The sequence below is a fragment of the Equus caballus genome, chromosome X (genome assembly GCF_041296265.1).
Source record: "Equus caballus isolate H_3958 breed thoroughbred chromosome X, TB-T2T, whole genome shotgun sequence".
NCBI lineage: Eukaryota > Metazoa > Chordata > Mammalia > Perissodactyla > Equidae > Equus > Equus caballus.
Window position 1 is genome coordinate 38,419,955 of NC_091715.1, and position 71,940 is coordinate 38,491,894.

Below are 71,940 nucleotides of genomic sequence, written 5' to 3' on the forward strand. Positions count from 1 at the left end.
ATGTCATTGGAAATGGAGGAAAGACGATCCATGTTATACAGTGACAGAAAACTTGGCTGAATTGTATTCTACAGTTATGTGGAAACCAGAACTTGTAAGCAATGAACTTGAATATTTAGTTAAGATTTCCAAGGAAAGTGTTAAAAATGTGGCCTGGTCTCTCCTTGCTGTTTAAAGTAAAATGCAAGAGGAAAGAGATAAATTAAGGAAGGAACTGTTAAGCAAAAAGAAACTAGCATTTGAAGATTTGGGAGGTTCTTGACCTACCCAGATTGCAAAGGATGCTAAAATTAGGAAATCTGGGGGTGGGAAAACATGCTCTGGAGAGAGGGCCAAGAGTGTAGCTGGATAACCTTTTGCTGAAAAGATTAGGTATGTGATTCATGGATCCACTCAACCATCTCAGCAGAACCCAGGAATCAAGGGGTGGAAATGGTAGTAGGCCCTCTCAGCCCTAGCGATCCACTAGCAAAATTTTTGCTTCCTGTGTCTACAACTTTAGCTCCACTACTATAGAGGTCTTAATTCTGAAGGGAGGAATGCTTCCACCAGGAAACACAACAGTGATTCTATTGATCTGGAAGTTAAGATTGCCACCCAGCCACTTTGGGCTCCTCATGCCTCTGAATCAACAGGCAAGGAAGGAAGTTATTGTGCTGGCTGGGGTGATTGATCCTGACTACCAAGGGGAAATTAGGCTGCTACATAAATGAAGGTAAGAAAGATTGTGTCTAGAATACTTGAGATCCCTTAGTGTCTCTCATGTCCTCTGGTAAAAGTCTATGGAAAACTACAATCACCCAACGCAGGAAGGATTGCTAACAGTCCAGACTCTTCAGGAATGAAGGTTTGGGTTACCCTACCAGGCAAAGAATCACAACAAGCTGAAGTGCTTGCTTAAGGCAAAGGAAATATGAAATGGTGATGAAAGAAGGTAACCAGTTGCAGAAACAGGGACTGTAATTGTTATGAATATTTCTTCCTTATTTTTATATGAATGTGAGATATATATTTTTTCTTGTTTTTTCCCCTCTCTTATCCCTTATCTTATTTCCTTGTCATCTAACATACAATGTATTAATAATAGTTAACTTGACATCACAATATTTAAGTTATAGGATATCAGAGAGAAGAGTAAATATCACCCAAAGACCTTGCATCCTCTTCCGGGGAAAGGGTTAGCATGTTTTTGGTTGTACACAGGATAGTTATATCATGTTAAGTGGAAGTGTGACTTTATTATTGTCTTTATTTGGAGCTTAAGTATGGTTTAAGGAGATGTGTATGGTGCCAAGACGACAAGGGTGGGCTATGATGGTTAGTTTTATGTGTTAACGTAGCTAGGCTATAGTATCCAGTTATTCAATCAAACACCAACCTACGTGTTGCTGTGAGGATATTTTATAGATATGGTTAACATCTATAATCTATTGACTTTAAGTAAATGAAATTTTCCTCAGTAATCTGGGTGGATCTCATCCAATCAGTTGAAAGGCCTTAAGAACAAAACTGAGCTTTCCCTGAGGAAGAAGAAATTCCACCCATGGATGGCAACACCACTTCTTGCCCAAGGGTTTCCAGCCTGCCAACCAATCCTACAAATTTCAGAGCTGCCTAGCCAGCCCCCAAAATCACTTAAGCCCATTCCTTGTATGTATCCTACTGAACCCTGACTGATACAATTAATATTAGATAAAGTAGACTTTAAGGCAAGAAGAATGATTGAAGATAAAGAGCAATATTTCAACAGGATAAAACTGTCAATTAACCAGGAAAATGTTACCATTTTCAACATATAAATATACATCTCTTTGAGCAGGAAGAAGCCATGCTGAAAACATGCTTCATGTAATAGCATTGAACATCTCCCATTCCCTGGCAATAGTCATTTGGGACATCACTGCTTGTAACTTCAGAGCCAATATTGTGAGGGAAGCAATAACACTCTCTACAACAAGCAAATATACTCTGTACAACAACAACAAAACTACATAGAATAGACACATGTCTGTTTTTGTCTCTAACTGCAGAGCAGGCTGTTCTAAGGGAAGCCTTTTTTCATTGTAACTGTGCTTGCTATTCGATGAAGGAAAGAAGAGCGCTTTCTGGAGTTGGTCATATTCATGTCTGACCAACCACTATTTGTCATTCTGCTTGGGATAAACCAGACTCTAGCCTTCTCTCATAGCAGGAAGTTCTACAGAAACCTAAGAGTTACCATTTCATCAACACAGGTGACCTCAGAAGACATGGAATGTGGCTGCTGAACCAATGGATGTAAAGCCAGATTCCAAGTTCATGTTCTTAATCTGAGCAATATGAACATTCTTCCCCCACACCCAGATGAGCACCCACTGGCCAGCTGCCAGGTTCAATCTGGGCAGACGATGGCAGCCTCCAATGAATAGTACAGCAGGGCTGACAATGACGCACTTCAGAGGGGAAGCCATGCCTCCATCTGTTCCTCCAACTTCAGAACACAGGGATACCTCCTTGCGTGCCTCAGCCTCTCACATTTCACACCACCCCATCATTGGCCTCTGTCAATGAGTTCTGTTCCCCCTCCCCACCTTGTGACTCCTGGAGTCCACAAGCTTTTCCAGAGCAGAGAGACCAGGAATCACAATTGTTCCTTTGGTGGACTTTCTACTGGCATTTTTGCCTGCAGTAAGTCACATGACTAACCATCACAGAGGCCAGAATGACAGATCTAAATGAATAAGTCTAGCCCAGCCAGATCTGGGTCACTTTTGGGGATTCTATGTCTCTTCTTGTCCCCTAAGTCAGAGTACATAGGCCCAGCATGATGAGTATCCCATTCATTATGATACTTTCTGATTGAAAGAGCAAAGTTAGGAGCATTTTCCACTAAGAATGTTACACCATATTCTAAATCACCATTCTGAGTCAAGGCATATCATTGGGCTCCCAGGAACCTTGACTCCCAGGATTCCGACTTAACCATGCTAAAATGGCAAGCTGTTTCAAAGCAATTCCAATCTCAACAAGGATATTCTCTTTACATTCAGGGGTTCAGTACTCTCTGTCTCTCTCTCTCAATCTGTTTGTGTGTGTGTGTACATGCCGTGAGTATGTGTGTGTATGAGAACCCAACTCCTCTGAGCCCTCATTTCAAGAATGAGGTAGACATATCTGCCCCTTCCTGTTTGGTCAGTGCCAACCAGAGTCCTGTTACAGAGGGCTCTGTATTAAATACCATACTACTCACCACTCACTTCATTCAACTGCATGAATGCCAGCTCTTTGTCATGTAGACAAATCATCCAATCACTCAGAGATTTCTTCATGGTACCAGTCTTGGGGAAACCCTATTATTATTTCCATGAATTGTCACATTTTTACCTGTACCTGACTTTCTCCAAAAGTCCTCCACCTGGTACATTGTATGATGATAAAATCCAAGGGATTGGGCTGCACCAGCTACCACAATGATATCTGGATTTGGTGGGCCCTTTTTCTTTAAAACTCAAAAAGTAGAGAAGCTGAGAGACCTAACAATGGGCAGCCTTGTCTCTCAGCCTCATTTTTTTATAGCGACACAGCCAAATTATCTGCCCATCCAGGTGTGCATCTGTGACCTCCAGACATTTTGACTACCCAGTGACTAGCCATCTGGGACCAAATGAACTGCCCATCCAGCAGTGTTTCTGGGACCTATAGACATTCTGGCCATACAATCATAAGGGCACAGGTTCACAGGGTCTGCTAGTTGAGGGGCATTTGTGGCCCACAGAAAATGCTGCCATTCAATCATGAGCACCGGTGATTTGTCCCCAATCCCAGAGAGGATGCGTCCCCCCCAACCCTTGGAGTGAAACAGCTCAACTTTTCTGCCATGTTCACTCCACATTAGGCACCACTGTCAAGCAAATGGCTCAATCAAACACCAGCAAGTATCATTGAGGCGGGAAGGGTCACAGACACACAGGTTAACAAAAAGTGCAGGTCTCTCATTCTCTCGTTATCCTGCAGAGAGATGTGCTTGGCCAGGTGCAGTTGGATGCACCAGGAGAGGGACCCCACACCCTGCTGACCTTCCTTTTCACAGCATGAGCATGAAAATGCCACTATAAGCGGAGGACAAATATTTGAGCGTGGGCGCCAGTTGTTCAGGGGAATGCTGAAAATGACAACTGCCCAGCAACCTTGTGGGGAGTTTAGATCATGAACAGCCCCTCACCCTATTTGGGGGATCAGGAAGTCACATGTCCCACCCAGCCCATTGTCAGGCAACCTAGAGGAAGCCTCTTATTATCCAGCAAATAATCCTTCCTGTCTCTCTACATGTTCTTTGGAAAGAGTTCTGTGGTGAAATACATTTGGAAAACAATGTATTCTACAGACTGTCTGGGAGGCCTACACAGTAAATTAGTATTCTAGTGGTTCCAGAAGTCCTGCCATAAAAAAATTTCTGAATAATGTCTCCCAAATTTTTATGATCATAGAATCCTTTACTCACATCATGCTTGTTAATAAGCCAGAGAACCAGCGTTTCATGGAACACAGTCTGTGAAATGCTGACCTAGGGCAGGCATGGCAAATAGATTTCAACATAATTGCCAACTCTGATTGGTAGAGGTAGTCTAGAACATACTGTTGAGAAGGATTCTAAGAGCCTGTCTGACCTCAGCCAGAAAGAGTACAATTATTGACAAACGAGAGCTGCTGTGTGTGTGGAAGAATATAATGGCAGCACAAGGGCGGCAGGTTTGCCAGTCTTGATCTAAGTCCTTTAGCTTCATTTTCCCTGACGAAAGATTCCTCTAGGTCAGAATCAGTGACAAGAATTCTTCCAGCAGGAACCCAACGTGGGAAATGAGTCTTGATTCATGATAGTTTGCTCGGCTTCACTGAGTGTTCAGAGTGGACCGGTCCCTCAGGAGGGTGAGGTTCTTTCTACTGATGGGAACGCTCTCAGAGGGGCCATACAAAACAAACCCTGGAATCCGCCTCCAAGCTCAGTACGCAGGGGACGACATTCCATACTCCAATGCCCCCATGAGTACAGCCTTGGCCTCTGAGGCCAGGGGCACTTGGACAGAACCTAAGAAGTTCTCCCAACTCATCTGAAGCCTCTTTGGCCCCATCACCTATGACTGTTTTGGGCTCCTCCACTGTGAGGCTGCTCAGGGCTTCGGAGCCCAGTACTCTGTACTGGGGGATTTGCTGTCTGAGACTTTGGTCTGTGAGTGCATGTATATGCACATCTACAAGTACATACACATAGAAGCGTGTACAAAGATAGCGGGAAGAATAAATTAGGGCTTATTTGATATCCAGGGGGTCTAGGGCCTGGAAAAGAAGAGAATTCCATAACACAAACCACTGTTACTTGCCTCAGCAGCTGATGTCTCAGATTGCAGAGGGACACTGGGGACTTCTGTAGGTCTGAACTTTGCTCCAGAAAGAGGAAAAGGGAGACAAATCTTTCAACTTTAATGGGATTTTCAATGATGCACCAGGTCTTGTCTGTTGACACTCCACAACATTCCCATTCCCATCCTCTCCGCTGTAATGCAGAGGCTGGGAGCACTGAGACTTTAGTTCTCAGACTCCCCTGTCAGCGTGATCTCTCTGTACGAAATTGGGAAGGAAGAAGGGAGGTAGAAGCCACACTTTCCCTCTAGCAGAGAGAGTGGACAAGTCCTCAAAGGCACTACAGGCCTTTATAGCAGGCCATGTTGCCACTGGCTGGCATCATCAGAGAGAACGGCTCTCTGCTACTTGACGCTCTGTTTGCAAAAGAGCAAAAACCAGATTCTCCCAGGACCCCAGGGTCCCAGAAACTGGAGATCTTCGATTCATTTCAGGAGAACAGGCGTCAAGGGGGTTTCTTTCTCATATGTGCAGGGCGCTGACCCTCCAGCTCACCTCCCAGGACAATTCCCCGACGGAGCCTGACCCCTGCCCTTTGACCCCTGCGCCTGAGACCAGAACACGGGTGGGATGGGGAGGCCCCGCCCCAAAATGGCCGCGCCCAAGTGCGGCTGTTGCCGGCAGCACGGCCACCGGCGTTTTCTCACTCTGGGGATCTAAAAGAAGCGGAAAGTGTGGCCTGGGGGACGGAGGGGCGCGCAGGACGACCGGGGAGAGGGCGCTCCGGCCTCGGAGGCGGCGGGGAGCAGGACCCTGCGACCGGCCGCGAGGAGCCCACTCGCCTTTCGGCGCCCTCAGACTTTCGTGCGACTCGTCCCGGAAAACGGTCGCACGTTCCTGGCGTTCTCATCTCGCCTCAAAGGGAAGCACGTCAGAATCATCGTGCCGGCCAGGCGCCGTGTTCGCCATTGGCAGCGGCGGACTCGACTCCCATCCCCGCCCCCACCTAACGGCTGCTGCGCCTGCGCCGCGCCCCGACCTCGGGCCCCCCGGGTGCCGGGGAGCGGAAGTGCTCTGCTGACCCCGAGGGCGGCGCGAGTTCACGCTGCCTGTTGTTATCCGCCCAGGGACGTCGGACTGCTGGTGTCGCTGTGAGGGAGGCGGGGTTGGCGATACGCGCGATGCGGGGGTCGGAGGGGCCAGGGGTAACGGGCTCGCGCCCCCGAGGGTGGAGTGGCAGGACCGTGGAGGTCAGCGAGTGATTCATTGATTCATTCATTGATTCATGCAGCGAGTGCTCACTGAGTGCCTAGTAAATACGAGGCCCCGTTGGGTTGCACCCTAATGTCCACAGTAGCCCTGTGAGGGAGGTGCTACGCGTCTCTTCATTTTAGAGAGAGAAAGCAAGAGGGGAAAGGCTCGGAACCTGTCCAAAGGCGCACAGCTAGGAAAGCGGGGCATCCTTTTTCTTTGTGCTTTTTTCCTCCTGGCACTGATCCCTTTCGAACGCACCCTGTGATTTCTTTATCATGTTTGTTACTGACTGTCTCCCCAGCTAGAATCTTGCTCCGCAAGATCGGGGAGCTCCTACACTTTGTTCACTGAGGTCTCTGCAACACGTAGAGCAGTGGGACAGGCACACAGTAGGCGCTCACCTCTTTATCGAGTGAATAAAGGCCCAGAGGAGGCAGGCAGTTGGTTCCAGAGCCCGGGCTCTGAGGAAGTCAGACAGTGCCTAGCTCCTCGTCTGGCGATAGTTGAGCTCTCGATAAATGTTAACTCCTAAAATGAGGACGAGGCACTGCGCCTCCTTGTGTCCAGGAAAACATTTGGGTTTTCCTCCACTTCCCTGCATCATCAGGGTTGCTGATTGCATCTCCTGTGTGGTCATTGTCTTTCCAGGGTCGGGCTGCGTAGCTGAGACCAGTGCTCGCCTTCACGCTCCAGCTTATGTGCCCTGGGCTCCGATTGTCAGTCTCCGGAAGAGCAGTTGTGAGGCCTCAGGAGGAGGTGAGTTCCCCGGCCCGAGGGAGACCTCTGGTGCTGAAGTGAGGGTCCCAGCTGAGAGGCCCTTGGCTCTGAATGCTTTGGTCCTGGCTCCTGAGGAGCAAGAGAGCTCCTCTGAGGGGAGTTGGAGGAGAAGCCTCAGCCCAGAGCCCAGACGCAGAGGCTCAGGGCAGAGGCAGGAGGCTCACAGGAACGAGGTGGTAGAAGAGCTGGCCGTGCAGTGGCCTCTGTCCCTCCGGCCAGCAGACAGAGAGCAAGGCGGCCATGCTGGCTCAACTTCCAGCACCATCAAGGGTGGTGTGATGGTGAGCGGTCGGACCCCTGTTGCAGGAGACAGAGCTGAAGGGCGCAGCTGGATGGAGGGACGCTGCCCTGAGGGCAGGTGCCCTGCTGTAGTGCCTGCAAGGGGGGGGGGGGGCGGGATGAGGCGGGGAAGGATCGCTGCCAGCCTCACAGGACTTCTGTCCTGACACTGCTGTGCCCACACCATCCTGCTGCCCTCTTTTGCCCTTGCCCGTTTCTGCATTTGAGTCAGTCCTGTACTAGGAACATCTCACCCTCCTCTAGCGGAAATGTTGACTCTCCCTCCATCTTGACTAAAGTGCAGAAAAGGTTCTTTTCTGTAAGTTTACTTTCTGTTTTTCTTTTGGTTTGTGCAATTTCAGAGTAGTCTGCAGGCATGTGATCATCCAGGTCTGCCGCCTCATTTTGATGCCAGTGTAACTGGGCCTGAGAATGTGACTTGTAAAGCTACGAGGCGCTGAATGCCTTTGTCCTGATGCTGCTGCAGGGGTTGCTCCAGTGGCCGCGGTTACTCTGCCCAAAAGCTCTTTAGTGACACTTTCCTTTCAAACTTCCAAGCAGGGAGGAGCAGGACAGTCAAATGGAAATCATGGGAAAGGAGGAAGTGCGGGGGTGGGAACAGGGTGGTGGTGGGCCTGCAAGGGGCAGAGGGGGCAGGGGGCAAGGTCAGTGGTTTCCAGCTCCCTGTGGAACTGACCAGTGCTGGCTCTTCACCTCCTCCTCCGCCCTCTCCTCCCCCCAGGGCTCTCAGCCCTGTTTTCTCTCTCTCCTGCAAACCACAGCAAGGTGTCCCTGTCCTCCACACTTTGTCCAGGGTCCTACACCTCTAGGGCTCAGCGTGAGCATAGGTGATTTGTAATCATTTTTAATATTCATTTTACTAGTAATTAGTATTCACTGTCACAAATGAGAAAATGCAAGTACCCAGCAGAGGACAGGTGAAATCACCACTCAGAGGTAAGCAGTGTCTGCAGTGAAACAGATGCTCTTCTAGACTCTCTTCCTCAGTTCGGACACACTGCTGAACAAGTGGCATCGTGCTGCACTTGCTTTTTTGGAACCTGCTTTTAAACATGTTGAGAAATGCAAACAAGATTCCATAGCATTTTTAAAGCCCACGAGGTGTCCCGTTGTGTGTGTCTTATTTTTTAACTGAGTCCCCTCTGCTGGAGGTTGAGTTGCTTCCAAGTTTCTGGATGCTGCAAACAAGTTAATATCCTTGCGGCTTTGTGCTCATTTGTGATGATTGCTTACTTAGGGTGCATTTCCAGGAATAGAATTCTTGAGAGAAAGGAGGTGTCAGGTTGTTAATGGCTTCTGGGTAGATGTCTTTAAACACAAGCCATACATCCGTCCAGGAAGAGAAAAAAGATTCTGTGTGCAAAAGCCACATGATCTTAGCCATGTCCCACGGGGACAGGCTAGAGCTACGAGGCCGTGTTTGCAGGTCATTCTGACGGTTCAAGGAAGATTCTTACTGGGCTGGCGATGATGGTCTCAGGGCTGTGTGCACTGATCTCGACCCTCTAATCCTGCCTTTGTAGATCTCCATCCTTTGTCCGGGGCGGAACAGGATGGCCAACGCCCAGGTGAGTTCCTGATTACCCCTTCTTTGTCTCCAGTGAACTGGAGGCAGCTTTTGGGAATCTGTATTGTAACCTTGAAAAATCTGTGTCTTCTTTTCCATCTCAGAGAAGATTGTTTAAATACATACACTTAGCGTCCTTCCAGTTCACTTTCTTCTTTTTATTAGGTTTAAAATAAAGTAAATCCATGCTTAATGTTTTAATATGCATATAAAAATAGTAGCCCAAACATCCCCATTTCTTCTCCCGCACTCCCAAGTTCTTCCTCAGGGATGCCCACTGTTAACAGTTTGGTGACAGCGTTGTGAGCATGTACATCCGTTTAATAAGCCGAAAACAGACGCACATGTGAAGCTGTGTGCATTTTTGCACGAATGCCGTCATACTCCCCTACCCATCTTGCTGCTCCCGCACGTTTATCTTCTGGATGTTGTTCCTCGTCAGTATACAAAGATGATCAGTTCCTGTTGTGTGGTCTGGCTGTATCATTTAACCATTTCTCTATCCTTGGATATTTTTGATTTGAATGTTTTTAGTATTATAAACAGTGCCTCACGAGCAACTTTCTGTGTGTCTGTTTGCTCAGTACTACAAGTATTATGGAGGTTATACATGGAAATCGGATTTTTAACTAACAGGTGCTCAAACCTTAAATGTGTCCTTCCACATCCTTCAAAATTACTCCTCTTCCTGATTTTTAAAGACCAGATAATTTCTATGTTCCAATTTTCCAGGCTGTTGAGAGATGAGAAAGCACCCAATTAATTTTATAAAGCCACTTAACTTTAAATTTGATGGAGATACTACAAAAAGGAAAATTATAAACCAGTTTCACTTAAGAATATGGATGCCAAAATTGAAAAAATATCCTGAACAGAACATTAATGAATTGAACCAAGCATTTGTAAAGTAATGCATGCACAAGGTAAAACTTTCAAATGAGAGCTCTGCTCCACAGAGGGTGGAGAACAATTCTGTCCCCAGTCCGCCGTCTCCTCCTTTACTGGTGCATGCGTTCTTCCAGAGATCACGTGTGCGTGTCGTTCTGCCTAGACAGAGGAATCACTTTTCTTTTTCTCCCTCTCTTTTTTTATTTTTTACAAATTGGAGAACATTCTAGTCCTTAATGATGCTTCCAGTGCACTTGTACAGAGTCTGTCCCAGGGATTCTGAAGTGTGGCACTATTGCCGTTTTGGGCCAAATTATTCTTTGTTGTCTGGGACTGTCCTGTGCATTGCAGCATGTATGGCAGCGTCCCCTGGCCTCTATTGACTGGATGCTGGTCGTACTCCCTCCTCCGGTTTTGGCAACCAGTGTGTCTCCCCACATTGCCAAATGTCTCCTGGGGGACAAAATGACCCAAGGTTTAAACCAGCGGTCTACCCCGTTTACAAAAATGGCCACTCGATGTTCTACTGGATGGAAATACCATTTGTTATTTACCTTTCTCCTAGTGAGGTACATTCGGGCTATTTCTAGTCTTTGGCTACTGTAAGCAACGTAGCAGTGAATATCCGTGTACACTCCAGTTGTCTGCATGTGAGTACATCTTTCTAGAAGGGAGCTTTCTGGGTCCGTGACTACAAGAATCTTGAACTATGATTCAAGATCGTCAAATTGCCCCCCAGATAGTGTGTTCTGTGCACTCCTAGCCACCATAGGATGCCTTTTCCCATGAACAGGCAATCACAGTGATTCTCGCAAACATGGTGAGGAGAGAAAAGAGTGGTGCATTTTAATTTGCATTTTTGACTTGAGCGTCTTTTCATATTTTAAACACCATTTGTGCCTTTTCCTTTCAGATGTTTATTCGAGTCATTTGCTCGTTTTTTCTCTTGGGTGTGGAATTACTTTGATTGCTGATTGCCAGCTCTTTATGCTAACATAATAAGTAAATCAGACCTCTGTCATATATGTTGTAAATATTTTTTCATGATTTGTCATTTGTTTTGGCTTGGATTATATATCTTGGGGAATAGACACTTAAATTTTTTAAACGTGGTCTAATTTCACAATCTTTAGTGGCTTCTAGATTTCATGTATTGCTTAAAACGTCTTCTGCAAGTCAAGATTATAAAAATGTCATTTTAATTATGTGGAAAAACAGTGGTTAATGAATGATGGTGGCACAGTTGTCTCTCCGTCTAGATGGAAACAAAGCTCGACTCTTCTGCATATAAAAGTAAAATTCCAGACTGATTAAAGAACTAAATTTTTATTCGAGAGATTAGAGGAAAGTTTCAGAGGCTATTTATATAACCTTGCTCAGTGCAAGAAATATTTTTAATGAAGATGCCAAACCCAGAAACCATGAAGAGCAAGGTTGTCAGATTAGATTGCATTAGGATGTTAAAATCTGTACGGTCAAAAGACGTTTGAGAAAATACATGTGGTACGTATGACACACAGAGGATTTATAGACAGACAATGCAACCGATGGTACAAAAAAGACCTAAACTGTGCTAGAAAAGCAGTCAGCCGATAGGACAGGCAATGTTTAAGAGAAAAGGGGGATGCCGTATGAAAAGATGGGTACCCTCCCTAGTTTTCAAGACCAGAAAACAGGGCTCGTGTTTGGTCCTCCTTTTCTGTGGCTTTCTGACAAATGAAACCAGTCTCAGCCCTTCTACTGTTTGCCTTCCAGGTGTGTGTGTGTTGTGTGTGTGTATACAAAAAACCCAAAACTTTGCATGGATTGCTTTTCATGAAAATGTACCCCTAATATACATATTCCGAAATTTGGCTTTTTTTCCTTTAACAAAAGTATACCAGACATCCTTTCATGTCGGCCAGTTTTTATAATGGCTGTTCTAGAGTACAGCGAGTATAGCCGGAATGCTGCATGTAACCACTCTGTCATCCTCCCAGGCCAGAGGCAGTTTGTTTATAATCAGGGGTCATTTTTATCATAAGCAGTGTTGCCTGGTAATGTAGCTGTCATTCCACCATTACTGGATTCCCAGGAGCACAGGACATTCAGGGCCATCTCTCCCCTTCCTTTTTGCTGATACAAATCCTGCTGCCTTGAACATCTTTATGGGCTTATAAATGGTTCAGTAGCATAGAGTCCTGTAAATGCAACTACTGGTGAAAATAGGAGGAAAAAACTTAGTAGGACCTGCCAAATTACCTGTCAGCCAGCCTTCGATGAGAATACTCATGTTCCAGTACCCTCGTGAACAGTGGCTCTCTGTCTTGTGAATATTTACCAGTCTTACAGGTACAAGTCAACATCTTACTGTTTAATTAGCATGTATTTGAACTTTAGTGAGGTTTATCATCTCTTTCTATGTTTAGTAGCCACTTATATTTCTGTTGCTGTGGATTTTTGTCCATTCTATTGAGTTGTGTTTGCTACTGACTTATTGGAAGCCTAGGGGGAAATCCAGAGAGGGCAGTGCCGTGTGATAGGGTATTTGCAGTGTGCATTTTGATGTGCTTTAACCAGTTGCTCCCCCACCCCCTGGAGGCAGTAAAGTTTATAACTTCTTTGGTGTTTTTCGCCACGCTTGACTGCACTGGGTCTTATCAACCTTCTTAATGTTTAAGAACCTGAAGGGTATAAATAAGTCCTGGCGATCTAATGCACAGCATAGTGATTACAGTCAACAGTGCTGTATTATAAACCTCAAAGTCCTAAGAGACGAGATCTTAATTGTCCTCACCACGAAAGAATAAATGATAATAATGTGACGTGGTGGAGGTGTTAGCTAACGCCACAGGGCCATCATCCTGCAGTATATAAATGTATCAAGTCGACATGCTGTACACCTTAAACTCATCCGATGTTGTAAGTCAGACGCATCTCCAGGAAAAGAAGAATCTGAAGGTTGATAAATGGTATCCTATTTGAAATTTACTTCACATTCCCTCAGGTACATGTATTAGCTTGTGGTCTTTTTCTTAATGATGTGTTAGAATTTTAGTGCATGAAGGAAATTAGATCATTGTTATGTATCTTACAAGTATTTTTACCACCTTGATATTAATGTTTGAGAATTTTTAAACTTTCTTTTTGCTACTTTAGAAATTCCTAATGTCTAGGTAGTCACGTTTATCAGTTTGGCTGTATGTCTTCTGAATTTGGGGATGGCTCAGAAAGACTTTCGCCACTCTAAAATTGTAGAAACGTTTAACTCATCTATTAGTTTTATGGTTATCTTGCACACATTTAAATCTCTAACTCATCTGTAATTTATTTTGGACTTTGGAGTGAGATAGCGAATCCAGTTTTATGGTGTGTCTTTTCCCCACAGAAATTCCTAGCCGGATTTTCCTAATGGCCTTTTCGGCCATGATTTGAGATCCTTTGATTATGAACTGAATTCTGACCCTGTATGTGTAGGATCTGTTAGTGGTTTTTAACTTTTGCCATCATTGAAGTATAAGACTGAGTTAGTGTTAATAAAACCCTTCTGCTCCTTAGGGAAATAAGACCTTGAGTTAACCTGGTTTTAGCCTTGTGTCACTGGAAACCTGATAATGTGGAATGAGGCTGTGTTACCAGGCGTTCTTACTTGTGGTAAAAATGACTCCAGAGTGGCAAACTGCTTCTGAACTGGCAGCACTGTGAATAACTGTGCATAGCTAGTGGGAAGCCACAGACTTGGGTTCCTGAGTTCTGTGTAACTTTTATAACTGGGCATGTCCTTTGCCAGGCCCCTGGAAGAGGTGCCCAGGGGCCTGTGACAAGAGATGCTGGTCTATGGAGCAGCTTTGGGCTTCTCAGCCAGATGTTTCCTGCACTCAGCTTGTGGTCTTGTTGTTGTGCACCTCAGTTATCACAGGGCAGCGTGGCGGGGCCTAGTCTGGGCTCATAGCTACTGGATTGGACTAAGACTCCTGCTGGTGACACATGCCTGTCATGCCCCTTCTCCATGCTGTTTCCTGCCTCCTGCATCGTATCCTTCTGCAAAGCTGAGTGAACTGGTGCCACCTATGGCCTTTTGGGCCCTTGTGGGTGCAAAATGTCTCATTGAATTTAAGACCACTGAGTGTGGGTAGGACAGGATGGGACCCGGAGCATAAATAAATGGATTATGGCTCTCTTATAGGAATCCAGGCACTTAGAGGAGTAAACTCTTGTTTGGCTATGACAAGCCAAACACAGATCCTTTTTTACCTCAATCTGCTGACCAGGCCAGACACAGACCTGTTCTTTGTCTCATGACTGATTAGCTAAGATTGGCACTGTGGGTCGTGATTGAGGAGCTGTGTTTAGAATATTCTAGTCGTATATCCTCTGCAAAGCCTTCTCTGTCACTGCCCTTGGGAGCCAGCCCTCCTCACTGCCTCCCTCCCTCCCTTTCATATGTGAGTTTCCAAGTGTTGTCTTTCTCCTTCTACTGGACTGAAGCTCCTTCAGTTCAGGAGGTGTGTTTGTTTTTATTAATGTTTATATCCTCTGGACTTGCCAGCTTGGTCTCTGTTCAATAAGTGTGTGTTGAATGAATGATTTCCAGGGAAAGATATTTCTAACACCCAATCTGTTTTCCTATAAAGTTTAAAATAATTTTAGCTACATAAACACCCTGTATACTATACCGTGTCAAATTGTGGACGGTGAGCAGCTCAAGAACAATTCTAGAGAGAAAGGCAATGCAGTGTAGTATTGAAGAATGTGGGTGTGGAAACCAGACCAAGTGGATTTTAATCCCCAATTCCTAGCTGTGTGACCCTGGGCGAGTGACTTTACACTCTGGGTGCCTCACTGTCCTCATCTGTCAGGCTTCTCCTGGGTGGTGGGGAGGGTCAAAATCCTTACTACACGTGAAGGACTTAGGATGGGCACAGAGGAGGCACTTGACGAACTTGAAATGGTCTGCCTGTCCGCTAGCCGATCACTGAGCTAAAGAGCAATGTGCTGTTGCAGGAATGCTTGACCTTCAAGGACGTGTTTGTGGACTTCACCCTGGAGGAGTGGCAGCAACTGGACGGTGCTCAGAAGAACCTCTACAGGGATGTCATGCTGGAGAACTACAGCCACCTGGTCTCTGTGGGTGAGGGACTGCTCCACGGTGTGACTAGAATGCTCCCACTCGTGTCTCCCTCTCTCATGGCTGCAGGCTCAGGGGCCTCTGAAGCCCTAAATGAGCTTGGGCCTAGGGCTCACTGTCAGGGATTCATAATCCCGTTGGCACCCCGCACAGGTTGTTTGTGCTCTCATCTTCTCTGTGAATGTTCTGCTCTGAGGGGCAAACAGCTGTGCTTGTGGGGCAGTCACCGAGGCTGGACCACCTTCAGCCTGCAAGGGTGGGCCTCAGTTCTCGAATGCCTCTGGCATCAATCACGAAGTCCTGTGTCATTTTCCCATCCACAGGGTACCTAATGGCCAAACCAGATGTGATCTTCAGGTTGGGACAAGGAGAAGAGGCTGGGATGGCAGGCAGAGAAACCCCAATGCAGAGCTGTCCAGGTAAGCACATGCCGGGCCATTCAGGCCAGGGCAAGGGGGACCTAGTAGGTCAGTGAGAGCGTGGCCTCGGGGGCGCCCCCAGGAGCTCTTCTCAGAGCCCCCAGACTTGGGGACACATCTTGGGTCTGATGGAATGAGCTGCTGTAATAGCCACACGATGCCCCCACCTGCCACCCTTCTCCAGTCCCCTTGTTCTTGCTTGGGGTGCAGACAGAGGGCAGCCACTGCTCTTCTTTAGATCCTGTCTCTACGTTCCAGCATCCTGGGTGGCTACTGAGAAGTGCTGAGCCTTTTCCCCTTCCTTCTCTCCCTGCCTTCTGGAAGCTTTTGGGGTTTCCCCCCTTACTTGCGCATTTGCGTTTTCATCAGGAGAGATGTGGGTGGAGGTGAGATGGTTCCTGTTTATTTGGCGTACTGGGGGCCCTTTAAGGCTGAAATGTGGAGTCTTTTCTTCAGTCTCAGGGAACTTCTCCTACCTGGTTTATTGGAGTGGGTATGGACAAAAAGGCTTTGCTAGTGGCTTTCACGTGTACCAGGCCAGGTACCCACCATGTCCCTGCCTGCCCTCACGTTGTGGCTGAACAGTGTCACCCTTCACACAGGTCTGTTTGTTCTTCTTATTTCCTCAGACTCTTCCAGTCTGACTTGATACCGCCTGTTGTCAGATTCCTCCTCTTATCAATACTTCCCTCCCACTCAACTATATTGTCTTTTGTATTATCTTTATTTATTGAAAAAAGAAAGAAACTTGAGAGGACGTTGCTCCCACAGTGGCATGCTTCCGTGAGCACTGTCTCAGTCCGGGGCAGAGCTGCTTTTTCCCTTAACTCTGGGCCCCCGACAGGGATCCAGAAACTCTTCAGATGTTGGTCTTCCTCTTTTTCTCTCCCATTCACCATGGCCACTCCACAGGCCCGTCCTGAAGAACGCTGTGACTGGGTCAGGCTGGCCCGTGGACCAGCAGCCTGGGCATCTCCCAGGCTCTATTAGAAATGCAGACTCTTGGTGTCCACCTCAGATTTTCTGAATCTGAATCTGCTTTTCATCAGCCGTTTAGAGCTTAATTTCAGAGCTCTAGCTGTACTCAGACACTGGCCCAGCTCATCCCAGGTGACTCCCGCATGGCTTCCTCAGAGCCCACTCCTTCTTGGCAGATGCACTCTCTCTCTGTCTCTGACTCTCAGAGCCTCCCTGTGCTGGCGTGCGCACAGCCTCTGTTGCTTCTCCCAGGGACGTTGTGGGCTACAGTTTCCTCTTTACTGCATGCTAAATCCCACATCTGCCACCTTGTGGAGATTCATCAGGATTTCTGGTCTGCTCATGGCACACTTTTTCCTACTTCCAGTGTTTCCAGGAATCGTAATGACTATGAGTCTCATTCTCATTTCAGTGGTATCCTGGAAGGGGGAAAAACAAACTCAGAGGCACAGTCCACCGTCTTGAGTCACAGTTCCCTTTCATTAAAAACTGCCTTGTGTTAAAAGTAGTGCAGGCACATGTTGGGTCTCAGAGTGCATAGCTGTACAGGATACAGATAGTCTTAGTGCATCCCCAGTCACCTCCCAGGGCTGCCTCTTCTCAAGCTTTCTGTTTTTCATTCTTCTGATGACCGCCTCCATGGGTCCAGGGAATACCTTCATGCCTGCAATCTGGCGTTTTCACTTTTATCTTTCCTCTAGGAAAAATACAGATTCAGCTCAATCACACTTTGCTCTTCTGCTCCCCAGCTCTTCACAATGTTTGTTAAATTCTTACTTTTAGCTTCCTTATTGGTTACATGTGTAGCATTAAATAATGTAGCTGAACTTCCGTTTTTGCATTCTATTTGGTAACTTTCTTTAATTAAACCCATCTAAGTGCCTGTGGCTTATTTCTCTGCCTGGAACACAAACCCCTAGAGACAAGAGTCTGCATCTTATTCTTACTTATGCAGGTGTGGGGCTGGTGGACGACATCCGATAATTACTGATTTGATTGGGTTGGACGAGGGCACAGGGAGGAGGTTTGTTAGTTATCCAGAGTCCAGTGGTTAAGAGCTTGGTCTTTGGAGCTCATGGCCTGGATTTAGATTCTGGCTTCTTCACTCACTAGTGTCACTCTGCACACATGACTTAGCCTCTCTCTCCTGTTTGTAGAATGGGACTGATGCTAGAACGTCCAGGATTATCAGAATTTAATGAGTTGACAAGTGTAAAGCAACTAAAAGGGTGCTTGGCATACAGGGAGCTCTTAAGAAATGGTGTCACTATTTTATTGTAGTTATTAGTGATATGGAATATTGTTTAATGCACGGTTGTTAACCAGAGGTGTATCACTTAGTGACCTGTGGAAGGAACGTCAGGATACTCACGAGTAGACCCCACACTCTAGTAACTGTTTCAGAAAGCCTGAGATGGACTGGTTATGTGCATTTTGAGTAATACTCCAGATAGTTCTGATGCCCATGTCTAGTTCAGATCCACTGCTTTAAATATCCCCTAAGAGGGGTTCAAAGGCCCGGGGAGACATGACAAGGCTGTCACCCAGGAGCGCAGGATCTGGTGTGATGGGGACAGGAGCACATGGACTCGCTACTGACAATTGATTCTCTTCCCCCTCCTCCATACTTCAAGCTACTTCCAGAACTGTATGTTCCTCTGGCCCCTGGTGAAATCTCTGACAGTTCCTATAAATTCTCTGGTGGTTCTGAGATAATAAAAATCTTCTAGGAACTGTTAGTCTCAAAAGTAGTCTCATTGTCGGGGCCGGCTCTGTGGCCGAGTGGTTAAGTTCAGGCACTCTGCTGCGGCGGCCCAGGGTTCAGATCCTGGGCGCAGACATGGCACCGCTCGTCAGGCCACGTTGAGGCGTCGTCCCACATCCCACAACTAGAAGGACCTGCAACTAAGATATACAACTATGTACAGGGGGGGTTTGGGGAGATAAAGCAGAAAAAAAAAAAAAAGATTGGCAACAGTTGTTAGCCCAGGTGCCAATCTTTAAAAAGAAAAAAAAAAGTAGTCTCATTGTAGTAATAAAAATTGTCCAAGCCCATGTAGTAGTTCAAACTTTGAAGTTGATTGAGCTTTTCACAGAAAGAACTTTTACCTCTGTTAATTTTCTCTATCATTTGTTTTCTGTTTTGTTGATTTCTCCTTTTACTTTTATTTCCTTTTTACTTTTTCTACTTACTTTAGGTTTACTTTGTGGTTCTCTATCCAGCTTCTTTTTTCTCCAATGTTTTATTATGAAAATTTTCACATGAAACAAGTGAAAGAATTGTAGTTTGAGCACCCATATAATACCACCACCTAGGTTTAGCTATATTTGCCTTACCTCATATCTATCTGCCTAGCAATTCCCCTCTCCTTCCATCAGTACACTTTATTTTTTATGTGTCTTGCATTTCAAAGTAAGTTGCAGAGATCAGTACTTCACCCCTACGGGCATATCATTAGCTCGAATACCTCCACAGGCATATTATTAACTCGAATTCAGTATTTGTTAGTGTTTTGTCTATCCTTAATGCTTAATAGGTAGTTTGATAAAAAGAAATGCATAAATAGCACAATATGATATTGGGTTGTATGTGGTAACATAATTCACCTATGTTTTTTCCTTGTATTGTCATTATATATTTATTTTAAAGTGAGATTTATTGAGGTATAATTTATATACCATGGAGTTTATTTTTCTTAAGTACAGTTCTGTACTTTTTATAAATATATAGTCATGTAACCACCACCACAATCAGGATACTGGGCATTGGCATTCCCTAAAACGTCCCCTTCTGCCCCTTTACAATTCAACTTCTCCCGCACTTCCCAATCTGATCTTGTTCTAGTTTTCTTCTTTCTAGAATGGTGTATAAATGAATCTTAGAGTATGTAGCCTACGTGTCTTGCTTCTTTCACTTACCTTAATGCTTTTAGGGTCATTCATGTTGTGACATGTATCAGCAGTTTGTTCCTTTTTGTAGCAGAATAATGTTCCATTTTGTTTATCCATGGACCAATTTATGCACATGTGAATTATTTCCAATATTGGGTTGTTATGAAAGAAGGTGGTATGAACATTCATATTCAGGTCTTTGTATGGATATATATTTTCATATTTCTTGGGTAAATATCTGGAGTGGGACTGCTTGGTCACATGTATGTTTAACTTCACAAGACACCGCCAAACTGTATTTTTAACACGACTGTACCATTTTGGTTGCCCACCAGCCACAGAGGAGAGTTCCAGGTGTTTTGCGTCCTTCCCAGCACTTGGTATTATTAGTATTGGTGGTCTTTTTAGTAGCTGTAAGAGTATCTCACTGTGATTTTAATTTGCATTTCTCCAGTAACTAATGTTGAGGATCTTTTCATGTGCTTATTTGCCAGCTGTACATCTTTGGTGAACTGTTTGTTGTAATATTTTGCCATTTTTGTTGTCATTAAATTGTGAGAGTTCTTTATATATTCTGGATGCAAGTCCCTTATCAGCTATGTGTTTTCCAAGTATTTACCCCCAAGCTGTGGCTTGTTTTTATCTTAACAGTGTGTTTCAAAAAACAGACATTTTTAATTTTGATAAAGTCCAGTTTATCAAGTTTTTCTTTTATGGTTCATGCTTTTTGTGCCCCATATAACAATTCTCAATCTAACCCAGGGTAACAAAGATTTTCTCATATGTTTTCTTTCAGAAGATTTCTAATTTTAGCTCTTACATTTAGGCCTATGGCCCATAATGAGATAAGTATTTTTACCTGGTGTGAAGTAAAGGTCAGCATCCTTTTTTTTGACATATGCATATTCAATTGTTCCAGCAGCATTTTTGAAAAGACTGTCTTTTCTCCGTTGATTGACCTTGGCACCCTTGTTGAAAACAGTTGACTGCATATGCATTGGTCTATAGGCCAATACCACACTGTCGTAATTACTGTAGCCTATATTAAGTGTTCAAATCAGGTAGTGTGAATCTTCCAACTTTGTTCTTCCTTTTCATAATTTTTTGACTATTCTAGATCCTTGGTATTTTCATATAAATTTTAGAATCAGCTTGTCAATTCCTACACAATAGCCTACAGGGATTTTGTTTGGGATTGCATGGAAGCTGTGGATTGTTGAAGTCCTAACAATATTGAGTCTTCCAATTCATGAACATGTTGTATCTCTCATTTTTATTTAGGTCTTTTAAAATTTATCTCAGTACTATTTTATAATTTTGAATGCACAGGTCTTACACAGGAAGTGCAATTGCAATTTAAGTATTCTATTTTAAACATATTTATTTAATTTTTGTCAATATCTCCTTGTTTTACTTATTTATTTATTTATTTTTAAAGATTGGCACCTGAGCTAACATCTATTGCCAATCTTCTTTTTTTTTTCCTTCTTCTCCCCACAGCCCCCCAGTACATAGTTGTATATTCTAGTTGTGGGTCCTTCTAGTTGTGGCATGTGGGACGCCGCCTCATCATGGCCTGATGAGCGGTGCCATGTCTGCGCCCAGGATCCGAACCAGTGAAACCCTGGGCCGCTGATGCGGGGCGGGCGAACTTAACCACTCGGCCAAAGGGGCCTTCCCCTTATTTATTTTTTAATTTAGTGGTTGCTCTAGGGATTAAGATATACATACTTAACCTTTTACATTCTACTTAGAGTTATATTTTAACACTTAAGTAACATGTAGAAGCTTTAGAACAATATAGATCCCTTTACCTTCTCTCCTTTATGTTATGGTTTTCAAATGTATTACATCCACGTACATTTTAAATCCCCAATGTTATAATTTTTGCTTTCAACTATCATACATATCTTAAAGAATTCAAAAGGAGAAAAACAGTCTATTATATTTACCCAGATATCTTACCATTTCTGTTGCTCTTTATTCATTCCTAAAGTTCCATGCTTCCCTCTGATATCATTTCCTTTCACCGTGGAGAAGATCCTGTATCATTTGTCTTAGAACAGGTTTGCTAGTGACAAAATCTCTTTGTTTTCATTCTGAGAATTTTTTAAGATTTGTCTTCATTCTTGAAGGGTATTTGCTTGATATAGAATTCTGGGTTGACATTTCTTCTTTAGTATTTTTAAGATGTTCCATTGTTTTCTGGCCTCCATTGTTTCTGATGAGAACTTCACAGTCATTTAAATCATTGTGCAACGTGCCTTTTTTCCCCCCGCTGGTGGTGTTCAAGGTGTTTTCTTTAACTTTGTTTTCCAGTCATTTGATTGTAATGTTTCTGGGTATTTCTTTGAGTTTATATTGTTTCTGGTGTAGTGAGCTTCTTGAATCTGTAAATTTATGTCTTTCTCCAAATTTGAGAAGTTTTGGGGCATTATTTCTTCAAGCCTTTTTTTCTGCACTAGTCTCTTTTTCTTCTCCTTTGAGGACTTCATGACATGAATGTTGGACCTTTTGATATTGTCCTACAGGTCCCTGATTGTATTTTTCTTTCTTTTTTCTCTATTCTTCAGGTTGGCAGCTTGGATCGTTTCTGTCAGTCTAACTCCAGGTTCATTACTCTTGCCTCTGTCAACTCTATTCTACTGTTAAGTCCATTTCATGAGTTGGCTTTTTAAAAAAATTTTATATATTGTGTTTTTCACTTCTAAAATTTCAAATTTTCTTTGCAGTTTCTATAGCTGTGTTGAGGACTTCTCTTTATCCATTTGTTTCAAGTGTGTTTGCCTTTACCTCATAGAGTTTTAGTTATAATAGCTACTTATATGTCTTTGATATTTCCAGCATCTGGGTGATCTCAGGAATGACATCTGTTGATTTCTTTTCCCTTGGGAATTGGTCACATTTTGCTGGTGGTTTGTTATGTTGAATGATTTTGGATTCTACCCTAGATAGTGGTGGTTGTGTTGTTTTGTTTTTTAAATGTTTATCAGGTAATAAACCTGGTTAGATTCAGACCACTAGTTCTGTCTCACCTTCTGGGGGTGTTGGTTCCAGTCAGTTCAGTTTGCACAGCCTTTGTTGTGCTCCTTTGGCTCTGCTTTTGTGTGCACCACTCAGGGGTTAGTTTGAGACTTGAGTGGTGGTTTAAGTCTTTGTGCAGTTTTCAAAGCCGTTGCTGTCCTGCTTTGGGTCTTTCGCATGCATTTGTCACTCAGGTGTTAGTCTCAGACTTGAGCTATGGTCTAAATCTTAGTTTAATTTAGTTCTTAAAGCTTTGGCATAAAGCTTTGCTTTCCTTTGCATGCACAGCCCTTGGATGAGCTCAGGACTTGTGGAGGTTCTAGGCCTTTGGGACAAAGTCTTACAAAAAAAGAGGGGGGACAAAAAGGAAACTCACTGGTGGATGAAGTGCTTCCCCACTCTTTGACTCACCTTCAGAGTCTGCCTGCTTTTGTTTACTTGTCAGAGTCCTCAACTGGTTGCTTTATACATTTTGTTGAGAGTTTTGAGTTGTAATAATCAGTAGGAGAGAGAGGCTGTAGTACACGTACTCCATTGTGGCCAGCAATGAAAACCTTGATTTCATTTGTTCTTTTTCTTTTTTCATTTGTTCTTGTTTTTATCTTTATTATTTCTGTCCTTCTGCTAGTTTGAATTTTTTTTTAAGATTTTAAAAAATTTTTTCTTTTTCTCCCCAAAGCCCCCCAGTACATAGTTGTACACTTTTAGTTGTGGGTCCCTCCAGCTGTGGCACGTGGGACACCGCCCCAGCATGGCCTGACGAGCAGCGCCACATCCACGCCCAGGATCCAAACTGGCAAAACCCTGGGCCGCCAAAGCAGAGCACATGAACCTAACCACTCGACCACAGGGCCGGCCCCTGCTAGTTTGAATTTAATTTGCTCTTTTCCTAGTTTCATAAGGTGGAAGCGTAGATCATTGATTTGATAGCTTCCTTTTCTAATATAAGCATTGGAAATTCTATGGCTATCTCTAAGTACTGATTTAGCTGTTTTAACCCCTTTATTATGGTGTAATTGACATACAAGAAATTGTGCATATTTGTAGTGCATAATTTGATAAGTTTTGACATGTACGCACCCATGAATCCATCACCACCATCAAGATAATGAAGTCACAGATGAGTTGGGAAGTATTCCCTCCCCTCTTTCAGTTCTTTGGAAGAATTTGTGTAGAATTGGTATTATTCCTTCCTTAAATGTTTGATAGAATTCCCCGGTAAGGTCTTCTGGGCCTGGAATTTTGTTTATTGGAAGGCGTTAAACTACAATTTCAATTTCTTTAATATATATTGGGTTACTCAGATTATCTGTTTCTTGAGTGAGCTTTAGTAATTTGTGTCTTTCAAGGGGTTCGTTGGTTTTACCTAAGTTGTCAAATTTATTGGCATAAAGTTGTTCATAATATTCCCTTATTATGCTTTGAATTTCTAAGGGTCAGTGGTAGTCTCATTTGAATTAAAAAAAAGTCTAATCACATGTGGTAGTGAAAACTATGAACTTCATTCAAAAGGAAATCTCGCCCCCAGCTAATGTCTGCTTCAGTGCTTCAGGCTGGAACTTTTTAGTAGCAAGGGAAGCCTGCTCAGCTTTTTTCCCTTTACCCTCCTAGCTAGCTCTTCTCCCTCCCGCCAGTCCCCCACTCAACAACTAGGACATCTCTAGCTCCTTGGTGAAGGAAGCGTGGAGGGAAGGAGATACAAAGGACAAAAGTAGTTTGACCTAACTGATAAAGATGTCATCTGATATTGGTGCCCTCTGCATGTGGCAGATCCCAAAGACTGATTCTTCCTGTCCTTGGCACTTCTTCGGTTAGTTAGAGATGCCCCAGCTAGGGCCCCTGACTACAGTTTCTTCAATAGAGGCACTGCCTCTTTTCCAACAAGTTATTTAACATATCTCCTCCCCAACCCCACCCTCCAGCCCCATATTACAGCTCCAATCTCTTTTTTGCTGAGGTCACCTTAATACTAGCAGAAAGCCCTCTTTCCAAGTAACCGAGCCCTGTGCATGTCCAGAGGGTCCGCATCTGGCTTGTGGAGGAGTGTGTGTGTGTGTGTATGTGTGTGGTTGGACCTGCACCTTGATCTCTTCACCCTCTATGCAACCCCCTCTGCTGCCACAGACTGCCTCAGTCCACCTGTTACCTGTAGACTTTTTCTAGGTGCAAATCAGGTGCCAAGTCCTCTGTATCCCCCAAACTCTAGTGGAATATCAAGCAACCTGTCTCCTTGAATCCTTCTTACTAGACTATGGGTAAGGTGAACATACTCCTCTCTCCCCTGTTGTTGGAGACAGAAAATGCCACAGCTTTCCAACAGCTCTCTCTGAAGAAATTTTCTTCCTCAGCTTCTTTAACCTTAAAGCTCTTATACTTTTAAGGTATATGTTACTGCCAAGGGACATTAAGTGGTTTTGATCTACTCTTTTTAAGTACTGCAAAGGTCTCTGGACTGGGGAAGCACTTGGTAGTATTTTATAACAGGCTTTGAAACAAAAAGAGTGGGGGTTTTTAAATTTATTTTCCTTCTTATGATGAGAACTTTGAAGATTTACTCTCTTGGCAACTTTCAAATATGCAATACAGTATTATTAACTGTCGACACCGTGCTGTACATGGATTTTAATAGCATGGTAAAACAATTCCCTAAGAGCATGGCTTGCAGCTGAGGGGCAGATACAGCTTCCTGAAATGTCTGAAACTTCAGCTTTTGAACACGAAGCATTGATGTTAAAATGCAAAGCTCTGTAACCTTATGTGGCCAAACTACTGGTACAGACAGTGCAGGATTTAGACCAGCATTGCCCAATAGAACTTTCTGCCATGATGGCAGTGTTCTCTCTCTCTCTGTAGAATTGTGGTATGGGCCCACCCTTTATATTTTGGTAATCTGGTAAGTGTGAATTGGTATGTTACATAATTTTTATTTCCCCAGTTACTGGTAAAGGTATTTATCATTTCATACAGTATTGACTGGATTTCCTCTTCTGTGGCTTGCCTGTTCATATCTTTTATTCATGTTTTTGTTGGGATGTTTGTCTTTTTTTATTGATTTATATGGATTCTTTATATGTATTCTAGATTTCAGTTTTACGTGTAGCCAGTATCTTTTCTTAGTCTTAGTTATTGATGGTGGAATAGAAGTTTTAATTATAATGTAATCAGATTTATCAACTTTTTAGTTTGTGCTTTTTGTGTAATTTTAAGTCATTCTTTTTCTGGCTGAGCTCATAAAGATGTTGTCATATAATTTTCTCCGAAAAATTTAAAATTTTGTTTTTACTTTCTTAAAATCTGCGTGGGATTTATTTTTTTATAACTCATGAGGAAGGGAACTATTAGTTCCCCTTTTTCCCCACGTGGGCATCCACTTGTACCGTGCCCCGTAGTGAACCCTTTCCACAGCTGTGTGTGACACCCCTTCAGCCAAAGGTCAAGTTCCATTACGTGTGGGCCTATTCCTAGGCTCTCTATTTTGTTCCATTGGTCTATTTGTCCCTTTGCCATTATCATGTTTTTATGATTTTATTCTAATGAGTTAAAATATGTAAAGCACTTAAAACAGTGCCTGACACTTAGTGAATGCTATATAAATGTCAACTGTTAGGCCTTTCTTATTGTTAATAGCTGGGACGATGAAACCCCCTATCTCTTTTGGCTCTTTGGTCTTCTAGATAGAAATTTTAGCATTAGTTTGTCAAGTTCCGTGGAAAGCCCTGTTTAGGATTCAGTTACGGCTGCACTGTGTTTGGAGATGAGTTGGGAGTAGAGTAGGGATTGGCGTCTTTACACTATTGAACTTTCCTATCTAATGAACTCTTGTTCAGCTCTTCTTCTCTGCCATTTAGTAATGTTTTGAACTTATCTTCAGGAAGAGCTTCCACACTTTTGTTAAATTTATTGATGGATACCTCTTAGTTATTATCACAATTGTGATTAGGATCTCTTATTACATTTTCTAATTGGTTAATACTCATGTATGAGAATGCCAGTGATATTTATATATTCAACTTGAGTACAGAAACCTTTCTAAACACTTTTATTAATACTAATAGTTTTTAGAGTCTCTTGGGTCTTCTATGTAAACAATTATCTTTATAAAAACAATTTTGTCTTTTCTTTTCCAATTATACATTTTATTTCTTTTTCTTCTCTCATTGTGTTAGTCAGGACCCGTAGTACACTGTGTAATAGATGCCGTGGTAGTGAATTCCTTGTTTGTTTCTGGTTTTAATGGAAATAATGATGAGGACAATGATAGTAATATAATGATAGGCAGTATTTCAGTGCTTGCAATGTGCCACGAATGCACACTTCTGTATGCTTTGTACATATTACAGAGTTGAATCCTCCGAACGACCCTGTAAGGTAGGCTAGTTCTTATCCTCATTTTATAGATGAGAAAACAGGCACAGAGAGATGATGTAACTTCTAAAACATTCACTGTGGAGTATATTTGCTGTGGTGTTTTGAAAGATACCTTTCATCGAAAGCTTCTTTTATATTCCTAGTTTGCTAAGACTGCTTACAAAATCATGAATGAGTGTTGTATTTTTGTGAATGCTTTTTTCCTGTATCTATTGAGAAGATAATTTTTTCTCCTTTAATCTGTTCATGTGGTAGGTTATATTAATAGATTTTCTGATATTGAACTGCTCTAAACTCAGTTGAGGCATTTTTTTAATTAATTAAGAATTTTGCATTAATGTTCAGAAGTGCGACAGAGCTTAGATTTTCTTTTCTTGTACTGTCCCCTTATTCTGGAATCCAGGGTTATACTAGCTGCAAAATACAGACTGAGTACTTTTCCTTCTTTTCCTGGTTTCTGAAACTGTATTGGCTGAAGTATACCTGTTCTTGAGAGTTTGATAGCGATCATCTACACAAACATCTGGATAGGATGCCCTTTTTAGGTAAGACTTTTGATTACAGAGTGAATTTTGTAATTTTAAAAATAATTACTGATTAATTCACATTTTCTGTATCTTCTGTCTAGTCATTTTTCTAGACAATTATGTTTCATCTGAGATTTCAGATTTATTGACCTAAGGCAGTATTCTCTTTTAATTAAAAAAATAGGTTTCATTTTTATCAAAATAAATCATGGTCAAGGTTTAAAAAATAAAATAAATGTGGTAAAACTATGAAGAAAGTCAAGGGCATGATAAACATAAAATTCAGGATTGTGATTATCTGAGAAGAAAGAGTGAAATGGGCACATGAAGAACTTCAACGGTAACAATAATTTGTTTTTTAGTGAGTGGTGGATATGCAGATATTTCTTGGTATCAGTATTCTTTGTAATTTACATATATCTTATAAAAATTCTTTAGAATTTTCTGTTGTGGAAGATTAAGATTTAGCTCACTTCATTGCTTCTGCTGCTCACTCATACACACACACACACACACACACACAGGAAGACGTCTTGTTCCCTCGTGTTCCCAATATTGGTACTGTTGTTTACAACATAATGACTATATAACCACTATGCACAGCTGAGCCGTGTAGTAATTTATGATTAATTTACCTTTCCTGCATAACCTTTTGTTTCCTTTGGTTGAAAATTGTCTTCTTTCTTTCATTTGCTGCTTCTTCTCTGTACTTATCACCAGTTCAGCTTACACACTCCATGACCAGTTGTCTGGAGTGACTCTGAGTCCTTCCAGAGCTATCAAGTGTTCCGTCAACGTCATACCCCTAAGTTTGTCTGGAGCCATCTGACCCGCTCCCTTCTGGGTGGATTATTCTCATTCCTGCGTGTGCAGTCGCCATTCTGACATCTCTCTTCGCCATCATTCTGGAGATTCCCTCCACTTTCTGCATTGTTGGGTTCCCCATTTGCTTTCTGCCATGCCTTCTTCCACATTTCATTGGAGCACATTCTTCCAGTATTTAACTAAGAAAGAATGTAGGTCCATGGGAGGCAAGTTTTTTGAGATTTTTCAGTATCTAAGAGTGTTATATCCTCCTCCTAGATGGAGAGTTGCGCTTGGGGTAGAGTTCTAAGATAGACTTTTGAAGGCATTGCTCCATCATCTTCTAATTTTCAGTGTTCCTTTTGAGAACTCTGAATCTATTCTGAATATTGATACTTGGTATCAACTTTTTTCTGTCCGTAGCTTATAGGATTTTTTCCCTTTATCTCATACTCTCTGACGTTTCTCTCTATGCCTTCATAAGGGATCATTTTCACCAGTAGTGCGGGCATTTGGTAGAAGATAAATCCCTGCAGGGGTAGTTGCTCCTTTCTCATACAAAGCCAAGACGCTGCAAGGCTAGGCAGCTGCAATTCAAGCCCAAGTGGCAAGCAAGGCTTTTAAAAATCGCCTTTCACTTTGTGTGTGGGAGATTCCAAATTAACCCACTAAAAGTAGGCACATCAGGCCAGAAACTCATCAGCCTCTAATGGTCAGGTGTTAGACTCCCAGAAGAAAAATGGGTTCAGTGCCCCTGGCAAGTAAGAGTCTTATCAACAGAGGGCACTTTCCAAAGCCGAGTTCCCAGACTTCAGCCAGGAGCCAGGCCTGCTGTTAGCACTGTCCTACCCCTCACCTTTACCGGGGCTCTTTATTTCTTCCCGTGGATTGGAGTTACCATCTAGCGTCCCTTTTTTCTTGGAGCTGAGCTCCAAGTCAGGTCAAATCGTGACAGCCCTCTGGGGATGGGGCTTTTGGTGGAGCCCCCTCGGGTTGCTGTGAGGCTGCCAGTTTTCACTGCTCCCAGACCATGGAGTTGGGGAGCCAGGGGTTTGGGGTAGGGGGGTTGAGTAGCCCCCAATACCACAGACTTGGTTGTTCTTACTGAGGTTCACTGGTTCTTGAATAAATGCTTCTTAATTTGTTATATGCTTTTGGTTAATTTCCAAAGTCCTGAAATGATGGATTTTGATAATTTTGCCAGTATTTTCATTGCTTTTATGGGGGAGAGGATTTACCAGGATCCTCCCTCCATCGTTCCAGAAGTCCTGCCTTAAAGCATTTCTCTTAAAACTGCAGCAAGTACAGAAAATAATCATTATAACAAATAGCCTTGTACTTACCTCCCAGAATTAGCAAATGTTAACATTTTGCCATTTGTAGTGGTTTTTTTTTTAAATAAAAGAAATGGAGGTTTACAAATAAAATTGAAGCTCCTCTTCCCCCTCCTGAGTCCTCCTCCCCTCATTACCTCCCCAGGCAAACAATATCAAGAATTTGGTGAGTATCCTTCTAATCCATGTTTTTATACTTTTACTACACATATTTGTATCTGTAATCAATATAGCATTCATTAAGTAAATTTACCAGATTAGTGCTCTTAAACTAAAGGAGTCTTTCTACAACTTGCCTTTTTGTATTCAGTGTTGCCCTTTGAACTTTACCTATGCTGATAGGTTAGATTTAGTTTATTCATTTTAACTCCTGTATAGCATTCCAACATCTGAGTATCACAGTCTGTTAATCCATAGCCTATTGGTGGGCATTTGGTTGTTTCTCAAATTTGTTGCCATTCTTGGGCATGTTCCTGGTTCCCATTTGCAGAATTTCTCTATGGTATAACTGCATGGAATACGTAGCAGGGTGTGTACATTTTCAACATTGCTAGATGTATAACCTTTTCCCTCATAAATGAAATCAATTTGCCTTGTATGTTTAGGAGTTTTGTATCTGTGTAACTGAAATCGCTTTATAATATTCTCATATTCTGTCCTTATTTGCTTTTGGCATCGTTTATTCTGTTTTGTATAATATAAGCATTGTTTTACTAATTTTCTTTTGATTATTAAGTGCCAGATATGTCTCTTTCCATAATTTTATTTTCAATATTTCTTTTTTCTCTAATTGTCTCTTGAAAACATAGAGCTGATTTTTTAAATGCAATTTAATATGGCTGGCCATTAATTAATAGGATAAATATATATTTATTGTGCTGTGACTATATTAGTATTTCTTCTTTTGTTGTATTTTCTATATATTGTTTTTTCTTTACTTCTTTTTTCCTGCCTTTGCTACATTTCTTTACTCTCACCCCCACCTTTTTCTCCTTTGGTTATTTTCCACCTGAAAAATTCAAGTACCAAGCATTATGCTTAACCAGGCTTTGTGTGTAGCAAATTCTCTGTCTTTTCTTGTCCAAAAACGTCTTTGTTTTGTTATCACAACTTAGCTGGGGATAGAGTTCTAAGATGACAGCTTCTCCCAAGACTTTGAAAATATTCTTTAATCTTTGGCTTCTTTTTTTTGCTGATGAAGTCTGATGTTAATCTAATTGTTTCTTTATAGGTGATTTTTAAAAATTTCTCCACAGTAGGTTTTAATACTTACTTTCTGACTTTAAAGTCTTGTGGTTGCTGCACTGAACTGTGTCTTAAGTACAGATTTGCTTTTCTTTACCACACTCAGGACTCTTGGCATACAATGGTAGGATGCATGAATTTCTTCCATTCTAGAAAACTACCAGTCACTGTCAAATATTGCCTAGATTTGGGGTCCCCAAGACCACCACCACATTCAGAGATTCTCAAGAAGGACTCACGGGACTTGGCATATAGTTGTAGTTATAGCTACAATTTATTACAGTGATGTAGTAAGGATATACAGCTGGATCATAAGGGAAAAAGACACTAGCAGAGTCTGGAGGAATCCACATACAGGATTTCGTATTCTCTTTCCCTCTCAACTAGGGTCACACAGGGCACACTTCTCCTAGCAGTGAAAATCCAGCAATACATGTATGATGTTTATGCCCAGGGAAGCCCATTAGAGACTCAGTGCCCTCAGTTTTTATTGGAGGCTGGCCATATACACAAACTCTGCCTGGCACATACCAAAATTCCAGGCTCCCGGAAGGAAAGGAAATGTTCCATATAAATCACATTGTTTGTACAAGCAACCTTATCACTTAGGGAATGGTGAGGACATTTCTGAACTCCAAATTCCCAGATGTCAGCCAAGGGCCAGACTTGCAAGCTGGCCTTTCTAAGGATAGCAGTTTCGGGGTTGCTCTTTTAACCTTTTCCTGGCATATTGCTCCTCTCCCTTTTTCTCTGTTCTTTCCATTTGGATTTCCTATTAAACCTATGTTGGAACTTATCATTTCTCTATTTCTCTTACCCTATTTCCATTTTGTTAGCTCTTTATACTTGCCACCTTCTGGGTGATTTCCCAAGATCTGTCATCTAATTCATTAAATCTGTCTTTATCTGTGACTAGTCTACTGTTCAGCCTCTCTATTTAGAGTTTTTTAAAAAAATAATGGGTATATATTCTTTTATATTTATATTTGTTTCTTTTTTCAGATTTTCCTGGGTTTTTTTCCTCCCACAGTCTAGTGCTTACCCTATTTCTTTGAGTATTGGAAATATATTTATTTTAGAGTCCAGATTGTTCTATTAGCTACAGTTCTAGGAATGGGAGTATCTTTAAATGTATCTGCTAATTCTCTCTCATGATGGTTCATTTTCTTGTGAGGTTTTTATTTTTTTCCTGTGAATTCTTTAGTGAGAGCTGGTTTTCCATAGAAATTCTATGAGCCCTAAGCTATAAAAACATAAGAATATGTCTTCTGGAAAGTTTGCCACTGCTAGGAACCTACTAATAACAGGACCAATTTTTATGTTAATTTTTCTGCACGTGGGCTCTGTATGATACTTATATCATGTGGCTTGAGATTCAGAACTAGGCTTTTGATCTCTTCTGTATAATATCTTTCTTTCCAATTTCCTTGACCAGTGGGAAGTCTTTCTAAAGCTCTTCTTTAACAAGCATGGAAGCCGCTTGTAATTCCAACTTTAAGTGGAAATTACATTCCAGTTTTCTGAACATTTGTGCCCTGTGGTCTGGATTCCGCTGCAAATCATCGAGCTTCAGTTTCTGTTCACCCCATCACTTTAAATTCCCACTTCACTTTTGACACCTAATAAATTTCTTTTCTTGGTTTTGAACTTGACTGTATTAAATTATTTTTGTTAAATATGGGCCACCATGTCTTTGTATTTGCACTCACAGGAGGGGGAGGCATGGAGATAATCCATCCACATAAGCTCAAGTCCTATTGATAGGAGTTCACAGTAGGGCATTTGTGAATTAATTTTATCCCATAACATCATAGGAGAAATATTTACAAGGTTGATGATTCATTGCCTTTTTTCCCCTAGAATTCTGGCAAGTTGATGACCAGATACATAACCACAAGGAAAGCCAAGACAAGCCTCTGTGGCAAACTGCATTCATACACAAGGAAACAGTGAAGGATGAACATGGCCAAGAATTTAGAACATGCAGAAAAATCATTTATCCGAGCCCAGACTTTGTTTCTATAAGACAACGACTCCCTAAATATTATTCATGGGGAAGGAGTTCAAAACATAATTTAAACTTTCTTAGTCAAAACAGAAGCTACGTAAGAAAGAAAGATGATGAATGTAAGGCCTATTGGAAATTATGCTTCCATTCTAATCTTGATAAAGCTCAACCTGGAGAGACCTTCTTTGAGCCTAATCAACGTGGAAAAGCCCTCCACCATAAGCAAAGCCTTAATAAAAGTCGGAGAATTCAAACTGGGGAGAAACTCTATGAATGTTCTGAATGTGGAAAAGTGTTTATCCAGAAAGCTAACCTCGTTGTACATCAGAGAACTCACACAGGAGAGAAACCTTATGAATGCTGTGAATGTGCAAAAGCCTTCAGTCAGAAGTCAACCCTCATTGCACACCAGAGAACTCATACAGGGGAGAAGCCCTATGAATGCAGTGAATGCGGGAAAACCTTTATCCAGAAGTCAACTCTGATTAAACATCAGCGAACTCACACAGGAGAGAAACCATTTGTATGTGGTGAATGTGCAAAAGCCTTTAAGAGTTCATATCACCTTGTTAGACATGAAAAAACACATATCAGACAAGCATTTTATGAGGGTATCAAATGTGGTAAGTCCAGCTTTATGCATCAGAAGACTTCTACAGGTGAGAAACCTGAATGCAGTAAACATGAGAAAGCCTTTGATGAGAAGCCCACTGCCATTAAGCAGCAGAGAATTCATATAAAAGAGAAACCTTATGAGTGCAGTAAATGTGGAAAAAGCTTCAGGGGAAAGTCACACCTCTCTGTTCATCAGAGAATTCACACAGGGGAGAAACCTTATGAATGCAGCATATGTGGGAAGACTTTCAGTGGAAAATCACACCTCTCTGTCCATCATAGAACTCATACAGGAGAGAAACCTTACGAGTGCAGAAGATGTGGGAAAGCCTTTGGTGAGAAGTCAACCCTTATTGTACATCAGAGAACTCATACAGGAGAGAAACCCTATAAATGCAATGAATGTGGAAAAGCCTTCAGTGAGAAGTCACCACTGATTAAACATCAGAGAATTCATACAGGAGAGAGACCTTATGAATGCAGTGACTGCGGGAAAGCCTTCAGTAGGAAGTCAACTCTCATTAAACATCAGAGAATTCATACAGGAGAAAAACCGTACAAATGTAGTGAATGTGGGAAAGCCTTCAGTGTGAAATCAACTCTCATTGTACATCACAGAACTCATACAGGAGAAAAGCCTTATGAATGCAGGGATTGTGGGAAGGCCTTCAGTGGGAAGTCAACTCTCATTAAACATCAGAGAAGTCATACGGGAAATAAAACCTATGAATATACTTGAGAATGGGATAATTTCACTACTTGTTCTATCTCATTATATCAGTTCATCCTGGGGAGTAACCTTATAAATATAAAGAATGTCAGAAATTCCATATATTATTTAATGTTCATTTAACTTAATAAAAGGCACAAAAGTATAATTCCAGAAGCCTGTAATAAATGTGCTCAATTTTTCATCCAGAATTCTTAGCTATGAGTGGAGAATTGTACATCAAAGAATTCAAAAGTGGCAAAACTGTGAGTGTATTGAAGTGAGAAAACTTTTAGAAAGCATTTAAATGTCATTGCCTATCAGAGTATTTATGCTGAGGAAAAACTAAGAATGAGTTTAGGAAACCAAGTTAGAAATAATGAGAGAAACATGTTCCAATTCTATACCAAACATTGTGTGGGAAAGGTGCAGAGGTTGCAAACAAGCGCTCACTTATAAAGTTAAGATATGTTCACTGTGGAGTAGAGTATGACGCTTTTGAAAGAACAGTATGAAGCATAAAGTATTAATCCTAGCTGGGCCAAACTCGCAGGTTATTTCTTAAACAGAGAACAATTGCTTAGAGTGAGAGAGGATGAGTCATCAGGATCCCTGAAACAAACGAGCTCAAACAGGAGATCTTACACATGAATCATCATCATCTTCAGTGCAAAAATGCAAACCCCTTACAGAAAAGGCACACCTTGCTTTGGAACAGTGCTTACAATTTAATATTCTTTGTCTTTTAAGCAAGAGTAATCATTTTATGGTGAGGCAATAACATATTTTTAATTTTCAGAGTATCTCCCATAACAGCAATATTATTTAAATTGCAAAAAATAGAAGGACATTGAATATCCAATAATAGGCAATTGATTAAAAATTAATATCAATAAGTTGGAATAATATGGACCATTTAAAAATTTTCTTTATTATGTGTGAGAATTTGGGGAAATGTTCATGGTAATCTGTTATGTGAAAAAACAGATTACAAAACAATGTACCACATGATTTAAATTATAAAAAAAATACATAGAAGAAGGATATGCACCATTATATCAGTGATTCTGGGTGGTAGAAATATAGCAATTTTGTGATGAATAAAATTATATGCACATATACATGTATACATATGTATTTGTACTATATATCTATTTTAGGTGTGTGTGTGTGTGTGTGTAGGTAGACATAGAACAAAAAGCTAGGAAGGAAATACACCAAATTATTAAGCAAATTATCATTTGTGTATTGGGATTATTGGTGATTTTTAAAACTTTTTGAATGTAGTCTTCAGAATCTACCAATAAAATAAATTGTTTAAAGTAATCTTGTGCATACTTGATTGTCTTCCCATCCTTTCGTCCATTCAGCTTTGTCTTTATGACATCATTCTTTTGTTAAAATGACCCCATTTTCACATATGTATACATATTGCCTATTGGTTTTCCATGTGATTGTCTATGATTTTGAGTATATATTTTGCATCTTGAGAATGGATATCCTGTGACTTTAATATCTGTATGTGATTTTTTGGATGAAAATAAAAGCATCTCCATAGGTTTTTACTCTATAACCATCAAATCGTGTGACATAAGTTATCAGCTAACAAATTTTAAGTTGAGAAGAGACATGGTAAGTGGTCAAAAGTACCAGAAGTAATGAGACAAAACTGACTTCTGACACCAAATAGAAAGCTCTTTTCACTGTGATATTTGTGAGTGTTACTGAATGCTCATCTTCCCTCTTTTCTCCTTGTCCTATTGTCAGCAGTTGTATCAGGCACACCCTAGGTGACCCCAATGATTTGTTCCCTATGTAATCCTCTCCCCTTGAGTGTGGGCAGAACCGAGACTTGCTTCTAGCCAATAGGTTATGGCAAAGGTGATGGGATGTCACTCCCATGATTACGTTAGTATTATATAAGACTCCATCTTAGCAGACTGGAGAGAAATTTTCCTTGCTGGCCTGATGAAGTAAGCAGCCATTTGAGGACAGCTCACGTGCCGAAAAACTGCAGCTGGCTTCTAGGACCTGAGGGAACTCTGAGCTAAGACAGTAGGACTTGAGTGGCAAGATCTTGGAGACAAAAGTGAAGAGAAATAAGCCCAATAGACTGAGCTTTTTCCCACAAAGAGCTCACTGATTGGTAAACGGCGCGAGGCAGATTCAGAGATGCACAGCAGCCAAGTGCCTGAGGTCCTAAGGAGAGCTTTCAGCAGTTATGTGCCAAGGGGATCAAACTTGGAGTTCAGATCCCACCAGTGATGATGGGCCCTGGTAAATACCACAGACTTTCAGTTCGACCCTCTGAAGGACTTTTACCTAGGAATTAGTGGGAAGTAAATATAGACCAGATCTTTAAAAGATGGATACCTCACCTTGAATTAGCTCACTAGCTAACTGAATTAAGGTAATCTGCCCTACTATAATTGCCTGTCAGAAACTAAAGCTCATCTAGAGCTTCTACAATTTCTCATGCACAGTGGTAATCAAAAATTGCTAGGCACACCCAGAGTCAAAACTAAGAAAAAAGTGGACAGTAGCAGCAGACCCACAGGTAATTCAGACATATGAGTCACAAGTCATGGTCTTTAAAATAACTGATTAATACGAACAAGAAAACATAAAATGAAGTTCATAAGAAAATACAAATTGTTTCTGATGATTATTTACTTTTTTGCTTAGTTTTTTATTTTCCTGGAGTTCCTAATTGCCCTTTTTTTCCTTGTTTGTTTTTCCAGTGTCACAAACATACCGTCTAATCTATTCAATTCTCCTTCTCTCTGGTATTAGAATTAAGGATAGTTATTAATTTTGATGAGGCAGACTTAGAAAGGGCAAAGGGAAGACCCTCAATTAGGGTCAATAGCAAGCTAGAAACTTTTCTCTAAAGAATAGGTTTTCTCCAAAATCCTAACACACTGTACTGTGACTCACCAGGCTCCATACATCACAGACATTTCAAGCACCATATGAAGAAACTGTGCACGGTAGACCAGACCTATTTCAAAATGTATTCTCGCTCTGGGCCGCACTGAAAATTGGCAGTTTTGTGGGTTATTTAGTAAACGGACTGAAGCAGCATGACAAAATGAGGTTTATGGTGCCTAACAGTCCAGTTACTCACCAGGAGTGGCTTCTCAAAAGCAGGATAATTCTCTGTTGCAGACTCTATGGCCTTCCTCCAAAATCCCAGGGTCCTGATTCTCACACTGCATCTTTTCCCAGCGCTGACACCTTCAACACCATAGGGTCAGCAAGATCATATGGTCCAAGCAACAAAGCTGCTTGCACTATAGTCTGGGCTTGCTACAAAATCTTTCCTACCCTAGGCCCCACTCAAAGCTGGCAGCCTTCTGTGTCACTCAATATATAGGCCAGAGAAGTATTTCTAGGTGTGGAATATGTTACCTCCAGATCCCAAAGAGACCCACAAGGTGCTGTATTTCTCTTTTGTGAAGTAAAACTTTGTATGGCTTAAACTCATTCTCCAGGATCTGGCTGATTTCTGCAAAGGCCAGAACGATGAATTAAACATAAATATCATAAGGACCACCACCCATTATCCCCTATATCCTTTAAGTCTTTAATGGTGGCACTAATCTCCATCATCCCCTAGGGCACAATATTATTTTCAATTTACCATCTTGGTTGGTGGGGGAGAGAGGAAGCAGACATTTCCATTTGGTTTTCCCCACTATGAAAGCTCTTAAAAACAGTCCAAGGGCCCAATGCATAGGTTAGTCCAACTGCTAAGTTTATGAATTCCAATTATACACTTGGAGACTGGGGAAATGACCACTGGGCAGGTCTGCAGGTGCAATGGGCCACTGTGAGTCAGATTTAAGCTAGGACTCCATTTGTTCCCTGGACCCAATAAGTCCCTACTCCCAACAGGAGGGCCAAGATGATGCTTTGAGTGCCTGGGTATTAATGTCGACTCAGAAAGTTATGTCCAATAGTCCTAAAAATATCTGGGTACTCCCCTTTCCCCAGTGTACAGTCACCCAAATAAATGGCCATAGGTTCCTTTGGGAAGGGACTAGGTAAGCATTATAATATATGCCTGCTACGATGTTGTAGGGTCCTTCCTCTGAGGGACATGGGAACCTCTCCAGACTGTTGGCTCCAAAACTGAAATCTGGCTCAGGTCTGGGATCTGAGCAAGGGTCGGTCACTTTTTAATGAAGCAATTTCCCTCGGACTCCTGCTCTTTGAATCTTGCCTTTTTCTGATTATAGTATTAAACAGCAGCCCTCCTGGCTGCCCATCAGTTTTACTCTGCTAAAGACCTTTCCCAGAGAGGGGGGAAAATGCAAACACCACAGACTGTGAGAGGCATTTGGGACGCAGTAGAAAGGTAAAGCACATATAACTGGAGCTATATAACCACAGTGAATTTTGAGAACTGGTGACAAGAAGTAGGAAGAAAAGAGGAAAAGAGAAAATGAGCATTCAATAGCAATCCCAAGGATCAGACTGAAAAGTGCTTTGCATTTGGTTTCTGAAGGTTTAGGTTTGAGGAGAGTTTATTACCTGTGGGACGTGACTCACCTGCTGCTATGCTTCTCATCTGTAAAATCTGGAAGCTTATAACTTCGGTTACAGGATTTGGTGAGGATGAAATGTAAAAGCGTGCATGAAGTTTTAATTTTCGTCAGAAAATCACTATACAAGTTAAAATCACAAGACATCTCTTCTCAAAGATGTACAATAGTTTCTTTCAACAGTGGTATCAGATAGACGACCACATGGAAAACACAGAGAATCTGTGTAGATTTGTCAAACTGGGATGATCTGTGCAGAATAGAAAGTAGCAGAATAGTGCCAATACTGAAAATAAGGCTGAATAGAAAAATGAGTGGGGAGAAAGAAAAACCAGTCAAGTATGCGAAAGGTATTTTAAATAATCCTTATTGGTTGTACCTGGAAATTTGAGACTATAACCAGAGAAATTAAAAAATGAATAATCCCAAAGTCCAAATATAACCACTATTAATAGTAAGGTGTATTCTCTTCCTAGCTTTTTTTCTGTGTCTCTCTATACATGAAGATAAACATATATTCATAAAATAGACATAAACATAATCATCATATGTTTTTACTAATCAAAAATTTGCTTATATTCCCACAACCCAGAGATACTGAAATCATAATGGTGCATATCCTTGTTATACATATCATTTTACAACACAGATCATAAAGTACAGTTTATATCTTCCACACTTTCCAAATCCTTAAACAAAATAATGGATACATAATTAATGGCAGCATATTATAGCAATTTAACTATTGATAGATCTACAATCATCTATCATTGGATATTCAAGATGCTTCTAATTTTTATTTCAATTAATACTGTTCTTACAGGATATTTCCTGGAAATCCTTAACCTCCTATTGTCCCACCATAATATAATTACTTCTTATGAACAGAATATAATAAATTGTGACCACTGTTCTAAGAAATATCCCAGAAGGATACAATCTTTCTCCATAAGACATTTGCACATTTATAATGATAGAACACATGTGTCAGGTCCCCTGCTTGGGTTCCTTTTGTGTGAGGATCCTGCGGGCACATCCTCTCTCAGACTAATCTATTTAGGGTCTATCTATTTACAGATTAATCTGGGAGTTTTGCCTAGCAAGGGTTAATATGTTTTTTCCTCTCTCCTCCTGATTATTCAATGTATTTATACTTCAAAACTTTATTCTGGAGTGAATATGTATATAATTTAAAATTGAGTGCTTGATTGTAACCTCTATGATCTTTTCTATAAAATGTATGACGACATCTAGAACTTCATTTTCCTCACAATATAATTTCTAGGAAATTGGGGTTCTCCAACTCATTAAATTGATAGTGTCTCCTGAACATAAGAGCTCTAATATAAAATGACATTTAACTTCTTTCCAAAGGCTTTCCAACTTTCACTATATTCATGGTTTTGACCCTTCATAAATTCTTTGATGTACAATGTATTAAAACTCCTGGGTGAAGAATTTATCACATTTATTGTATGCTTTATCATAACTTTGAGTTTTCTTAAATCTAATAAAGGCTGAGTGCTTTCTGATGTTCATTAGATTTACACGGTTACTCAATGAGTTCTTTGCTGCATAGTATAACGATATATAATTTATGGATAAAGTTATCCCACTTGAAAGTTTATTGTTAGGTTTGATCTCCTGAATGACTTCTCTGATGTTTAACGAGAGCTGTCTTCCCACTGAAGGCTTTGCCACATTCTCTGCATTCATAGGGTTTCTCTCCTGTACGAGTTTGCTGATGTTTGATCAGAGTTGACTCCTGGATAAAGGTTTTCCCGCATTCACTGCATTCATAGGGCTTCTCCCCTGTATGAGTTCTCTGGTGTGCAATGAGGGTTGACTTCTGACTGAAGGCTTTTGCACATTCACAGCATTCATAAGGTTTCTCTCCTGTGTGAGTTCTCTGATGTACAACGAGGTTAGCTTTCTGGATAAACACTTTTCCACATTCAGAACATTCATAGAGTTTCTCCCCAGTTTGAATTCTCCGACTTTTATTAAGGCTTTGCTTATGGTGGAGGGCTTTTCCACGTTGATTAGGCTCAAAGAAGGTCTCTCCAGGCTGAGCTTTATCAAGATTAGAATGGAAGCATAATTTCCAATAGGCCTTACATTCATCATCTTTCTTTCTTACGTAGCTTCTGTTTTGACTAAGAAAGTTTAAATTATGTTTTGAACTCCTTCCCCATGAATAATATTTAGGGAGTCTTTGTCTTATAGAAACAAAGTCTGGGCTCGGATAAATGATTTTTCTGCATGTTCTAAATTCTTGGCCATGTTCATCCTTCACTGTTTCCTTGTGTATGAATGCAGTTTGCCACAGAGGCTTGTCTTGGCTTTCCTTGTGGTTATGTATCTGGTCATCAACTTGCCAGAATTCTAGGGGAAAAAAGGCAATGAATCATCAACCTTGTAAATATTTCTCCTATGATGTTATGGGACAAAATTAATTCACAAATGCCCTGCTGTGAACCCCTATCAATAGGACTTGAGCTGATGTGGATGGACTATCTCCAGGCCCCCTAACCCGAGTGCAAATACAAAGACACGGTGCCCCGTATTTAACAAAAATAACTTAATACAGTCAAGCTGAAGAAACTTATTATGTGACAAAGGAAATTCATTATGTGACAAAATGAAAAGGAGGTTTAAAGTGAGGAGTGAATAGAAATTGAAGCTGTGTGGCTTTGCTGTTAGGGGATTAAGGCTCTGATGCATGAGTGTGGAGTGGATTCCAGGCCACAGAGCAGAAATGGGCAGAGAACTAGAACTGAGCTACCTGCTTAAAGCTGGAAGTCACAAAGGACATTCCTGCTTTTACAATAGGAACTAGAAAGATGTCACCCACTGGGTAATGAAAACAGTAAGAAGAATCAGGAGTTACTTACAAGAAATCAGAACTCTAGTCATGTACCACATGTAGGAAGATAACTGGAAAATCCCAAATCATGTGCATTCCAAATGGACATCTGAAGTATAATACAAATCCTAGTAGTTGAGAAATTCACCTAACAATTGGTCCTGCATCAGTGGAACCACTGGGCCCCAGCAGTGGGGCTATCCAAACAGTTGAGTGATGTTTTCACAGCTCAGAGTACACAGAATTTCCGTGGAAAAGAACTCTCACTGAAAAGGAGTTCACAGTAAAAAATTACAAACCTCAAAAGGAAATGAGTTGGAAATTTATGTCCACAGAAAAACCTGCATGTGGATGTTTACAGCAACTTTCTTCATAATGTACCACAACTGGAAGCAGCCTAGATGCCCTTCAATAGGTGAATGGATAAAGTACATTTGTACAAGGAATTATTCAGCAATAAAAGGAAATGAGCTCTTAAGCTACAAAAAGACACAGAGGAACCCTAAATGCATACTGCTAATTGAAAGAAGCTAGTCTGAAAAGGGTACATACTGTATGATTCCAACTATATGACATTCTGGGAAAGGTAAAACTACACGGACAGTGAAAAGACAGCGGTTGCCAGGAGGGAGGGGGGCAGGATGAATAAGTGAAGCACAGGATTTTTAGGGCAATGAAACTATTCTGTATGATATGGTAATGGGGGATTTTTATGCATTTGTCAAAACCCATAGAACTGTACAATACAAAGAGTGAACCTTAACGTAAACTACTGACTTTAGTTAATAATAATGTATTAATTATAATAAATGTACCTACACTAATGCAAGATGTTAATAATAGGGGAAACTGTGAGGGGTGGAGAGGAGTATAAAGAAACTCTCTGTACCAGATTGTCTATTATTCTGTAAATCTAAAACTATACTAAAAAACAGTCTATTAGGCCCAGTGGTGCAGTGGTTAAGTTTGCGTGCTCTGCTTTGGTGGCCTGGGCGCGGACCTATGTACTACTAATCACGCCATGCTGTGGCAGGTGTCCCACATATAAAATAGAGGAAGATGGGCATGGATGTTAGCTCAGGGCCAATCTTCCTCAGGAAAAGAAAAAGAAGAGGATTGGCAGCAGATGTTAGCTCAGAGCTAATCTTCCTCAAAAATAAATAAAGAAATAATGAAATCTATTAATAAAAAAAAAGTAAAGAGATGGTGAAATACCATGAAAACACAAACCAAAAGAAAGCTGGAGTAACTACATTAGTTTTGGACAAGGACTTCAGAACAAGAAAGATTTTCCAGGACAAACTGGGACATTACAAAATGATAAAGCAGTCAATTCTTCAAGAAGATGTAAGAGTCCAAAAAGCATATGTCCCTAATAACAGCACTTCAAAATACATGAAACAAAAATGGATAAGTCTGAAAGAGAAATAGACAAATGCACACTTATAGTCAGAGACCTCAACACTCTTCTCAATAACTGATAGAACAAGTACACAGAAAAACAGTAAAGATATAGAAAGCCCGAACACACTATCAACCAACTTCATCTAAGTGACATTCATAGAACACTGCATCCAACAACAGCAGAATACAGATTCTTCTTTTGGAGAGGGGAGAGCAGGTAGATTGGCCCTGAGCTAACATCCATTGCCAATCTTCCTTTTTGCTTGAGGCAGATTGTCTGCTGAGCTAACATCTCTGCCAATCTTCCTCTATTTTATGTGGGATGCCACCACAGCGTGGCTTGATGAGCAGTATTAGCCCAAACTACCCCACCCACGCCCCATCACCATGTGATAGCTGAGGGGTGCGGGAACAAGACCACACTGCTGAGTGCAGGGAACATCTGGCTGAGAAGCCCAAAGCTGCTCCATAGACCAGCATCTCTTGTCACAGGCCCCTGGGCACCTCTTCCAGGGGCCTGGCAAAGGACATGCCCAGTTATAAAAGTTACACAGAACTCAGGAACCCAAGTGTGTGGCTTCCCACTAGCTATGCACAGTTATTCACAGTGCTGCCAGTTCAGAAGCAGTTTGCCACTCTGGAGTCATTTTTACCATAAGTAAGAACGCCTGGTAACACAGCCTCATTCCACATTATCAGGTTTCCAGTGACACAAGGCTAAAACCAGGTTAACTCAAGGTCTTATTTCCCTAAGGAGCAGAAGGGTTTTATCAACACTAACTCAGTCTTATACTTCAATGATGGCAAAAGTTAAAAACCACTAACAGATCCTACACATACAGGGTCAGAATTCAGTTCATAATCAAAGGATCTCAAATCATGGCCGAAAAGGCCATTAGGAAAATCCGGCTAGGAATTTCTGTGGGGAAAAGACACACCATAAAACTGGATTCGCTATCTCACTCCAAAGTCCAAAATAAATTACAGATGAGTTAGAGATTTAAATGTGTGCAAGATAACCATAAAACTAATAGATGAGTTAAACGTTTCTACAATTTTAGAGTGGCGAAAGTCTTTCTGAGCCATCCCCAAATTCAGAAGACATACAGCCAAACTGATAAACGTGACTACCTAGACATTAGGAATTTCTAAAGTAGCAAAAAGAAAGTTTAAAAATTCTCAAACATTAATATCAAGGTGGTAAAAATACTTGTAAGATACATAACAATGATCTAATTTCCTTCATGCACTAAAATTCTAACACATCATTAAGAAAAAGACCACAAGCTAATACATGTACCTGAGGGAATGTGAAGTAAATTTCAAATAGGATACCATTTATCAACCTTCAGATTCTTCTTTTCCTGGAGATGCGTCTGACTTACAACATCGGATGAGTTTAAGGTGTACAGCATGTCGACTTGATACATTTATATACTGCAGGATGATGGCCCTGTGGCGTTAGCTAACACCTCCACCACGTCACATTATTATCATTTATTCTTTCGTGGTGAGGACAATTAAGATCTCGTCTCTTAGGACTTTGAGGTTTATAATACAGCACTGTTGACTGTAATCACTATGCTGTGCATTAGATCGCCAGGACTTATTTATACCCTTCAGGTTCTTAAACATTAAGAAGGTTGATAAGACCCAGTGCAGTCAAGCGTGGCGAAAAACACCAAAGAAGTTATAAACTTTACTGCCTCCAGGGGGTGGGGGAGCAACTGGTTAAAGCACATCAAAATGCACACTGCAAATACCCTATCACACGGCACTGCCCTCTCTGGATTTCCCCCTAGGCTTCCAATAAGTCAGTAGCAAACACAACTCAATAGAATGGACAAAAATCCACAGCAACAGAAATATAAGTGGCTACTAAACATAGAAAGAGATGATAAACCTCACTAAAGTTCAAATACATGCTAATTAAACAGTAAGATGTTGACTTGTACCTGTAAGACTGGTAAATATTCACAAGACAGAGAGCCACTGTTCACGAGGGTACTGGAACATGAGTATTCTCATCGAAGGCTGGCTGACAGGTAATTTGGCAGGTCCTACTAAGTTTTTTCCTCCTATTTTCACCAGTAGTTGCATTTACAGGACTCTATGCTACTGAACCATTTATAAGCCCATAAAGATGTTCAAGGCAGCAGGATTTGTATCAGCAAAAAGGAAGGGGAGAGATGGCCCTGAATGTCCTGTGCTCCTGGGAATCCAGTAATGGTGGAATGACAGCTACATTACCAGGCAACACTGCTTATGATAAAAATGACCCCTGATTATAAACAAACTGCCTCTGGCCTGGGAGGATGACAGAGTGGTTACATGCAGCATTCCGGCTATACTCGCTGTACTCTAGAACAGCCATTATAAAAACTGGCCGACATGAAAGGATGTCTGGTATACTTTTGTTAAAGGAAAAAAAGCCAAATTTCGGAATATGTATATTAGGGGTACATTTTCATGAAAAGCAATCCATGCAAAGTTTTGGGTTTTTTGTATACACACACACAACACACACACACCTGGAAGGCAAACAGTAGAAGGGCTGAGACTGGTTTCATTTGTCAGAAAGCCACAGAAAAGGAGGACCAAACACGAGCCCTGTTTTCTGGTCTTGAAAACTAGGGAGGGTACCCATCTTTTCATACGGCATCCCCCTTTTCTCTTAAACATTGCCTGTCCTATCGGCTGACTGCTTTTCTAGCACAGTTTAGGTCTTTTTTGTACCATCGGTTGCATTGTCTGTCTATAAATCCTCTGTGTGTCATACGTACCACATGTATTTTCTCAAACGTCTTTTGACCGTACAGATTTTAACATCCTAATGCAATCTAATCTGACAACCTTGCTCTTCATGGTTTCTGGGTTTGGCATCTTCATTAAAAATATTTCTTGCACTGAGCAAGGTTATATAAATAGCCTCTGAAACTTTCCTCTAATCTCTCGAATAAAAATTTAGTTCTTTAATCAGTCTGGAATTTTACTTTTATATGCAGAAGAGTCGAGCTTTGTTTCCATCTAGACGGAGAGACAACTGTGCCACCATCATTCATTAACCACTGTTTTTCCACATAATTAAAATGACATTTTTATAATCTTGACTTGCAGAAGACGTTTTAAGCAATACATGAAATCTAGAAGCCACTAAAGATTGTGAAATTAGACCACGTTTAAAAAATTTAAGTGTCTATTCCCCAAGATATATAATCCAAGCCAAAACAAATGACAAATCATGAAAAAATATTTACAACATATATGACAGAGGTCTGATTTACTTATTATGTTAGCATAAAGAGCTGGCAATCAGCAATCAAAGTAATTCCACACCCAAGAGAAAAAACGAGCAAATGACTCGAATAAACATCTGAAAGGAAAAGGCACAAATGGTGTTTAAAATATGAAAAGACGCTCAAGTCAAAAATGCAAATTAAAATGCACCACTCTTTTCTCTCCTCACCATGTTTGCGAGAATCACTGTGATTGCCTGTTCATGGGAAAAGGCATCCTATGGTGGCTAGGAGTGCACAGAACACACTATCTGGGGGGCAATTTGACGATCTTGAATCATAGTTCAAGATTCTTGTAGTCACGGACCCAGAAAGCTCCCTTCTAGAAAGATGTACTCACATGCAGACAACTGGAGTGTACACGGATATTCACTGCTACGTTGCTTACAGTAGCCAAAGACTAGAAATAGCCCGAATGTACCTCACTAGGAGAAAGGTAAATAACAAATGGTATTTCCATCCAGTAGAACATCGAGTGGCCATTTTTGTAAACGGGGTAGACCGCTGGTTTAAACCTTGGGTCATTTTGTCCCCCAGGAGACATTTGGCAATGTGGGGAGACACACTGGTTGCCAAAACCGGAGGAGGGAGTACGACCAGCATCCAGTCAATAGAGGCCAGGGGACGCTGCCATACATGCTGCAATGCACAGGACAGTCCCAGACAACAAAGAATAATTTGGCCCAAAACGGCAATAGTGCCACACTTCAGAATCCCTGGGACAGACTCTGTACAAGTGCACTGGAAGCATCATTAAGGACTAGAATGTTCTCCAATTTGTAAAAAATAAAAAAAGAGAGGGAGAAAAAGAAAAGTGATTCCTCTGTCTAGGCAGAACGACACGCACACGTGATCTCTGGAAGAACGCATGCACCAGTAAAGGAGGAGACGGCGGACTGGGGACAGAATTGTTCTCCACCCTCTGTGGAGCAGAGCTCTCATTTGAAAGTTTTACCTTGTGCATGCATTACTTTACAAATGCTTGGTTCAATTCATTAATGTTCTGTTCAGGATATTTTTTCAATTTTGGCATCCATATTCTTAAGTGAAACTGGTTTATAATTTTCCTTTTTGTAGTATCTCCATCAAATTTAAAGTTAAGTGGCTTTATAAAATTAATTGGGTGCTTTCTCATCTCTCAACAGCCTGGAAAATTGGAACATAGAAATTATCTGGTCTTTAAAAATCAGGAAGAGGAGTAATTTTGAAGGATGTGGAAGGACACATTTAAGGTTTGAGCACCTGTTAGTTAAAAATCCGATTTCCATGTATAACCTCCATAATACTTGTAGTACTGAGCAAACAGACACACAGAAAGTTGCTCGTGAGGCACTGTTTATAATACTAAAAACATTCAAATCAAAAATATCCAAGGATAGAGAAATGGTTAAATGATACAGCCAGACCACACAACAGGAACTGATCATCTTTGTATACTGACGAGGAACAACATCCAGAAGATAAACGTGCGGGAGCAGCAAGATGGGTAGGGGAGTATGACGGCATTCGTGCAAAAATGCACACAGCTTCACATGTGCGTCTGTTTTCGGCTTATTAAACGGATGTACATGCTCACAACGCTGTCACCAAACTGTTAACAGTGGGCATCCCTGAGGAAGAACTTGGGAGTGCGGGAGAAGAAATGGGGATGTTTGGGCTACTATTTTTATATGCATATTAAAACATTAAGCATGGATTTACTTTATTTTAAACCTAATAAAAAGAAGAAAGTGAACTGGAAGGACGCTAAGTGTATGTATTTAAACAATCTTCTCTGAGATGGAAAAGAAGACACAGATTTTTCAAGGTTACAATACAGATTCCCAAAAGCTGCCTCCAGTTCACTGGAGACAAAGAAGGGGTAATCAGGAACTCACCTGGGCGTTGGCCATCCTGTTCCGCCCCGGACAAAGGATGGAGATCTACAAAGGCAGGATTAGAGGGTCGAGATCAGTGCACACAGCCCTGAGACCATCATCGCCAGCCCAGTAAGAATCTTCCTTGAACCGTCAGAATGACCTGCAAACACGGCCTCGTAGCTCTAGCCTGTCCCCGTGGGACATGGCTAAGATCATGTGGCTTTTGCACACAGAATCTTTTTTCTCTTCCTGGACGGATGTATGGCTTGTGTTTAAAGACATCTACCCAGAAGCCATTAACAACCTGACACCTCCTTTCTCTCAAGAATTCTATTCCTGGAAATGCACCCTAAGTAAGCAATCATCACAAATGAGCACAAAGCCGCAAGGATATTAACTTGTTTGCAGCATCCAGAAACTTGGAAGCAACTCAACCTCCAGCAGAGGGGACTCAGTTAAAAAATAAGACACACACAACGGGACACCTCGTGGGCTTTAAAAATGCTATGGAATCTTGTTTGCATTTCTCAACATGTTTAAAAGCAGGTTCCAAAAAAGCAAGTGCAGCACGATGCCACTTGTTCAGCAGTGTGTCCGAACTGAGGAAGAGAGTCTAGAAGAGCATCTGTTTCACTGCAGACACTGCTTACCTCTGAGTGGTGATTTCACCTGTCCTCTGCTGGGTACTTGCATTTTCTCATTTGTGACAGTGAATACTAATTACTAGTAAAATGAATATTAAAAATGATTACAAATCACCTATGCTCACGCTGAGCCCTAGAGGTGTAGGACCCTGGACAAAGTGTGGAGGACAGGGACACCTTGCTGTGGTTTGCAGGAGAGAGAGAAAACAGGGCTGAGAGCCCTGGGGGGAGGAGAGGGCGGAGGAGGAGGTGAAGAGCCAGCACTGGTCAGTTCCACAGGGAGCTGGAAACCACTGACCTTGCCCCCTGCCCCCTCTGCCCCTTGCAGGCCCACCACCACCCTGTTCCCACCCCCGCACTTCCTCCTTTCCCATGATTTCCATTTGACTGTCCTGCTCCTCCCTGCTTGGAAGTTTGAAAGGAAAGTGTCACTAAAGAGCTTTTGGGCAGAGTAACCGCGGCCACTGGAGCAACCCCTGCAGCAGCATCAGGACAAAGGCATTCAGCGCCTCGTAGCTTTACAAGTCACATTCTCAGGCCCAGTTACACTGGCATCAAAATGAGGCGGCAGACCTGGATGATCACATGCCTGCAGACTACTCTGAAATTGCACAAACCAAAAGAAAAACAGAAAGTAAACTTACAGAAAAGAACCTTTTCTGCACTTTAGTCAAGATGGAGGGAGAGTCAACATTTCCGCTAGAGGAGGGTGAGATGTTCCTAGTACAGGACTGACTCAAATGCAGAAACGGGCAAGGGCAAAAGAGGGCAGCAGGATGGTGTGGGCACAGCAGTGTCAGGACAGAAGTCCTGTGAGGCTGGCAGCGATCCTTCCCCGCCTCATCCCGCCCCCCCCCCCCTTGCAGGCACTACAGCAGGGCACCTGCCCTCAGGGCAGCGTCCCTCCATCCAGCTGCGCCCTTCAGCTCTGTCTCCTGCAACAGGGGTCCGACCGCTCACCATCACACCACCCTTGATGGTGCTGGAAGTTGAGCCAGCATGGCCGCCTTGCTCTCTGTCTGCTGGCCGGAGGGACAGAGGCCACTGCACGGCCAGCTCTTCTACCACCTCGTTCCTGTGAGCCTCCTGCCTCTGCCCTGAGCCTCTGCGTCTGGGCTCTAGGCTGAGGCTTCTCCTCCAACTCCCCTCAGAGGAGCTCTCTTGCTCCTCAGGAGCCAGGACCAAAGCATTCAGAGCCAAGGGCCTCTCAGCTGGGACCCTCACTTCAGCACCAGAGGTCTCCCTCAGGCCGGGGAACTCACCTCCTCCTGAGGCCTCACAACTGCTCTTCCGGAGACTGACAATCGGAGCCCAGGGCACATAAGCTGGAGAGTGAAGGCGCGCACTGGTCTCAGCTACGCAGCCCGACCCTGGAAAGACAATGACCACATAAGAGATGCAATCAGCAACCCCGATGATGCAGGGAAGTTGAGGAAAACCCAAATGTTTTCCTGGACACGAGGAGGCGCAGTGCCTCGTCCTCGTTTTAGGAGTTAACATTTATCGAGAGCTCAACTATCGCCGGACGAGGAGCTAGGCACTGTCTGACTTCCTCAGAGCCCGGGCTCTGGAACCAACTGCCTGCCTCCTCTGGGCCTTTATTCACTCGATAAAGAGGTGAGCGCCTACTGTGTGCCTGTTCCACTGCTCTACGTGTTGCAGAGACCTCAGTGAACAAAGTGTAGGAGCTCCCCGATCTTGCGGAGCAAGATTCTAGCTGGGGAGACAGTCAGTAACAAACATGATAAAGAAATCACAGGGTGCGTTCGAAAGGGATCAGTGCCAGGAGGAAAAAAGCACAAAGAAAAAGGATGCCCCGCTTTCCTAGCTGTGCGCCTTTGGACAGGTTCCGAGCCTTTCCCCTCTTGCTTTCTCTCTCTAAAATGAAGAGACGCGTAGCACCTCCCTCACAGGGCTACTGTGGACATTAGTGTGCAACCCAACGGGGCCTCGTATTTACTAGGCACTCAGTAAGCACTCGCTGCATGAATCAATGAATGAATCAATGAATCACTCGCTGACCTCCACGGTCCTGCCACTCCACCCTCGGGGGCGCGAGCCCGTTACCCCTGGCCCCTCCGACCCCCGCATCGCGCGTATCGCCAACCCCGCCTCCCTCACAGCGACACCAGCAGTCCGACGTCCCTGGGCGGATAACAACAGGCAGCGTGAACTCGCGCCGCCCTCGGGGTCAGCAGAGCACTTCCGCTCCCCGGCACCCGGGGGGCCCGAGGTCGGGGCGCGGCGCAGGCGCAGCAGCCGTTAGGTGGGGGCGGGGATGGGAGTCGAGGCCGCCGCTGCCAATGGCGAACACGGCGCCTGGCCGGCACGATGATTCTGACGTGCTTCCCTTTGAGGCGAGATGAGAACGCCAGGAACGTGCGACCGTTTTCCGGGACGAGTCGCACGAAAGTCTGAGGGCGCCGAAAGGCGAGTGGGCTCCTCGCGGCCGGTCGCAGGGTCCTGCTCCCCGCCGCCTCCGAGGCTGGAGCGCCCTCTCCCCGGTCGTCCTGCGCGGCCGGCCCTGTCGTCGCTGCGCAGCCTTGGGGCTTCGCGCCCCTCCGTCCCCCAGGCCACACTTTCCGCTTCTTTTAGATCCCCAGAGTGAGAAAACGCCGGTGGCCGTGCTGCCGGCAACAGCCGCACTTGGGCGCGGCCATTTTGGGGCGGGGCCTCCCCATCCCACCAGGGTTCTGGTCTCAGGCGCAGGGGTCAAAGGGCAGGGGTCAGGCTCCCTCGGGGAATTGTCCTGGGAGGTGAGCTGGAGGGTCAGCGCCCTGCACATATGAGAAAGAAACCCTCTTGACGCCTGTTCTCCTGAAATGAATCGAAGATCTCCAGTTTCTGGGACCCTGGGGTCCTGGGAGAATCTGGTTTTTGCTCTTTTGCAAACAGAGCGTCAAGTAGCAGAGAGCCGTTCTCTCTGATGATGCCAGCCAGTGGCAACATGGCCTGCTATAAAGGCCTGTAGTGCCTTTGAGGACATTTCTGTTTCCTGTCAGAGTCTGGGGGAAAGAGGCCAAGTTTGTGCGCTGTGTGTCTTGTACCTGTCAGGTAACCAAGCCGAGCTGCTTGGGTGGGTCCTGGAGGGGTCTCAGCTCAGATACACCCCGTTCCTTCTCTGCTAGAGCCAGCACACGCCAGGCACTGCTGAGAGAAGCGTGTGACACAAACTCATGGAATCCGCCGTGCATTTATTTAATCTTCCATCTGCTCGTGCTGCTTTCTCCCTCTCTCCCTTTCCTCTCTAGGAGTTAACTAACATTCCCGGGTGGTTCGGATGAATCATAGCCCGAATCTAGAACCAGCGTTCTCCTAGGTAGTGGCTCTGTCCAAGCCTGTGTGGAAGTCCCAGGAGAAGAGTCTGCTTGCTGTCAGGCGTGTGAGCAGGGAATTGTCCCCGTCTGTGAATTCTTGGTGCATTTGTAAATGATGGCCAGGTTTAGAGATACTTATGTATTATTTCTAGAGGAGAGGTGACGTGATAACCTTCTTTTCAGGCATCACTATCACGAGGCAGGAAAAGTTAACAGAGTCAGTATGACAGTGTCCTGAGGACAGTGGAGAAACCCCCAGCTGCAGAAAGACCTGGTCTTTGCCCTGGTCAGACTCTTCCCATATCGCGCTTCTACAGGGACAAGTGCTTACACGGAAAGAGAAGGGACTGATGCTTCAGATGGGGCCTGCTGGAGGAAGCACTGTTATTGCTCATGCAATGCCAGCATTTCCTGGTAGTGACTTTGGTACCTGGGAACCAAGAAGCACGCTGAGGTGTTCCTGCAGCCCATGCTCTGCCCAAGTTGTTGAGATCTACTGATCAATAGAAGAGAAGTTTTGGATTTACCACTTACTGGCCCCTTGGGCCTCAGTCCCCTCTTCTGTGTCATAGCTGAGGACCACCTGTCCAAACGGCTGCCGTGATTATTCAAGAGAACATCTCTAGAGCCCCAAGCCCAGGACTTCCCCACAGCAGACACCTGTTAAGTGGTGGCAGTTTCCATTGTCCTCTTCCACACACTAGGAAACATGCTGCACCTTCCCGTACTATGGGCTTCCCCTTTGCCATCTCCTTGCGCAATTGTGCCTGTGCCTGACACCTGCCTTGCCCAGAATCACCACCCATATCCTACTGAAAACATTTTTTAGGTGGCAATTAGGCTTCTAATTAAGTTAAAATTCATTATAAAGTATTAAGTCAGCAGGCCTGGGTTACTCAAGTCCTTACCTTCCAAAGAAATGTCTTTGTCAGGAGGACTAGTCTTTGTCTGGCTCTTGGGAGACTGCCACTATGCCCCTGGCATATTTTGCCTAATACGAGTGTTTTTGTATTCCAGGTATCATTGTTCCAGTTTGACCCGATAGTTTATGCTAACAGTGTGACTTATGGTGAACTTGCATTTTTGTAAGCCTGAGGACCTTGGCCAAGCTATATTAGTTTGCTGAAGTCAGTCACATGGACGCTGAATGCCGGCATGACCTCCAATAAAAAACCTAGCCTCCAAGGCTTGGGTGAGCTTCCCCAGGTGGCAACACTTTGCCGGTGTCATCGCACATCGTTTCTGGGAGAATTAAGCCTTGTCTGTGTGACTCCTTTGGGAGAGGACAGCTGGTTTCTCACGAGTGGTTTCCACTGGACTTCACCCGTGCACCTCTTCCCTCTGCTGATTTGTCTCTGTACACTTTTTCTCTAACAAATCATGACCCTGTAGATAACAGCTCCGAAGGACCCACACGACTCTGAAAGTGTAATAGCTTTTCTGAATCCCAAGTTTTTCTAGGGAATCATCAAGCAGAGAGTGGTCTTGGGGACCCCAACACACGGTCGCTACAGATTCTCAGTCAGATTGTTTCAACCATCTCAGTGGGGGAACCTTCGGAACCCAATTTGACACTGCCCTCAGTAATACTCTTGCTTGGTGTTTGTCAGGAAGTTGCTGACCTAGCAGCAGCACCCCGAGGGCATCGCTGTGCTTTTTCCCCCTCCAAGGAGCAGAGGTCCTGAGTACTTGCAGTGGGCAGGAGCTGAGTGAGCTTGCTTTCTCGCTGTGGTGTAGTATTCTGCCGAGGGTCCCTGGTCCCTGCCTCTCCCTGGAGGTCTTCCCTGCCATGACTGTGGTGGCAGGCCCATCAGGCAATGCCTTGATGAAGTTCCACTCTAAACTGCATGAGTTCCTGTAAAGAAGGGAAGGCCAGTTGCAAGCGTTCATCTGGCTGGACTGCATTGCTCTCTCTGCAGCTGCCCCTGCAGATTCCACAGGCAGGAAAGGATCCAGAGCGAGTGGAGCTGCTATAATCAGAAGTGAAGGTCCTTTCCTCTTGTGCCAGTGTCTTCAGTCATTTTTGCTCTACTGTCACCTCCTATGTTGAAGTCACTGTCTCAACTGAATTTAACAGTTGTTTTTTGCCAGATATCTTTTCAAAAGGTAACTTGCTGTAACACTGGTTAGTGTAATAAAATTATTGCCTATAGTAAAATGTATTTTTACATTTCTGCCTGCTTCAGTTATCTCTGTGTGACTTTCCTGTTGGTTAATAATGTTAAAGCACAAAACAGAATTCTTAATGTCTGTCTCCAGTGTGAATTTCAGATGTTAAGCCAGGGATAACCTATGAATTATATTTATTTAAATTTTGTTTTATTGTCTATAATAAATTATCTGATGACGAATAAAGTATGAGCTATGGTGAAAAGAATATAAACTAGATTCATATTATTTCTGTTTTCTATGGATTCTCTGATGTTGAGTAAGAAATGAACACATTCCTCCCTATCCACATTCACTACATTCATAGAGGCTTCTCCGGTACGAATTCTTTCATGCTTGGCAATAGTGCAGCCATGTCTAAAGGATTTCCTAAATTTAATACATTTGTAGGAGTCTTTCCAGCAATAATTATCTCATATCGGCAAGGATGAAGTCATGTCCCAAGGCCTTTCCTCATTCATATCATTTATAGAGTTTCACTTCAGTATGAACACTATGATGTTGAATAAGATATGAGGGTCGGCTAATTGAACACATTTGCAGGATTTCTCTCCAATGTGAATTCTCTAATGTTGAGTAAGGTGTGAATATTGGCTAAGGTCTTTCCTTGTTCCTTACTTTAATAAAGTTTCTATCCAGTATGAATTTTCTAATGCTGAATAAGTTTTGATAACCAAAAAGTGGAAACAAACTGAATGTCAATCAACCGATGAATAGATAAAACGTGGTATATCCATACAATGAAATATTACTTAACTATAAAAAGGAAATGATGTACCAACACAATGTATAACATGGATGAACCTTGAAAACATTATAAGTGGAAGACGCCAGACACAAAAAGCCACATATTCTATGATTCCATTTATATGAAATATCCGGAATAGACAAATCCCTAGAGATATAAAGTAGATTAGTGGTTGCCAGTGGCTGAGGGGAGGGAGGAATGGAGAGTGACTGTTAATGGTTTATTAGATTGCTAGGGCTGCTGTAACAAAGTACCACAACTGGGCGACTTCAATGACAGAAATTTATTGTCTTAGAGTTCTGGAGACTTGACATCTGAGATCAAGGTGTTGGCAGAGCCCACACTCTCTCTGAAGGCACGAGGGAAGGATCTGGTCCAGGCCTCTCTCCTAGCTTCTGGTAGTTCCTTGGCTTGTGGCAGCATAAATCTAATCTTCACATGGTGTTCTCCCTGTGTGTGTCTGTTTCTGTGTCCAAATTTCCCATGTTTATGACACCAGTCATCTTGGAGTACGGACCCACCCTCCTCCAGTATGACCTCATCTTAACTAATTCCATCTGCATCCATCTCCATCTGTTTCCAAATAGGCCTGCATTCTGAAGTGCTGGTGGTTGGGGCTTCAACATATGAATTTCGGGGACAGACACAATTCAACCTGTAACAAATGGGTATGGAGTTTCTTTTGGGGGTGATGGAAATGTTCTGGGAATTAGAAAGTGATGATGGTTGCACAACGTTGTGAATATGCTAAAAACCACTAAATTGAGCACTTGTAATGGTGAATTTTAGGTGAATTAAACTTAAATTAAAAATTACCAAAAAAATACTTTAAACCCTCTGGCAAGGTCAACTTTTTCAAGCTTGGGTACAATGTTATTCCCCACCACTGTTGTAGAATATAAGCTCCTGTGAGGATAGGGATCTGTGTGTATTTTGTCCCTCAGTGCCTAGAATACTGCTGGGAACATAATAGATGATCAATAAGTATTTGTTGAAGGGAGGAATAAACAAATGGGAGATTTTATACCTTGTCTTAAATTTGTGTGTTTGAGAAATAAAATATCTTAAATATGTAACCCTTAAAATTAATCTAGTTTTACTAATTTGAAAAGATATATGCACGCCTATGTTCATTGCAGCATTATTCACAATAGCCAAGACTTGGAAGCAACCCAAGTGTGCATCAACGGATGAATGGATAAAGAAGATGTGGTATATATATACAATGGCATACTTCTCTTCCATAAAAAAAGATGAAACCATGCCATTTGTGACAACATGGATGGACCTTGAGGGTATTATGCTAAGTGAAATAAGTCAGACAGAGAAAGACAAACACCACATCATTTCACTCATATGTGGAAGATAAACAAGCACATATTACAAAGAACAGATTTCCCAGATGGGAGGTCATAAGGGGTAAAGGGGCACATGTGTACGGCAAAGGATGGAAATTAGACTTTTGGTGGAACGTGATGCAGTCTGTACAGAAGCTGAAATATAATGATGTACACCTGAAATTTACACAAAGTTATAAACCAGTGTGACCTCAACAAAATTAATTTTTAAAAAATTAATCTGGTTTTAAATACTACAGTCAGGGCCTAGTCTTACAGAAGAGTTTCCTCCATTTTAGTAACAATTAGCATTATTTCCTAATTTATTTGGTATTTGGTGATCTACAAACAGGGCCAGTATTTGAAGAAGATCCAGGGATCACTGATCTATTCCAAAAATTTAACAATCACATACTACTCTATGCTTACACAATGTGTACATTTAGGCAGACGTAAGGGTAAGAATTACATTCTTTTTGTTACTAGAGACTGTTCCTACTAACAACATTTGATGACCTTACCACCTTATCCCTGTTTAGAAGCCCCTAGTACTTTACTCCAGAAGCGAACCTGACTAGGGTGGACTTGGAGCCAGTGTCAGCTCAAAGCAGTTCACTGGCCCCCCATCCCAGCCCTTGAAAATCCTTGGGTCAAACCAGTGCCTCGGAGTCTTCCATTGCAGAAGTCTTCTCATCGCGGCCTTAGAAGAGAGAGATGACAGGGTATAATTCAGGGTCATAACTGCTCAGAGAGCTTTTTAACTGAAAATAAGAGGAAAGTAGCAGAACTCATCATCCCTAAAAAAGTTTCTCTCAGACAGACTCCTTGACTATCTCGCATGTTCCTACTCTGTTAACACTTGCCTTTGGATTCCCATTTTCTCAGCTGCTCTCTTGCCTTTCATTGTAGCCTCTCTAAATGGTTCTGTCATTGGCTGAATCCTACTAGAAGCCAGAAGGCAAGGGAGCCTAGTGGATGCAGAGGCCAGCCTCCTAAGACACACAGAGCAAGGTAGAGAAGAGTGGTAAGTGGATCTGCAGAAACAAAGGAGAATATCCAGCACAGACATGAAGGGATAAATTTTCTGATTAATAGAGTTGTCAAGATTTGAAACCCTATGTTCACTGGTGAATTGTACTAAGTCTTCATGGAGTTGGAGAAGCCCTTCAGTGTTATCCCTCATTGAGGCAAAGGTGTCTTGCCTTGAAGCCCACATCTACCAGTCATTGGATGTGGGCTGCCCCTATGGATGAGGCATGACTTTGAGTTAGGTGACTTTCTCCAGCCACAGGCAATGCCTGGAGAAAGGACTCAGCTGAAAGTTGTTGGCTGCCAACTCTCCAAGCAGCTGAGAGAATGAGTAACTTAGTCCTGAAGGGGGAGACATCTGAGAGGCACACTACTGCATATGCTACAGTTTATTACATTACTCATGAAGGCCATATGATACTTCTGAGATGGAGAAAGTGGATGATGGTTGGAAACAATGAAACCAGAGCCTGAGTGAAGGCCAAGGGAATGATGGAAAGGAAAGGCAAGGAGAATTAAAGACTGAAGAACAAGTGACTGGTTCTTTAGATTTTCAGTGATTGATGAGATCTTTCCCTTACAGTAACCTCCTATGAGTGAAAATGGTGTGACTTCATATCCTTCACTGGAGGACTGAGGCTCTGTTGTGAGCCCAGGTAGGCAGACAAGAAGAAAAGCCTATCAAAAGGATCTTGAAGAGAAAAGTTTTCCTAAGGCAGGTTTTGTTTTGTTCTTTTCTCAACAGCCTGTATCATATCATTGTTGAATGTCTGCTTCATCTAGCACAAGTCAAGCCCTGGTCAAAAGGATTAATTCCTAGTTTGCTAAGGATTTTTATCATGAATGGGTGTTGAATATTTGATCCTATCAGGTCATTTTTTTCTTTTGATTGTTAATATAGTATATTACGTTGATAGATTTTCAAATATCAAACATTCTTTGCATTCCTGGAATAAACCCACATAGTCACGGTGCATTATTTCCTTACTTATTGCTGGATTCAATTTAATATTGTGTTGGGGATTTTTGCATCCCTTGTTCATGAGGGATATTGGTCTAGACTTTTCTTTATTTATAATTAATCCAGTTGCCTGGGTTGCAGCACTCAAGTCTTACGTTTTCCTTCCAGGATTTCCCGACATCCTTCCTGTTTTACCTCAAAGCAACTGCGTGTCTCTTGCCCAGTTCTAAAGCTCTTAGATCAACACAGTGTACCTATCTCTAGATTTACATGACAACCAGACTCTTGAAAAGGGAAGGCTAGTTAAATGCTTCACTCTGAATTAATTTTCTCAAAACCAATACATAAAAAGTAGGAAATACTTTTGACTGGGTTTTAAAAAAAGACCTATCTGACCTACACTCTGTTTTCTCTCTATTACATTTATATAATCAGTAAATAAAACATTTATAAGGAAATATGAACATATTAACAATGCTTATTCGTGACACTGACAATGTCTAGTCCAACTATTGGCCTCACTGGTATATAGCTAATGGTTGTATTCATCTTCGTCTTGGCATGATGGTCTCTATATTTCTCAGACCCAAAGGGCATTCTTCCATCTTGGTGACCTGGTCCTGTCTTGGTCAAACTGCAGAGAGTTCCTTGTCTTCCTGAGAGTCACCATGGCACAGTGATTAAAAGCATGTGCTTTAGAGCCAAACTGCCTGAGTTTGAAGCCTGGCTCTGCCACTTACTAGCTGTGTGGTCTTAGGCAAGTTACCCAAACTCTCTGTGCCTTGTTTTTTTCATCTATATTATTACAGGAATAATGAGTGTACTTACTTCTTAGGGCTGTTGTAGAGACTAGATGGAGTTAATATCCGTAAAGTAATTAGAACAGTCCCTGATACAGAGTAAGCACCATATAAGTGTTAGCTGTTACTGTCATTATTTCAGTGTAACTGAGATCCTTTTGAACTCAGTGTTGATGTCCTTCACCAGCCTCTTCATCTGCCTGTGATATTCACTGACGTTTTCCAGTCCTTTTTTTTCTTCATAGTAAACCTTTCTTTTGCCTTCCCTGTCCCCTGTCAAAAACAAAACTGTTGCAGTGTCATCGTGCAGTCTTTCAACCCCCACTTGCACATATAAGAATGGGCCTTGGGCCTGCAACACTTCCTTACCAAGAGATAAAGAGCCCACACAGCCTGTGCTTGTGTGAATATCTTTCCCTGTCGCAAGCTGAATGTATTCTCCTTTGTGCCGCTTAAGAGTACGTGTCATATAGCACCTGGCCAACTGCATTGCTATATCTGTCCAATGAGAGGAGAGGATGGGTCCTTCCACGAGAGCACAAGAGGAGTGCACATAGGTGACTTGCCCTGTGTCAGCTACAGGGAGAGACCTGCTGGCCATGGGGCACCAACACCCACTGTTGAAATTGATCTTGCTTTGTCTCTTCTCTATGAAAGTAAATCACTATTCCATCCAGCACTTGACTATGTTGTATTTTCCTCGGCAACTCCGATACCAAGATGCAATGGGTAGAAGTGTTTAGAATCCTCCCCTGGGATTGGTAACTGGTGCAGGGTGTTACGCTTGGCAAAAACAAAGCAAAACCAAAAATCCCACTCAGGAAGTTCATTTGCAAGAATGACAGGTAGGCATGGTAGCTTTTGGTATCGTGAACTCCTGGCTGCAGTTCCAGCTCAAGCCAACAGGAACTAGGTCACACTGACTGGGTCACTGACTGTCCTCGAGATTTCTCTCCAGGGTGAGAAAACCAAATGAGCGAGGGTAGGAATGCATGTCTCAAGGCCTGAACAAATGTTAACTCAAAAAACAAGCAAAGATCCCCATACCCATGTCCTTTCTTGGAATGTTCCTTTGGAAATGAGGATTTTCTGCAGAGCTGTTGAAAGTCCCCTGTGTGCTATCTTGAATCTCGCCAGAGTCCTAGTAGAATTGACACTCACAGCTGCAGTGGGAGAAGGGGGATTTTGCTAAATTTTCTTGATGAGTAGCTCAGGGTAATGAATTAATATTTATTGAGTGAGCATTCACCTCTACTACACTACTGTGCCAGGGACTATGACAAGTATAAAACAGACAATGAGCTGTTGGGCATAAGACAATTCTGTTGGCACAGAGAGGCTTCCAGTAAAGCAGAGGGGCTGGAACCTGTCTAAGTTTAACAATGCTACGTATGCAGGAGGATAACAAATGTTTTAGGGGGATTTTGGAAGAACAAGAGAGAGCTTCCAACAGAAAATTGGAGAAAGCATCACAGAAGAGGTGGCATTTGAGCAGGGCATTGAAGAATGGCTAGGGTTTATCATGCAGCTATGGGAATGGCAGTGAGAGGAGAGAAGGATATTACAGACAAAGGAAATAGTTTGAATAAAGGACAGAGGTGGAAAATGAGTGAAGGGCATATGTGTAGGAAAGAGTGAGTTGGCATGAAAGGAATGGAGAGAGAGGGTAGAAAGATGGCTTTGACCAGACCTGACAGTGCTTAAATGCCAGACTTAGTTGGATTTGGGTTTTCAGACATTGGATACAACTGAAGGATTAAGAGAGAGGCCAAGCCGGGATAAGTGTTGCACTTTAAAAACTTAACCAGCTGAAGTATAGACCAATGGACTAGAATAGAGAGACCAGAAATAAACTTTCACATTTATGTCAATTGATCGTTGACAAGGGTGCCAAGACAAGTCAATGGGGAAAGGAAAGTATTTTCAACAGTGTTAGGAAAACTGGATATCCACATGTAAAAGAATGAAGTGGGACTCATACCTTATACTACAACCAAAAATGAACTCACAATGGATCAAATACCTAAACGTAAGAGCTAAAACTACAAAATTCTTGGAAGAAAACATAGGGGGAAAGCTTCATGACATTTTATTTGGCAACGATTTTTGAATATGACATCAAAAGCACAGGCAACAAAAGAAAAAACAGATCAATGAGACTACAGCAAAATTTAAAAAACCTCTGTGCATCAAAGGATACTATTAACAGAGTAAAAAGGCAACCCACAGAATGGTGAAAACATTTGCAAATCATATATCTGATAAGGGAATAATACCCAGAATATACAAAAACTCCTACAACCCAACAACAACAACAACAAAACAAACAACCCAATTAAAAAATGGACAAGGAACTTGAAGAGACATTTCTCCAAAGAGGATATACAGATTGTCAATAAGCACACGAAAAGATGTTCAATATTGCTAATCATCAGGTAAATACAAATCAAAACCACAATGAGATACCACTTCACACTCACTAGGATGGCTATTATCCAAAAAACAGAAAATAACAAGTGTTGGCCAAGCATGTGGAGAAATCAGAACCCTTGTGCATTGCAGGTGGGAATGTAAAGTGATGCAGCTGCTGTGGAAAACAGTATGGCAACTTCTTAAAAAAAATTAAACATAGAATTACCATGTGGTCCAGCAATCCCACTTCTGGGAATATATACAAAAGAATTGAAAGCAGAGGCTCAAACAGATATTTGTACACCATTGTTCATGACAGCATCATTAACAATAGCCAAAATGTGGAAACAACCCAAATATCCATCGATGGATGAATGGATAAACAAAATGTGGTATATACACACAATGGAATATTATTCAGCCTTAAAAAATAATGAAATTCTGACACATGCCACAACATCGATGAAACTTGAGGACATTATGTTAAATGGAATAAGCCAGACACAAAAGGATAAATGCTGTATGATTCCACCTACATGAGGGACCTAGAGTAGTCAAAGTCATAGAGACAGAAAGTAGAACTGTGGTTTCCAGAGGCTGGGGGAGGGGGAAATGAGAAGTTATTGGTTAAAGGGTATGAAGTTTCAGTTTGGGGAGATGAAAATGTTCTGGATATGGATGGTGGTGATGATTGTATAACAATGTTAATGTACTTAATGCCTCTGAACTGCACACTTAAAAATGGTTAAAAATGGTAAATTTTATGTTATGTATATTTTACCACAATAAAAAAGTTAAACTAGCAATAGTGTGGGTATGGAGAGCGACTTGACACCAAGACTTCTGTCAGGATGAAATGGCCATGCTCCGGATTTGACACAATAAAATCTGGACCAAAGCCATTGAACACAGAGAGGAGCCCTCAGGCTCAGAAGTTCTATGCTGGCAGATTTTCACTCCCTTTCTCCATTTGAAAAGATTTGGAGGCTGCATTTAGACATGTAATACTTGTTCGCTGCTGTCTAGTGAATAAATAGTCTACAGTCAACCCACGTGATAACTTGTGCTTCCTGGGCTGTACCTACCTTTGACTGAAACAACTTTGACTCAAAAGTCCAAGTGTTATCATTGCAGCAGCAAAAACTTTTTAAGTAGCTTTATTGAGGTATAATTTACATACTACTATAAAATTTACCTGTTTAAAGCGTACTTCTTCCTTTCCAATCAATATGCCATTTCTTTCTTTTTCTTGTCTAATTGCGCTGGCTAAAACAAGCAGTACGATGTGGAATGGAAGTGGCAAGAGTGAACGTCCTTGTCTTGTTCCTGCTTAGGAAGAGAATTTTTAGTCTTCCACCGTTAACATGGTGTTAGGTGGGGGTTTCTCATAGACACCCTCTACCAGGTTGAGAAAAGATATTTTCTATCCCTAGTGTGTTGAATGGTTTTAACACAAAATGGTGTTAGCTTTCGTCAATTTTTTTCTACATCTATTGAGATAATTATATGGTTTGGGGCCTTTATTCTGTTTATATGGTGTATTATACTAATTGAGTTTTGTATCTTAAAACACAACCTTGCATTTCTGGGATAAATTCCACTTGGTCCGACATGTAATACTTTTTACATATTGCTTGATTTGGTTTGCTAGTATTTTGTTTCAGGTTTTTTTTTTTGTTTTTTTTTTTTGCATGTCTGTACTTATAAAGGATATTGGTCTGTAGTTTTCTTTTCTTGTGATGTCTTTGTCTGGTTTTGGTATTAGGGTAACACTAGCCCCATAAAATAAGTTTGGAAGTATAACTTACTCTTCTATTTTTGGAAGAGTTTGTGAGGTGTTAATTCTGTAAATGTTTGGTGGAATTCACCAGAGAAGCCATCTGGTCCTGGGCTTTTCTTTGTGAGAAGCTTTTTGTTTTTATATTACTAATTCACTCTCTTTACTTTGTATAGGTCCATTCACATTTCCATTTCTTCTTGAAAAACTTTCAGAAGTTTGTGTCTTTCTAAGAATTTGTCAATTTCGACTCAGTTATCTAATTTGTCGGCATACAATTGTTCATAGTATTCCTTCATAACCCTATTTCTTTAAGGTCAGTCGTAAAGTCCCCTCTTTCATTCCTTATTCAATAATTTGAGTTTTCTCTTTTTTTCTTTTTTCTTTTTAAGATTGCCACCTGAGCTAACATCAGTCGACAGTCTTCTTTTTTTTTGCCTTCTTTTTCTCCCCCAAACCCGCAGTACATAGTTGTATACTCTAGTTGTAGGTCTTTCTGGTTGTGCTATGTGAGACACCACCTCAGCATGGCCTGATGAGCGGTGCCATGTCTGCACCCAGGATCCGAACTGGCAAAACCCTGGGCCACCACAGCGGAGTGCGTGGACTTAACCACTGGGCCACAGGCCAGCCCCTCTCTTTTTTTCTACCTAAGGATTTGTCAATTTTGTTGATCATTTCAACAAACTAACTTTTGGTTTTGTTGATTTTCTATGATGTTTTTCTAATCCCCATTTTATGTATTTCCTCATTAATATTTATTATTTCCTTACTTCTGCTTGCTTTGAGTTTTGTGTGCTCTTCTTTTTTCTAGTTTCTTAAGGTGGAAGCTTAGGTTGTTGATTTGACATTTCTCTGGCGACTTCTTCTCTGACCCATGTGTTATTTAGAAGTGTGTAGTTTAATCTTCAAATATTTTGGGATTTTCCAGCTATCTCTGTTATTGGTTTCTAGTTTAATTCTACTGTAGTCAGAAAGCATACTTGGTATGATTTCTATTCTTTCATATATGTTAAGGTGTGTCCATGGCCCAGTATGTAGTCTATCTTGGTGAATGTTCCATGTGAGCTTGAAAAGAATATGTATTCTGCTGTTGTTGGATGAAGTATTCTTTACATGTAAATTAGATTCAGTTGATTGATGGTGCCTTTTATTTCAACTATATCCTTGCCGATTTTCTGCTGGCTGGATCTATCAATTATTGATAGAGGAGTGTTGTAATGTTCAACTATAATAGTGTAGTTGTCTACTCCTCCTTGCAGTTCTACCATTTTTTGCCTCAGGTATTTTGATGCTGCGTTTTTAGGTGCATACACATTAAGGATTGTTATGTCTTCTCCTCGTTCTGAAGTCCACTTTGAATAAAATTAATATAGCTACCCCAGCTTTCTTTTAATTACCATTAGCATGGTATATATTTCTCCATCCCTTTATTTTTTAGAAATATTTTATTGTGGTAAAATACATATAACACATAACATTTTAACCATTTAAAAGTGTATAGGTAAGTAACCTTTAGTACATTCACAATGTTGTCCAAACATCACCACTATCTACTTCCAGAACATTTTCATCACCCCAAAAGGAAACTCTATACATATTAATTAGTCAGGCCCCATTCCAGCCTTTCCCCAGCCCCTGGCAACCACTAATCTGCTTTCTGTCTCTATGGATTTGCCTATTCTGAATATTTCGTATAAATTGAATCATATAATATGTGGCATTTTTGTGTCTGGCTTCTTTCACTTAGCATGTTTTCAAGGTTCATCTATGTGGTACAATTTATCAGTACTTATTCCTTTTTATGGCTGAATAATATTCCACTGTATGGACATATCACATTTTGTTTATCCATTCATTAGATGATGGATGTTTGCGTTATTTCCTCCTTTTGACTATCGTGAATAGTGCTGCTATGAATGTTCCTGTAGAAGTTTTATCTGAACATCAATTTGCAGTTCTTTTGGGTATATACCTGTTTTAGTCTGCTCAGGCCGCCATAACAAAATACCACAGACTAGATGGCTTAAGCAACAGAACTTTATTTTCTCACAGTTCTGGGAGGCTGGAAGCCTGAGATCAAGGTGCCAGACGGTCAGTTTCTGGTGAAAGTTCTCTTTCTGGATTGTAGGTAGCTGCCTTCCTGCGATATCTTCACATGACCTTTCCTCAGTGCATGCATGGGGAGAGTGAGAGAAAGTGAGCTCTCTGGTATTTCTTCTTATAAGGACACTAATCCTACCAGATCAGGGCTGCACCCTTATGACCTCTTTTAACATTAATTACTTCCCTAGAGGCCTCATCTCCAAATATAGTCACAGGGGGGTTAGGACTTCGACATAGGAATTTGAGGGAGCACACAAACATTCAGTCCATAACAATACCCAAGGGTAGAATCGCTGGGTCATATGGTAATTCTATGTTTAACTTATTGAGGAACCACCAAACTGTTTTCCACAGCAGCTGCACCATTTTACATTCCTCCAGCAGTGTATGAGGGTTCCAATTTCTCCACATCCTCACCAACACTTGCTATGTTTTTTTTTAATTTTAGCCAGCTTAGTGGGTGCTAAGTGGTATCTTATTGTGGTATTTATTGGCATTTCCCTAATGACTAATCATGTTGGCATCTATTCACTTGCTTATGGGCAATTTACATATCTCCTCTGGAGAAATGTCTATTCAAGTCCTTTGCCCATTGTTAATTGAGTTGTCTCTTTTTTGTGAAGTCGTGAGAGTTTTTTTTTAATATATTATAGATAGAAGACCTTTATCAGATATACGATTTGAAAATATGTTCTCCCGTTCTGTGGGTTGTCTTTTCATTTTCTCGATTGCATCCTTTGTTGCACAAAGGTTTTTAATTTTGATTAAGTCCAATTTATCTATTTTTTCTTTTGTTGCTGTGCCTTGGTGTTATATTGTAAGAGACCACTGCCAAACCCAAAGTCATGAGGATTTGCCCCTATGTTTACTTCTAAGAGTTTTATGGTTTTAGCTCTAATATTTAGTTTTCTTTTAATCCATTTTGAGTTAATTTTTGTATATGGTGTGAGGTAGGGCACAACTTCATTCTTTTGCATGTGTATATCCAGTTGTCACAGCACCGCTTATTGAAAAATCTATTCTTTCCCCTATTGAATTGTCTTGGCATGCTTGTCAGAAATCAATTGGCCATAGATGTATGGATTTATTTTGGACTCACAGTTCTATTTCATTGATCTGTATATCTATCCTTATGCCAGTACCACACTGTTTTTATTACTGTGGCTTTATAGTAAGTTTTGAAATCAGCAAGTGTTAGTCATCCTAAATTGTTTCTCTTTTTCAAGACCATTTTAGCTATTCCGGGTCCCTTGAAATTCCATAAGAATTTTAGGGTCAGCATCCTCATTTCTGCAAAAAAAGAAAAAATGGCCATTGGCATTTTGATAGGGATTGTATTGAATCTGTAAATTGCTTTAGCTGACTATTGCCATCTTAACAATATTAAATCTTTCAATCCATGGACAAGAGATATTTTTCCATTTATGTAGGTCTTCTTTAATTTCTTTCAATGGTGTTTTATAGTTTTCAGTGTGTAAGTCTTCCACCTTCTTGATTACATTTATTCTTAAATATTTTATTCCTTTTGATGTTACTGTAAATGAAATTTTTAAATTTCTTTTTGGATTTTTCATTGCTAGTATATAGAAATACAACTGATTTTTGCATGTTGATAATGTATCCTGCAACTTTGCTGAGTTTGGTATTAGCTCTAATAGTGTTTTTGTGTGCGTGGATTCTTAGGATTTTCTATGTAAAGGATGATGTCATCTGTGATTAGAGATAGTTACAGTTTTTCCTTTCCAAATTGGATGCCTTTTATTTCTTTTTCTTGCTTAGTTGCTCTGGCTAGAATTTCCAGGACAATGATGAATAGCAGTGGCAAAAGCAGACATCCTTGTCTTGTTCCTAATCTTAGAGGGAAAGCTTTTAGTATTTCACCATTTATTATGACATTAGCTGTGGGTTTTTCATAAATGCCCTTGATTATGTTAAGGAAGTTGCCATCTATTCCTAGTTTACTAATTTTTTTATCATAAAATGGTGTTGGATTAAGTCAAATGCTTTTTCTGCATCCATTGAGATTGTCATGTGGTTTTTCCTTTATTCTATAAATGTGGTGTATTACACTGATTGGTTTTCATATGTTGAACCACTCTCACATCCCTGGGATAAATCCCACTTAGCCATGGTGTATAACCCTTTTAACATGCTGCTGGATTTGGTTCACTAGTATTTTTTTTTTCTGTTTTATCTCCCCAAACCCTTCCCTGTACACAGTTGTATATCTTAGTTGCAGGCCCTTCTAGTTGTGGGATGTGGGATGCCACCTCAACGTGGCCTGAAGAGCGGTGCCATGTCCACGCCCAGGATCCGAACCCTGGGCCGCCGCAGCGGAGCGCGTGAATTTAACCACTCGGCCACTGAGCCGGCCCCGGTTCACTAGTATTTTGTTGAGGAGTTTTTTCATCTATATTCATAAAGGATAATGGCCTTTAATTTTCTTTTCCTGGAGTTTCTTTGTCCACGTTTGGTATCAGAGTGAGTTAGAAAGTTATCTCATAGAGTGAGTTAGGAAGTGTTACGTCCTCTTCTACTTTTTGGAAAAGTTGGAGAAGGACTGGTGTTAATTCTTTAAATCTTTGGTAGAATTCACCAATGACGCCATCTGCTCCTAGACTTTTCTTTGATGGAAGTTTTCGATTACTGATTCAATCACTTTACTCGTTATATATCTGTTCAGATTTTTTATTTTTTCTTGAAACAGTTTTGGTAATTTATATGTCTCTAGGAATTTGTCCATTTCATCTAGGTTATCTTTTTTTTTTGGTGTACAATTGTTCATAGTATTCTCTTATAAGCCTTTTTATTTCTGTAAGGTCAGCATTTTAGTTGTTTGTGTTTTCTTTCTCTTTGTTAAAGTCCAGCTAAAGGTTTGTCAATTTTGTTGCTATTTTCAATGAATCAGTTTTTAGTTTGGTTGATATTCTATACTGTTTTTCTATTCTCTATTTTATTTATCTGTCCTCTAATATTTATTATTTCCTTCTTTCTACTAGTTTTGGATTTATCTTGCTTTTCTTTTTCTAGTTTCTTAAGGTGCGAAGTTAGGTTATTGATTTAAGATCTTTCTTTTTAATGCAGTCATTTACAGATATTAATTTCCCTCTGAGCACTGCTTTTGCTGCATCCCATGAGGTTTGATATGCTGTGTTTTTATTTTCATTCAGCTCAATTTCTTCTTTGTTATTTCTTCTTTGACTCACTGGTTGTTTAATTTCCACATATTTGTGAATTTTTCAGTTTAGCTTCTGTTATTAATTTCTAGGTTCATTCCATTGTGGTTGCAAAAGATACTTTGTATGATTTTAATCTTTTAAAATCTTTTGAGACTTGTTTCGTGGCCTAACATGCAGTCTATCCTGGAAAATATTTCATGTACACTTGAGAAGAATATATAATGTGTTATTGTTGGGTGTACTGTTCTATATATGTCTGTTAGGTCTAGTTGGTTTACGGTGTTCTTCAAGTCCTCTATTTCCTTGCTGATCTTCTGTTTAGTTGTTCTATCCATTATCAAAAGTGGGGTATTGAAGTCTCCAACTGTTATTTGTCCTTTCAATAATATATCCGTTTCTCCTTTCCACGCTTTCAACTTTTGATACATATTTTGGTGCCCTGTTTCTAACTGTGCATATGTTTGTAATTTTTATATCATCTTGATTGATTGACATTTTATCAATATATAATGTCCTTCTTGTCTCTTGCAACAATTTTTAACTCAAAGTTTATTTTGTCTGATGTTAACATAGCCATCTCACATCTTCTGGTTACTATTTGCATGGAATATCATTTCCCATCCTTTTACTTTCCCTGTATATGTAGGTTTATTTAATCTAAATTGAGTCTCCAGTAGACAGCATATTGTTGAGTCATGTTGTTGGGCTTTTTAAAATACATTCTGCCAACATCTGACTTTTAATTGGATAGCTTAATCCAATTGGATAGCTTTATATCTAAAGTGATTACTGATGAAGAAGGACTTTCTTCTATCACATTACTATTTGTTTTCTATATATCACGTTTTGTTCTTCAATTCCTTCATTACTGCCTTCTTTTGTATTTCATTGATTTTTTTTCTCCTAGTGTACCGTTTCAATTACTTCCTCATTTCCTTTTCTGTATATTTTTAAAGTTATTTTCTTAGTGGTTATCTTGGAGATTACAATTAGCATTCTAAATCTGTAACAATCCAGTTTGAATTGATACCAACTTAGCTTCAATACCATACAAAACTCTGCACCTGTATAGATCCATCCCTTCCCATTTTATGTTGCTATTGTCACAAATTACATCTTTAAACATTGTGTGCTCATTAACACACTTATAATAATTTCTTATGCATTTGGATTTTAAATCATGCAGGAAAAATAAGAAGAGTTCCAAACCAAAAATACAATCATACTGGCTTTTATATTTGCCTGTGTATTTACTTTCACAGCTATTCTTTATTTCTTCATATGGCCTCAAGTTACTGTCTAGAGCCCTTTCATTTCACCCTGAAGGACTCCCTTTAGTATTTCTCTTAGGGCAGGTCTACTAGAGAAAAACTTCTTCAGCTTTTGTTTATCAGGGAATCTCTTAATTTCTCTTTCATTTTTAAGGATATTTTTGCCAGATATAGAATTCTTCATTAACAGTTTCTTCTTTCAGCACTTTAAATATGTCATCCCACTACATTCTGGCCTCCAAAGTTTTTTTATGAGAAATTGGCTCTTTACCTTATTGAGCATCCCTTATATGTGACACATCATTTATCTCTTGTTATTTTGTTGCTTTTGTCTATGTTCTTCAACAATTTGATTATAATCTGTTTCAGTGTAGATCTTTTTGAGTTTATCCTACTTGGATAAGCTCTCTCCACAGTTTGCTCTTGTTGTTGTGGGCTGTTGTGGGCTTCATTCATTTAATGACTTTTCCACTATTTTTCTTTTGCAAAGACTGTATTTCTTGTCATGTGTGGTCACTGGGGTCTCCATTCCATTATCTCAGCAGTTGGCCAGTGACCTGAAAGAGACTTCTCTAAATGCGTGGAGCTTTAAAAAAGTTCTCTTGGTCTTTGCAGATTGGCTCTGAGCTGAGACCCTCCTTTAATATTTAGTCAGGCTACCTACAACTCTGCCTTAGCTGTCACCTCCTGTATATGGAGTCCAAAGTCCAGTCAGAGATGAAAGTCTGTTGTCCTCTCAGGTCTTTTCTGAGCACGTGTCCAATCTTGGACATGGGTGTGACCATGCAGATTCACTAGTATATGCAGGAGCCCTTCAAAGCCCTCATTCTCCTATGTATCTTCTCTCAGGCTTTTTAGTCTGCCTGCTGCTTGCCCCTTCCACCATCCCTTGTCCCAGGTGGCTGTGGGAAGTATATGTCTTTAAATGATTTTGACAGATGCAACCCAGGAGTCACTTCAGTCCTGAGAGATCTCTGAGGGAGGTGAAACAAAGGGAAGCCTCTAAGCTGATCCCTCAGGGAGCCACCAGATAGGTCAAAATACACAACGGTTCTTTTTTTTTTTTTTTTTTTAATTTTTTTTTTTTTTATTTTAAGATTTTTTATTTTTTCCTTTTTCTCCCCAAAGCCCCCCGGTACATAGTTGTGTATTCTTCGTTGTGGGTTCTTCTAGTTGTGGCATGTGGGACGCTGCCTCAGCGTGGTCTGATGAGTAGTGCCATGTCCGCGCCCAGGATTCGAACTAACGAAACACTGGGCCGCCTGCAGCGGAGCGCGCGAACTTAACCACTCGGCCACGGGGCCAGCCCCACAACGATTCTTTAAGAATAACATTTTTACTACCCCCTTTGGTACCAGCAATCCACAGCAGTAGGGCCCTGTCCCCATGACCACCACTGAGCTTGGGAATGAGAGATGGTAGGTGAGTAAACAAAAATGTCACAATGATCTCTTACCAAAATTTAGCAGCCTCTTTTCTCATTAATCACCACTCTGGTTGTTGTAAGTTTTTGATGAGGTTCCAGAGTTCCAAAAGAGTTAATCTGAATCATTTTTGCCAGCTTAATCATTGCTTCTGTGGAGGAATGAATCGTTGGAGCTCCCTACTTCACCATTTTCAATGATGTTTCTCCCTCTAGCATTTTTAAAAAATTCTTTTAGTTTCCATCTCTGCGGTGATATTACACATCTCGTCTCACTGTTGTGTAATTTTTCCATTAGAGCCTTTATCATCATAACCTTTAATCATACTTCTTTTTTTATAATAGCTTTATTGGATATAATTTACATACCATGCAATTCAATGGTTTTGATTATATTCACAGAGTTGTACAACTATCACTCACAATCAATTTTATAATGTTGTTATAAACACAGAAAGAAATCTTGCACCCTTTAGCTGACGCCCTCCCAATACCCTACTCCCCTCCTCAGCCCTAGGCAGCCACTAATCTGCTTTCTGTCTATATAGCCTTGCCAATTCTGGACATTTCATAAAAATGGAATCGTGTAATATGTGGTCTTCTGTGACTGGCTTCTTTCACTTAGCATAATGTTTTCAAAGT

The 71,940-nt window shown here is 41.5% G+C and overlaps 2 protein-coding genes across 4 annotated transcripts; one reads left to right on the forward strand and one right to left on the reverse strand.

Annotated features, from left to right (window-relative positions):
• Positions 1-5,960: 5,960 nt before the first annotated feature.
• On the forward strand, positions 5,961-35,479 carry ZNF674 (zinc finger protein 674). Of its 3 annotated transcripts, none has more exons than XM_023634164.2 (6): positions 5,961-6,488; positions 7,240-7,347; positions 9,192-9,236; positions 15,107-15,233; positions 15,554-15,649; positions 32,682-35,479. In XM_023634164.2, the coding sequence occupies exons 2-6, from the start codon at positions 7,288-7,290 to the stop codon at positions 34,181-34,183; spliced, it is 1,830 nt and encodes a 609-aa protein (XP_023489932.1). In that variant the 5' UTR covers positions 5,961-6,488; positions 7,240-7,287; the 3' UTR covers positions 34,184-35,479. The 3 variants fall into 3 exon arrangements, with proteins under 3 accessions (XP_023489932.1, XP_070114708.1, XP_070114709.1); XM_070258607.1 differs by having other exon boundaries at positions 5,981-6,587; XM_070258608.1 differs by having other exon boundaries at positions 5,981-6,502.
• A 3,759-nt stretch (positions 35,480-39,238) lies between these two features.
• Positions 39,239-51,429, reverse strand: LOC138915118 (zinc finger protein 674-like). Its single transcript, XM_070258365.1, has 5 exons — positions 51,384-51,429; positions 50,792-50,953; positions 50,032-50,139; positions 48,144-48,188; positions 39,239-41,085 (listed from the first exon to the last, which is right to left on the reverse strand). The coding sequence occupies exons 1-5, from the start codon at positions 51,427-51,429 to the stop codon at positions 40,331-40,333; spliced, it is 1,116 nt and encodes a 371-aa protein (XP_070114466.1). The 3' UTR covers positions 39,239-40,330.
• Between the last annotated feature and the right edge of the window lie 20,511 nt (positions 51,430-71,940).

What these genes read in the sequence shown, in the direction of transcription:
- ZNF674 (XM_023634164.2), top strand. Translation starts at nt 7,288, where the DNA reads ATGTGCCCTGGGCTCCGATTGTCAGTCTCCGGAAGAGCAGTTGTGAGG. An exon ending in TTGTGAGGCCTCAGGAGGAG is followed by an intron (nt 7,348 to 9,191) that starts GTGAGTTCCCCG and finishes CTGCCTTTGTAG; the next exon opens with ATCTCCATCCTTTGTCCGGG. An exon ending in ACAGGATGGCCAACGCCCAG is followed by an intron (nt 9,237 to 15,106) that starts GTGAGTTCCTGA and finishes GTGCTGTTGCAG; the next exon opens with GAATGCTTGACCTTCAAGGA.
- LOC138915118 (XM_070258365.1), bottom strand. Translation starts at nt 51,429, where the DNA reads ATGGCCGCGCCCAAGTGCGGCTGTTGCCGGCAGCACGGCCACCGGC. An exon ending in CCGGCAGCACGGCCACCGGC is followed by an intron (nt 50,954 to 51,383) that starts GTTTTCTCACTC and finishes GCTGACCCCGAG; the next exon opens with GGCGGCGCGAGTTCACGCTG. An exon ending in ACAGGATGGCCAACGCCCAG is followed by an intron (nt 41,086 to 48,143) that starts GTGAGTTCCTGA and finishes TTTTTCCCCTAG; the next exon opens with AATTCTGGCAAGTTGATGAC.